At 31.9% G+C, this 72089-nt stretch overlaps 1 protein-coding gene across 1 annotated transcript; it reads left to right on the forward strand.

The window, feature by feature from the left end:
• The first annotated feature begins 27623 nt into the window (after nt 1-27623).
• LOC134716449 (uncharacterized) lies at nt 27624-40517 on the forward strand. The gene is made up of 4 exons (XM_063579447.1): nt 27624-27882; nt 33365-33577; nt 35651-35848; nt 39502-40517. Exons 1-4 carry the CDS (start codon nt 27645-27647, stop codon nt 40515-40517), a joined length of 1665 nt encoding a protein of 554 aa, XP_063435517.1. The 5' UTR covers nt 27624-27644.
• The last annotated feature ends 31572 nt before the right edge of the window (nt 40518-72089 follow it).

The following is a 72089-nucleotide window of genomic DNA, read 5'->3' on the forward strand; positions in this document are numbered from 1 at the left end:
TGGCGAATCCTGATTGGTCGATATGTGCTCCCGTTATTTTTTTATTTTTAGAGACTTCGTGCACTCTGCTTTATACAAAAGGCAAAATAAAAATTATTCCGTAGCCCTAAAGGCACTGAGATGACTTTTCAACGCTAGGACAAGACCCGTATTTTTAAGGGCAAAATTGATAGGCATGGGAGATAAGTACAAAATACGCTAAGAAAAGCAACGCGACCCTATATTTTTTAGACCAAAAAATACTGTCCTAATAACTTTTCTTTGATTCTAGCAAGGTTTCGTTAAGAAAATCAACTTTCTAAAGTCTGTATCTCGAAAAAGGCTACCATTGTCGCCTATGGGGAAATTAATTGTTTATTTCAATCTATACAGCAACGACATTTCTTTATAATAGTGCTCAAAAAGTGTCAAAAACAGTAATTTTACTTGACATTTGATGTGAAACGGTATTTTTTGGTGACAAATGAAATATTGATTATCTAGTTTTTAAGCTATAGTCTGTTTCATATTGGTATTGCATTTTACCTTAGAAACAAGGGTGGGCTCGACTTTTGACTTACTGTGGAACGAATATGTCATTTTCTGAAGTTCTGCTGATTTGTTTGAATAGAGCAAGTACACGTCTAGAGTTTGTGAATATAAATCGATTTTTAAACATAACAATCTCGACCCAAGTGCTGTTATCGAAATTACCAAATTCAGCGAAAATGTACGGAAATGATCTCCTTCGAACATTGAAATGTTCACACGAATATCAAACTAAAAGAATAAAATAAGCATGCCATTTTGTAGTTAACAAACAGTTATCGATGTCAAAACACAAATATTAACACATATTCCATATTTTGAAATGCTATAGTCTGTTTCAAAAATGTACTTTTTTACGAAAACGGTTTCATTTAAAACTGTTGTTCAAAATTCACCGTAGTAGTTATATATTGGATTGGTTTTGTTATCAATATAATCAGTACTTGATGATATATAAAGAATCATTGGAGAAAGTGGGCATTATCTTCAGTCCCTTTTTAACAGAACCGCATTTAATCAAAAAACCTGCTTTTTGTTCTTCACATTTTTCGACTGGGGTCACCTCCGATAAAAAATTCTGAAAATTCAGAGAGTAAAGCCAGAACGGTTTGAAGATAATTTATTTGTGGCATATATATTTGTACATCTAACGCACTATGAATTGCACGATACAAGAAAGTATTAAATACCGTATAGGTTACAATACACCATTAGATTTTATGGGCGCAGCCATTTTATGAGCATAACATGGTATTCAGAATTAAGAGTATGGCGAATCCTGATTGGTCGATATGTGCTCCCGTTATTTTTTATTTTTAGAGACTTCGTGCACTCTGCTTTATACAAAAGGCAAAATAAAAATTATTCCGTAGCCCTAAAGGCACTGAGATGACTTTTCAACGCTAGGACAAGACCCGTATTTTTAAGGGCAAAATTGATAGGCATGGGAGATAAGTACAAAATACGCTAAGAAAAGCAACGCGACCCTATATTTTTTAGACCAAAAAATACTGTCCTAATAACTTTTCTTTGATTCTAGCAAGGTTTCGTTAAGAAAATCAACTTTCTAAAGTCTGTATCTCGAAAAAGGCTACCATTGTCGCCTATGGGGAAATTAATTGTTTATTTCAATCTATACAGCATCGACATTTCATTATAATAGTGCTCAAAAAGTGTCAAAAACAGTAATTTTACTTGACATTTGATGTGAAACGGTATTTTTTGGTGACAAATGAAATATTGATTATCTAGTTTTTAAGCTATAGTCTGTTTCATATTGGTATTGCATTTTACCTTAGAAACAAGGGTGGGCTCGACTTTTGACTTACTGTGGAACGAATATGTCATTTTCTGAAGTTCTGCTGATTTGTTTGAATAGAGCAAGTACACGTCTAGAGTTTGTGAATATAAATCGATTTTTAAACATAACAATCTCGACCCAAGTGCTGTTATCGAAATTACCAAATTCAGCGAAAATGTACGGAAATGATCTCCTTCGAACATTGAAATGTTCACACGAATATCAAACTAAAAGAATAAAATAAGCATGCCATTTTGTAGTTAACAAACAGTTATCGATGTCAAAACACAAATATTAACACATATTCCATATTTTGAAATGCTATAGTCTGTTTCAAAAATGTACTTTTTTACGAAAACGGTTTCATTTAAAACTGTTGTTCAAAATTCACCGTAGTAGTTATATATTGGATTGGTTTTGTTATCAATATAATCAGTACTTGATGATATATAAAGAATCATTGGAGAAAGTGGGCATTATCTTCAGTCCCTTTTTAACAGAACCGCATTTAATCAAAAAACCTGCTTTTTGTTCTTCACATTTTTCGACTGGGGTCACCTCCGATAAAAAATTCTGAAAATTCAGAGAGTAAAGCCAGAACGGTTTGAAGATAATTTATTTGTGGCATATATATTTGTACATCTAACGCACTATGAATTGCACGATACAAGAAAGTATTAAATACCGTATAGGTTACAATACACCATTAGATTTTATGGGCGCAGCCATTTTATGAGCATAACATGGTATTCAGAATTAAGAGTATGGCGAATCCTGATTGGTCGATATGTGCTCCCGTTATTTTTTTATTTTTAGAGACTTCGTGCACTCTGCTTTATACAAAAGGCAAAATAAAAATTATTCCGTAGCCCTAAAGGCACTGAGATGACTTTTCAACGCTAGGACAAGACCCGTATTTTTAAGGGCAAAATTGATAGGCATGGGAGATAAGTACAAAATACGCTAAGAAAAGCAACGCGACCCTATATTTTTTAGACCAAAAAATACTGTCCTAATAACTTTTCTTTGATTCTAGCAAGGTTTCGTTAAGAAAATCAACTTTCTAAAGTCTGTATCTCGAAAAAGGCTACCATTGTCGCCTATGGGGAAATTAATTGTTTATTTCAATCTATACAGCATCGACATTTCTTTATAATAATGCTCAAAAAGTGTCAAAAACAGTAATTTTACTTGACATTTGATGTGAAACGGTATTTTTTGGTGACAAATGAAATATTGATTATCTAGTTTTTAAGCTATAGTCTGTTTCATATTGGTATTGCATTTTACCTTAGAAACAAGGGTGGGCTCGACTTTTGACTTACTGTGGAACGAATATGTCATTTTCTGAAGTTCTGCTGATTTGTTTGAATAGAGCAAGTACACGTCTAGAGTTTGTGAATATAAATCGATTTTTAAACATAACAATCTCGACCCAAGTGCTGTTATCGAAATTACCAAATTCAGCGAAAATGTACGGAAATGATCTCCTTCGAACATTGAAATGTTCACACGAATATCAAACTAAAAGAATAAAATAAGCATGCCATTTTGTAGTTAACAAACAGTTATCGATGTCAAAACACAAATATTAACACATATTCCATATTTTGAAATGCTATAGTCTGTTTCAAAAATGTACTTTTTTACGAAAACGGTTTCATTTAAAACTGTTGTTCAAAATTCACCGTAGTAGTTATATATTGGATTGGTTTTGTTATCAATATAATCAGTACTTGATGATATATAAAGAATCATTGGAGAAAGTGGGCATTATCTTCAGTCCCTTTTTAACAGAACCGCATTTAATCAAAAAACCTGCTTTTTGTTCTTCACATTTTTCGACTGGGGTCACCTCCGATAAAAAATTCTGAAAATTCAGAGAGTAAAGCCAGAACGGTTTGAAGATAATTTATTTGTGGCATATATATTTGTACATCTAACGCACTATGAATTGCACGATACAAGAAAGTATTAAATACCGTATAGGTTACAATACACCATTAGATTTTATGGGCGCAGCCATTTTATGAGCATAACATGGTATTCAGAATTAAGAGTATGGCGAATCCTGATTGGTCGATATGTGCTCCCGTTATTTTTTATTTTTAGAGACTTCGTGCACTCTGCTTTATACAAAAGGCAAAATAAAAATTATTCCGTAGCCCTAAAGGCACTGAGATGACTTTTCAACGCTAGGACAAGACCCGTATTTTTAAGGGCAAAATTGATAGGCATGGGAGATAAGTACAAAATACGCTAAGAAAAGCAACGCGACCCTATATTTTTTAGACCAAAAAATACTGTCCTAATAACTTTTCTTTGATTCTAGCAAGGTTTCGTTAAGAAAATCAACTTTCTAAAGTCTGTATCTCGAAAAAGGCTACCATTGTCGCCTATGGGGAAATTAATTGTTTATTTCAATCTATACAGCATCGACATTTCTTTATAATAGTGCTCAAAAAGTGTCAAAAACAGTAATTTTACTTGACATTTGATGTGAAACGGTATTTTTTGGTGACAAATGAAATATTGATTATCTAGTTTTTAAGCTATAGTCTGTTTCATATTGGTATTGCATTTTACCTTAGAAACAAGGGTGGGCTCGACTTTTGACTTACTGTGGAACGAATATGTCATTTTCTGAAGTTCTGCTGATTTGTTTGAATAGAGCAAGTACACGTCTAGAGTTTGTGAATATAAATCGATTTTTAAACATAACAATCTCGACCCAAGTGCTGTTATCGAAATTACCAAATTCAGCGAAAATGTACGGAAATGATCTCCTTCGAACATTGAAATGTTCACACGAATATCAAACTAAAAGAATAAAATAAGCATGCCATTTTGTAGTTAACAAACAGTTATCGATGTCAAAACACAAATATTAACACATATTCCATATTTTGAAATGCTATAGTCTGTTTCAAAAATGTACTTTTTTACGAAAACGGTTTCATTTAAAACTGTTGTTCAAAATTCACCGTAGTAGTTATATATTGGATTGGTTTTGTTATCAATATAATCAGTACTTGATGATATATAAAGAATCATTGGAGAAAGTGGGCATTATCTTCAGTCCCTTTTTAACAGAACCGCATTTAATCAAAAAACCTGCTTTTTGTTCTTCACATTTTTCGACTGGGGTCACCTCCGATAAACAATTCTGAAAATTCAGAGAGTAAAGCCAGAACGGTTTGAAGATAATTTATTTGTGGCATATATATTTGTACATCTAACGCACTATGAATTGCACGATACAAGAAAGTATTAAATACCGTATAGGTTACAATACACCATTAGATTTTATGGGCGCAGCCATTTTATGAGCATAACATGGTATTCAGAATTAAGAGTATGGCGAATCCTGATTGGTCGATATGTGCTCCCGTTATTTTTTTATTTTTAGAGACTTCGTGCACTCTGCTTTATACAAAAGGCAAAATAAAAATTATTCCGTAGCCCTAAAGGCACTGAGATGACTTTTCAACGCTAGGACAAGACCCGTATTTTTAAGGGCAAAATTGATAGGCATGGGAGATAAGTACAAAATACGCTAAGAAAAGCAACGCGACCCTATATTTTTTAGACCAAAAAATACTGTCCTAATAACTTTTCTTTGATTCTAGCAAGGTTTCGTTAAGAAAATCAACTTTCTAAAGTCTGTATCTCGAAAAAGGCTACCATTGTCGCCTATGGGGAAATTAATTGTTTATTTCAATCTATACAGCATCGACATTTCTTTATAATAATGCTCAAAAAGTGTCAAAAACAGTAATTTTACTTGACATTTGATGTGAAACGGTATTTTTTGGTGACAAATGAAATATTGATTATCTAGTTTTTAAGCTATAGTCTGTTTCATATTGGTATTGCATTTTACCTTAGAAACAAGGGTGGGCTCGACTTTTGACTTACTGTGGAACGAATATGTCATTTTCTGAAGTTCTGCTGATTTGTTTGAATAGAGCAAGTACACGTCTAGAGTTTGTGAATATAAATCGATTTTTAAACATAACAATCTCGACCCAAGTGCTGTTATCGAAATTACCAAATTCAGCGAAAATGTACGGAAATGATCTCCTTCGAACATTGAAATGTTCACACGAATATCAAACTAAAAGAATAAAATAAGCATGCCATTTTGTAGTTAACAAACAGTTATCGATGTCAAAACACAAATATTAACACATATTCCATATTTTGAAATGCTATAGTCTGTTTCAAAAATGTACTTTTTTACGAAAACGGTTTCATTTAAAACTGTTGTTCAAAATTCACCGTAGTAGTTATATATTGGATTGGTTTTGTTATCAATATAATCAGTACTTGATGATATATAAAGAATCATTGGAGAAAGTGGGCATTATCTTCAGTCCCTTTTTAACAGAACCGCATTTAATCAAAAAACCTGCTTTTTGTTCTTCACATTTTTCGACTGGGGTCACCTCCGATAAAAAATTCTGAAAATTCAGAGAGTAAAGCCAGAACGGTTTGAAGATAATTTATTTGTGGCATATATATTTGTACATCTAACGCACTATGAATTGCACGATACAAGAAAGTATTAAATACCGTATAGGTTACAATACACCATTAGATTTTATGGGCGCAGCCATTTTATGAGCATAACATGGTATTCAGAATTAAGAGTATGGCGAATCCTGATTGGTCGATATGTGCTCCCGTTATTTTTTTATTTTTAGAGACTTCGTGCACTCTGCTTTATACAAAAGGCAAAATAAAAATTATTCCGTAGCCCTAAAGGCACTGAGATGACTTTTCAACGCTAGGACAAGACCCGTATTTTTAAGGGCAAAATTGATAGGCATGGGAGATAAGTACAAAATACGCTAAGAAAAGCAACGCGACCCTATATTTTTTAGACCAAAAGTACTGTCCTAATAACTTTTCTTTGATTCTAGCAAGGTTTCGTTAAGAAAATCAACTTTCTAAAGTCTGTATCTCGAAAAAGGCTACCATTGTCGCCTATGGGGAAATTAATTGTTTATTTCAATCTATACAGCATCGACATTTCTTTATAATAGTGCTCAAAAAGTGTCAAAAACAGTAATTTTACTTGACATTTGATGTGAAACGGTATTTTTTGGTGACAAATGAAATATTGATTATCTAGTTTTTAAGCTATAGTCTGTTTCATATTGGTATTGCATTTTACCTTAGAAACAAGGGTGGGCTCGACTTTTGACTTACTGTGGAACGAATATGTCATTTTCTGAAGTTCTGCTGATTTGTTTGAATAGAGCAAGTACACGTCTAGAGTTTGTGAATATAAATCGATTTTTAAACATAACAATCTCGACCCAAGTGCTGTTATCGAAATTACCAAATTCAGCGAAAATGTACGGAAATGATCTCCTTCGAACATTGAAATGTTCACACGAATATCAAACTAAAAGAATAAAATAAGCATGCCATTTTGTAGTTAACAAACAGTTATCGATGTCAAAACACAAATATTAACACATATTCCATATTTTGAAATGCTATAGTCTGTTTCAAAAATGTACTTTTTTACGAAAACGGTTTCATTTAAAACTGTTGTTCAAAATTCACCGTAGTAGTTATATATTGGATTGGTTTTGTTATCAATATAATCAGTACTTGATGATATATAAAGAATCATTGGAGAAAGTGGGCATTATCTTCAGTCCCTTTTTAACAGAACCGCATTTAATCAAAAAACCTGCTTTTTGTTCTTCACATTTTTCGACTGGGGTCACCTCCGATAAAAAATTCTGAAAATTCAGAGAGTAAAGCCAGAACGGTTTGAAGATAATTTATTTGTGGCATATATATTTGTACATCTAACGCACTATGAATTGCACGATACAAGAAAGTATTAAATACCGTATAGGTTACAATACACCATTAGATTTTATGGGCGCAGCCATTTTATGAGCATAACATGGTATTCAGAATTAAGAGTATGGCGAATCCTGATTGGTCGATATGTGCTCCCGTTATTTTTTATTTTTAGAGACTTCGTGCACTCTGCTTTATACAAAAGGCAAAATAAAAATTATTCCGTAGCCCTAAAGGCACTGAGATGACTTTTCAACGCTAGGACAAGACCCGTATTTTTAAGGGCAAAATTGATAGGCATGGGAGATAAGTACAAAATACGCTAAGAAAAGCAACGCGACCCTATATTTTTTAGACCAAAAAATACTGTCCTAATAACTTTTCTTTGATTCTAGCAAGGTTTCGTTAAGAAAATCAACTTTCTAAAGTCTGTATCTCGAAAAAGGCTACCATTGTCGCCTATGGGGAAATTAATTGTTTATTTCAATCTATACAGCATCGACATTTCTTTATAATAGTGCTCAAAAAGTGTCAAAAACAGTAATTTTACTTGACATTTGATGTGAAACGGTATTTTTTGGTGACAAATGAAATATTGATTATCTAGTTTTTAAGCTATAGTCTGTTTCATATTGGTATTGCATTTTACCTTAGAAACAAGGGTGGGCTCGACTTTTGACTTACTGTGGAACGAATATGTCATTTTCTGAAGTTCTGCTGATTTGTTTGAATAGAGCAAGTACACGTCTAGAGTTTGTGAATATAAATCGATTTTTAAACATAACAATCTCGACCCAAGTGCTGTTATCGAAATTACCAAATTCAGCGAAAATGTACGGAAATGATCTCCTTCGAACATTGAAATGTTCACACGAATATCAAACTAAAAGAATAAAATAAGCATGCCATTTTGTAGTTAACAAACAGTTATCGATGTCAAAACACAAATATTAACACATATTCCATATTTTGAAATGCTATAGTCTGTTTCAAAAATGTACTTTTTTACGAAAACGGTTTCATTTAAAACTGTTGTTCAAAATTCACCGTAGTAGTTATATATTGGATTGGTTTTGTTATCAATATAATCAGTACTTGATGATATATAAAGAATCATTGGAGAAAGTGGGCATTATCTTCAGTCCCTTTTTAACAGAACCGCATTTAATCAAAAAACCTGCTTTTTGTTCTTCACATTTTTCGACTGGGGTCACCTCCGATAAAAAATTCTGAAAATTCAGAGAGTAAAGCCAGAACGGTTTGAAGATAATTTATTTGTGGCATATATATTTGTACATCTAACGCACTATGAATTGCACGATACAAGAAAGTATTAAATACCGTATACAGCATCGACATTTCTTTATAATAGTGCTCAAAAAGTGTCAAAAACAGTAATTTTACTTGACATTTGATGTGAAACGGTATTTTTTGGTGACAAATGAAATATTGATTATCTAGTTTTTAAGCTATAGTCTGTTTCATATTGGTATTGCATTTTACCTTAGAAACAAGGGTGGGCTCGACTTTTGACTTACTGTGGAACGAATATGTCATTTTCTGAAGTTCTGCTGATTTGTTTGAATAGAGCAAGTACACGTCTAGAGTTTGTGAATATAAATCGATTTTTAAACATAACAATCTCGACCCAAGTGCTGTTATCGAAATTACCAAATTCAGCGAAAATGTACGGAAATGATCTCCTTCGAACATTGAAATGTTCACACGAATATCAAACTAAAAGAATAAAATAAGCATGCCATTTTGTAGTTAACAAACAGTTATCGATGTCAAAACACAAATATTAACACATATTCCATATTTTGAAATGCTATAGTCTGTTTCAAAAATGTACTTTTTTACGAAAACGGTTTCATTTAAAACTGTTGTTCAAAATTCACCGTAGTAGTTATATATTGGATTGGTTTTGTTATCAATATAATCAGTACTTGATGATATATAAAGAATCATTGGAGAAAGTGGGCATTATCTTCAGTCCCTTTTTAACAGAACCGCATTTAATCAAAAAACCTGCTTTTTGTTCTTCACATTTTTCGACTGGGGTCACCTCCGATAAAAAATTCTGAAAATTCAGAGAGTAAAGCCAGAACGGTTTGAAGATAATTTATTTGTGGCATATATATTTGTACATCTAACGCACTATGAATTGCACGATACAAGAAAGTATTAAATACCGTATACAGCATCGACATTTCTTTATAATAGTGCTCAAAAAGTGTCAAAAACAGTAATTTTTCTTGACATTTGATGTGAAACGGTATTTTTTGGTGACAAATGAAATATTGATTATCTAGTTTTTAAGCTATAGTCTGTTTCATATTGGTATTGCATTTTACCTTAGAAACAAGGGTGGGCTCGACTTTTGACTTACTGTGGAACGAATATGTCATTTTCTGAAGTTCTGCTGATTTGTTTGAATAGAGCAAGTACACGTCTAGAGTTTGTGAATATAAATCGATTTTTAAACATAACAATCTCGACCCAAGTGCTGTTATCGAAATTACCAAATTCAGCGAAAATGTACGGAAATGATCTCCTTCGAACATTGAAATGTTCACACGAATATCAAACTAAAAGAATAAAATAAGCATGCCATTTTGTAGTTAACAAACAGTTATCGATGTCAAAACACAAATATTAACACATATTCCATATTTTGAAATGCTATAGTCTGTTTCAAAAATGTACTTTTTTACGAAAACGGTTTCATTTAAAACTGTTGTTCAAAATTCACCGTAGTAGTTATATATTGGATTGGTTTTGTTATCAATATAATCAGTACTTGATGATATATAAAGAATCATTGGAGAAAGTGGGCATTATCTTCAGTCCCTTTTTAACAGAACCGCATTTAATCAAAAAACCTGCTTTTTGTTCTTCACATTTTTCGACTGGGGTCACCTCCGATAAAAAATTCTGAAAATTCAGAGAGTAAAGCCAGAACGGTTTGAAGATAATTTATTTGTGGCATATATATTTGTACATCTAACGCACTATGAATTGCACGATACAAGAAAGTATTAAATACCGTATAGGTTACAATACACCATTAGATTTTATGGGCGCAGCCATTTTATGAGCATAACATGGTATTCAGAATTAAGAGTATGGCGAATCCTGATTGGTCGATATGTGCTCCCGTTATTTTTTATTTTTAGAGACTTCGTGCACTCTGCTTTATACAAAAGGCAAAATAAAAATTATTCCGTAGCCCTAAAGGCACTGAGATGACTTTTCAACGCTAGGACAAGACCCGTATTTTTAAGGGCAAAATTGATAGGCATGGGAGATAAGTACAAAATACGCTAAGAAAAGCAACGCGACCCTATATTTTTTAGACCAAAAAATACTGTCCTAATAACTTTTCTTTGATTCTAGCAAGGTTTCGTTAAGAAAATCAACTTTCTAAAGTCTGTATCTCGAAAAAGGCTACCATTGTCGCCTATGGGGAAATTAATTGTTTATTTCAATCTATACAGCATCGACATTTCTTTATAATAGTGCTCAAAAAGTGTCAAAAACAGTAATTTTACTTGACATTTGATGTGAAACGGTATTTTTTGGTGACAAATGAAATATTGATTATCTAGTTTTTAAGCTATAGTCTGTTTCATATTGGTATTGCATTTTACCTTAGAAACAAGGGTGGGCTCGACTTTTGACTTACTGTGGAACGAATATGTCATTTTCTGAAGTTCTGCTGATTTGTTTGAATAGAGCAAGTACACGTCTAGAGTTTGTGAATATAAATCGATTTTTAAACATAACAATCTCGACCCAAGTGCTGTTATCGAAATTACCAAATTCAGCGAAAATGTACGGAAATGATCTCCTTCGAACATTGAAATGTTCACACGAATATCAAACTAAAAGAATAAAATAAGCATGCCATTTTGTAGTTAACAAACAGTTATCGATGTCAAAACACAAATATTAACACATATTCCATATTTTGAAATGCTATAGTCTGTTTCAAAAATGTACTTTTTTACGAAAACGGTTTCATTTAAAACTGTTGTTCAAAATTCACCGTAGTAGTTATATATTGGATTGGTTTTGTTATCAATATAATCAGTACTTGATGATATATAAAGAATCATTGGAGAAAGTGGGCATTATCTTCAGTCCCTTTTTAACAGAACCGCATTTAATCAAAAAACCTGCTTTTTGTTCTTCACATTTTTCGACTGGGGTCACCTCCGATAAAAAATTCTGAAAATTCAGAGAGTAAAGCCAGAACGGTTTGAAGATAATTTATTTGTGGCATATATATTTGTACATCTAACGCACTATGAATTGCACGATACAAGAAAGTATTAAATACCGTATACAGCATCGACATTTCTTTATAATAGTGCTCAAAAAGTGTCAAAAACAGTAATTTTACTTGACATTTGATGTGAAACGGTATTTTTTGGTGACAAATGAAATATTGATTATCTAGTTTTTAAGCTATAGTCTGTTTCATATTGGTATTGCATTTTACCTTAGAAACAAGGGTGGGCTCGACTTTTGACTTACTGTGGAACGAATATGTCATTTTCTGAAGTTCTGCTGATTTGTTTGAATAGAGCAAGTACACGTCTAGAGTTTGTGAATATAAATCGATTTTTAAACATAACAATCTCGACCCAAGTGCTGTTATCGAAATTACCAAATTCAGCGAAAATGTACGGAAATGATCTCCTTCGAACATTGAAATGTTCACACGAATATCAAACTAAAAGAATAAAATAAGCATGCCATTTTGTAGTTAACAAACAGTTATCGATGTCAAAACACAAATATTAACACATATTCCATATTTTGAAATGCTATAGTCTGTTTCAAAAATGTACTTTTTTACGAAAACGGTTTCATTTAAAACTGTTGTTCAAAATTCACCGTAGTAGTTATATATTGGATTGGTTTTGTTATCAATATAATCAGTACTTGATGATATATAAAGAATCATTGGAGAAAGTGGGCATTATCTTCAGTCCCTTTTTAACAGAACCGCATTTAATCAAAAAACCTGCTTTTTGTTCTTCACATTTTTCGACTGGGGTCACCTCCGATAAAAAATTCTGAAAATTCAGAGAGTAAAGCCAGAACGGTTTGAAGATAATTTATTTGTGGCATATATATTTGTACATCTAACGCACTATGAATTGCACGATACAAGAAAGTATTAAATACCGTATACAGCATCGACATTTCTTTATAATAGTGCTCAAAAAGTGTCAAAAACAGTAATTTTTCTTGACATTTGATGTGAAACGGTATTTTTTGGTGACAAATGAAATATTGATTATCTAGTTTTTAAGCTATAGTCTGTTTCATATTGGTATTGCATTTTACCTTAGAAACAAGGGTGGGCTCGACTTTTGACTTACTGTGGAACGAATATGTCATTTTCTGAAGTTCTGCTGATTTGTTTGAATAGAGCAAGTACACGTCTAGAGTTTGTGAATATAAATCGATTTTTAAACATAACAATCTCGACCCAAGTGCTGTTATCGAAATTACCAAATTCAGCGAAAATGTACGGAAATGATCTCCTTCGAACATTGAAATGTTCACACGAATATCAAACTAAAAGAATAAAATAAGCATGCCATTTTGTAGTTAACAAACAGTTATCGATGTCAAAACACAAATATTAACACATATTCCATATTTTGAAATGCTATAGTCTGTTTCAAAAATGTACTTTTTTACGAAAACGGTTTCATTTAAAACTGTTGTTCAAAATTCACCGTAGTAGTTATATATTGGATTGGTTTTGTTATCAATATAATCAGTACTTGATGATATATAAAGAATCATTGGAGAAAGTGGGCATTATCTTCAGTCCCTTTTTAACAGAACCGCATTTAATCAAAAAACCTGCTTTTTGTTCTTCACATTTTTCGACTGGGGTCACCTCCGATAAAAAATTCTGAAAATTCAGAGAGTAAAGCCAGAACGGTTTGAAGATAATTTATTTGTGGCATATATATTTGTACATCTAACGCACTATGAATTGCACGATACAAGAAAGTATTAAATACCGTATAGGTTACAATACACCATTAGATTTTATGGGCGCAGCCATTTTATGAGCATAACATGGTATTCAGAATTAAGAGTATGGCGAATCCTGATTGGTCGATATGTGCTCCCGTTATTTTTTATTTTTAGAGACTTCGTGCACTCTGCTTTATACAAAAGGCAAAATAAAAATTATTCCGTAGCCCTAAAGGCACTGAGATGACTTTTCAACGCTAGGACAAGACCCGTATTTTTAAGGGCAAAATTGATAGGCATGGGAGATAAGTACAAAATACGCTAAGAAAAGCAACGCGACCCTATATTTTTTAGACCAAAAAATACTGTCCTAATAACTTTTCTTTGATTCTAGCAAGGTTTCGTTAAGAAAATCAACTTTCTAAAGTCTGTATCTCGAAAAAGGCTACCATTGTCGCCTATGGGGAAATTAATTGTTTATTTCAATCTATACAGCATCGACATTTCTTTATAATAGTGCTCAAAAAGTGTCAAAAACAGTAATTTTACTTGACATTTGATGTGAAACGGTATTTTTTGGTGACAAATGAAATATTGATTATCTAGTTTTTAAGCTATAGTCTGTTTCATATTGGTATTGCATTTTACCTTAGAAACAAGGGTGGGCTCGACTTTTGACTTACTGTGGAACGAATATGTCATTTTCTGAAGTTCTGCTGATTTGTTTGAATAGAGCAAGTACACGTCTAGAGTTTGTGAATATAAATCGATTTTTAAACATAACAATCTCGACCCAAGTGCTGTTATCGAAATTACCAAATTCAGCGAAAATGTACGGAAATGATCTCCTTCGAACATTGAAATGTTCACACGAATATCAAACTAAAAGAATAAAATAAGCATGCCATTTTGTAGTTAACAAACAGTTATCGATGTCAAAACACAAATATTAACACATATTCCATATTTTGAAATGCTATAGTCTGTTTCAAAAATGTACTTTTTTACGAAAACGGTTTCATTTAAAACTGTTGTTCAAAATTCACCGTAGTAGTTATATATTGGATTGGTTTTGTTATCAATATAATCAGTACTTGATGATATATAAAGAATCATTGGAGAAAGTGGGCATTATCTTCAGTCCCTTTTTAACAGAACCGCATTTAATCAAAAAACCTGCTTTTTGTTCTTCACATTTTTCGACTGGGGTCACCTCCGATAAAAAATTCTGAAAATTCAGAGAGTAAAGCCAGAACGGTTTGAAGATAATTTATTTGTGGCATATATATTTGTACATCTAACGCACTATGAATTGCACGATACAAGAAAGTATTAAATACCGTATACAGCATCGACATTTCTTTATAATAGTGCTCAAAAAGTGTCAAAAACAGTAATTTTACTTGACATTTGATGTGAAACGGTATTTTTTGGTGACAAATGAAATATTGATTATCTAGTTTTTAAGCTATAGTCTGTTTCATATTGGTATTGCATTTTACCTTAGAAACAAGGGTGGGCTCGACTTTTGACTTACTGTGGAACGAATATGTCATTTTCTGAAGTTCTGCTGATTTGTTTGAATAGAGCAAGTACACGTCTAGAGTTTGTGAATATAAATCGATTTTTAAACATAACAATCTCGACCCAAGTGCTGTTATCGAAATTACCAAATTCAGCGAAAATGTACGGAAATGATCTCCTTCGAACATTGAAATGTTCACACGAATATCAAACTAAAAGAATAAAATAAGCATGCCATTTTGTAGTTAACAAACAGTTATCGATGTCAAAACACAAATATTAACACATATTCCATATTTTGAAATGCTATAGTCTGTTTCAAAAATGTACTTTTTTACGAAAACGGTTTCATTTAAAACTGTTGTTCAAAATTCACCGTAGTAGTTATATATTGGATTGGTTTTGTTATCAATATAATCAGTACTTGATGATATATAAAGAATCATTGGAGAAAGTGGGCATTATCTTCAGTCCCTTTTTAACAGAACCGCATTTAATCAAAAAACCTGCTTTTTGTTCTTCACATTTTTCGACTGGGGTCACCTCCGATAAAAAAATTCTGAAAATTCAGAGAGTAAAGCCAGAACGGTTTGAAGATAATTTATTTGTGGCATATATATTTGTACATCTAACGCACTATGAATTGCACGATACAAGAAAGTATTAAATACCGTATAGGTTACAATACACCATTAGATTTTATGGGCGCAGCCATTTTATGAGCATAACATGGTATTCAGAATTAAGAGTATGGCGAATCCTGATTGGTCGATATGTGCTCCCGTTATTTTTTATTTTTAGAGACTTCGTGCACTCTGCTTTATACAAAAGGCAAAATAAAAATTATTCCGTAGCCCTAAAGGCACTGAGATGACTTTTCAACGCTAGGACAAGACCCGTATTTTTAAGGGCAAAATTGATAGGCATGGGAGATAAGTACAAAATACGCTAAGAAAAGCAACGCGACCCTATATTTTTTAGACCAAAAAATACTGTCCTAATAACTTTTCTTTGATTCTAGCAAGGTTTCGTTAAGAAAATCAACTTTCTAAAGTCTGTATCTCGAAAAAGGCTACCATTGTCGCCTATGGGGAAATTAATTGTTTATTTCAATCTATACAGCATCGACATTTCTTTATAATAGTGCTCAAAAAGTGTCAAAAACAGTAATTTTACTTGACATTTGATGTGAAACGGTATTTTTTGGTGACAAATGAAATATTGATTATCTAGTTTTTAAGCTATAGTCTGTTTCATATTGGTATTGCATTTTACCTTAGAAACAAGGGTGGGCTCGACTTTTGACTTACTGTGGAACGAATATGTCATTTTCTGAAGTTCTGCTGATTTGTTTGAATAGAGCAAGTACACGTCTAGAGTTTGTGAATATAAATCGATTTTTAAACATAACAATCTCGACCCAAGTGCTGTTATCGAAATTACCAAATTCAGCGAAAATGTACGGAAATGATCTCCTTCGAACATTGAAATGTTCACACGAATATCAAACTAAAAGAATAAAATAAGCATGCCATTTTGTAGTTAACAAACAGTTATCGATGTCAAAACACAAATATTAACACATATTCCATATTTTGAAATGCTATAGTCTGTTTCAAAAATGTACTTTTTTACGAAAACGGTTTCATTTAAAACTGTTGTTCAAAATTCACCGTAGTAGTTATATATTGGATTGGTTTTGTTATCAATATAATCAGTACTTGATGATATATAAAGAATCATTGGAGAAAGTGGGCATTATCTTCAGTCCCTTTTTAACAGAACCGCATTTAATCAAAAAACCTGCTTTTTGTTCTTCACATTTTTCGACTGGGGTCACCTCCGATAAAAAATTCTGAAAATTCAGAGAGTAAAGCCAGAACGGTTTGAAGATAATTTATTTGTGGCATATATATTTGTACATCTAACGCACTATGAATTGCACGATACAAGAAAGTATTAAATACCGTATACAGCATCGACATTTCTTTATAATAGTGCTCAAAAAGTGTCAAAAACAGTAATTTTACTTGACATTTGATGTGAAACGGTATTTTTTGGTGACAAATGAAATATTGATTATCTAGTTTTTAAGCTATAGTCTGTTTCATATTGGTATTGCATTTTACCTTAGAAACAAGGGTGGGCTCGACTTTTGACTTACTGTGGAACGAATATGTCATTTTCTGAAGTTCTGCTGATTTGTTTGAATAGAGCAAGTACACGTCTAGAGTTTGTGAATATAAATCGATTTTTAAACATAACAATCTCGACCCAAGTGCTGTTATCGAAATTACCAAATTCAGCGAAAATGTACGGAAATGATCTCCTTCGAACATTGAAATGTTCACACGAATATCAAACTAAAAGAATAAAATAAGCATGCCATTTTGTAGTTAACAAACAGTTATCGATGTCAAAACACAAATATTAACACATATTCCATATTTTGAAATGCTATAGTCTGTTTCAAAAATGTACTTTTTTACGAAAACGGTTTCATTTAAAACTGTTGTTCAAAATTCACCGTAGTAGTTATATATTGGATTGGTTTTGTTATCAATATAATCAGTACTTGATGATATATAAAGAATCATTGGAGAAAGTGGGCATTATCTTCAGTCCCTTTTTAACAGAACCGCATTTAATCAAAAAACCTGCTTTTTGTTCTTCACATTTTTCGACTGGGGTCACCTCCGATAAAAAATTCTGAAAATTCAGAGAGTAAAGCCAGAACGGTTTGAAGATAATTTATTTGTGGCATATATATTTGTACATCTAACGCACTATGAATTGCACGATACAAGAAAGTATTAAATACCGTATACAGCATCGACATTTCTTTATAATAGTGCTCAAAAAGTGTCAAAAACAGTAATTTTACTTGACATTTGATGTGAAACGGTATTTTTTGGTGACAAATGAAATATTGATTATCTAGTTTTTAAGCTATAGTCTGTTTCATATTGGTATTGCATTTTACCTTAGAAACAAGGGTGGGCTCGACTTTTGACTTACTGTGGAACGAATATGTCATTTTCTGAAGTTCTGCTGATTTGTTTGAATAGAGCAAGTACACGTCTAGAGTTTGTGAATATAAATCGATTTTTAAACATAACAATCTCGACCCAAGTGCTGTTATCGAAATTACCAAATTCAGCGAAAATGTACGGAAATGATCTCCTTCGAACATTGAAATGTTCACACGAATATCAAACTAAAAGAATAAAATAAGCATGCCATTTTGTAGTTAACAAACAGTTATCGATGTCAAAACACAAATATTAACACATATTCCATATTTTGAAATGCTATAGTCTGTTTCAAAAATGTACTTTTTTACGAAAACGGTTTCATTTAAAACTGTTGTTCAAAATTCACCGTAGTAGTTATATATTGGATTGGTTTTGTTATCAATATAATCAGTACTTGATGATATATAAAGAATCATTGGAGAAAGTGGGCATTATCTTCAGTCCCTTTTTAACAGAACCGCATTTAATCAAAAAACCTGCTTTTTGTTCTTCACATTTTTCGACTGGGGTCACCTCCGATAAAAAATTCTGAAAATTCAGAGAGTAAAGCCAGAACGGTTTGAAGATAATTTATTTGTGGCATATATATTTGTACATCTAACGCACTATGAATTGCACGATACAAGAAAGTATTAAATACCGTATAGGTTACAATACACCATTAGATTTTATGGGCGCAGCCATTTTATGAGCATAACATGGTATTCAGAATTAAGAGTATGGCGAATCCTGATTGGTCGATATGTGCTCCCGTTATTTTTTATTTTTAGAGACTTCGTGCACTCTGCTTTATACAAAAGGCAAAATAAAAATTATTCCGTAGCCCTAAAGGCACTGAGATGACTTTTCAACGCTAGGACAAGACCCGTATTTTTAAGGGCAAAATTGATAGGCATGGGAGATAAGTACAAAATACGCTAAGAAAAGCAACGCGACCCTATATTTTTTAGACCAAAAAATACTGTCCTAATAACTTTTCTTTGATTCTAGCAAGGTTTCGTTAAGAAAATCAACTTTCTAAAGTCTGTATCTCGAAAAAGGCTACCATTGTCGCCTATGGGGAAATTAATTGTTTATTTCAATCTATACAGCATCGACATTTCTTTATAATAGTGCTCAAAAAGTGTCAAAAACAGTAATTTTACTTGACATTTGATGTGAAACGGTATTTTTTGGTGACAAATGAAATATTGATTATCTAGTTTTTAAGCTATAGTCTGTTTCATATTGGTATTGCATTTTACCTTAGAAACAAGGGTGGGCTCGACTTTTGACTTACTGTGGAACGAATATGTCATTTTCTGAAGTTCTGCTGATTTGTTTGAATAGAGCAAGTACACGTCTAGAGTTTGTGAATATAAATCGATTTTTAAACATAACAATCTCGACCCAAGTGCTGTTATCGAAATTACCAAATTCAGCGAAAATGTACGGAAATGATCTCCTTCGAACATTGAAATGTTCACACGAATATCAAACTAAAAGAATAAAATAAGCATGCCATTTTGTAGTTAACAAACAGTTATCGATGTCAAAACACAAATATTAACACATATTCCATATTTTGAAATGCTATAGTCTGTTTCAAAAATGTACTTTTTTACGAAAACGGTTTCATTTAAAACTGTTGTTCAAAATTCACCGTAGTAGTTATATATTGGATTGGTTTTGTTATCAATATAATCAGTACTTGATGATATATAAAGAATCATTGGAGAAAGTGGGCATTATCTTCAGTCCCTTTTTAACAGAACCGCATTTAATCAAAAAACCTGCTTTTTGTTCTTCACATTTTTCGACTGGGGTCACCTCCGATAAAAAATTCTGAAAATTCAGAGAGTAAAGCCAGAACGGTTTGAAGATAATTTATTTGTGGCATATATATTTGTACATCTAACGCACTATGAATTGCACGATACAAGAAAGTATTAAATACCGTATAGGTTACAATACACCATTAGATTTTATGGGCGCAGCCATTTTATGAGCATAACATGGTATTCAGAATTAAGAGTATGGCGAATCCTGATTGGTCGATATGTGCTCCCGTTATTTTTTATTTTTAGAGACTTCGTGCACTCTGCTTTATACAAAAGGCAAAATAAAAATTATTCCGTAGCCCTAAAGGCACTGAGATGACTTTTCAACGCTAGGACAAGACCCGTATTTTTAAGGGCAAAATTGATAGGCATGGGAGATAAGTACAAAATACGCTAAGAAAAGCAACGCGACCCTATATTTTTTAGACCAAAAAATACTGTCCTAATAACTTTTCTTTGATTCTAGCAAGGTTTCGTTAAGAAAATCAACTTTCTAAAGTCTGTATCTCGAAAAAGGCTACCATTGTCGCCTATGGGGAAATTAATTGTTTATTTCAATCTGTATAGCCAGTCAAGAGTAATGGAGGTTTACAGTTACCTGATATTGAATCAAAGATGTATGCATTTAGATTAAAATTTTTAGCCAGGTTTTTAGACAAGGATTATAAAGTGCTATGGAAGTCTACATTTAAATATTTTATTTCAAAAATTTTAAATATGAACTTATCAGAAGAAATATTATTCATGTCTTTACCAGAAAACTTGAAGTGTATTCCTAATGTTTACAAAGAAATGTTTAAAGGTTTTGATCTCTTAAGAGATGATATTGAATTTGATCTTAGCACTGAAAATGTATATGATCAACCCTTATTTTGTAATCCAAATGTGTTGTTCGATGGAAAAACTGTTATATGGTATGATTTTATAAATGCTGGAATTGTTCAAGTAAAAGATATATGTTATGAAGTTATAGAGGGTTTTTTACCAGAAATGGCTATAGTTGAGATGATACAAAATGTAACTAATCATTGTGATATTAACAGTATTGTAAAAAGATATAATACTTTAAAAGTTGTATTGCCTAAAGAATGGACAGAAATTATTCATAAAAATATTCATAGGAGAAATGTTTCTCGCTCTATAAATATTAATGTCATTTTCAAAGATAAATTGTCAGAGTTTTCTATGTGTTCGACAAAAGAACTGTATTTGTTACTTACTAGTAAACTATGTCAGCATCCTATTTGCTATAAAAAGTGGACGGAAGTTTTTGAGATTGAAGAGAATGATCTTTGTAAAGTATGGAAAAACGTTAATTTCTATTGGAAACCATCTATATTAATGGATCTAGATTTCAAAATAGCTCATTATTGTATTTTCACAAATTCTAAACTTATGACTATGAAACTTATAAATTACAATGTATGTGATGTTTGTGAAAAGGAAGTAGAAAATATCACTCATTTATTTCTATTATGTTCTGAATTAGTAGAATTTCATCTGTTTATGCAACAAAAGTTGTTAGTTTTATTTGATAATGTTGATTCTGACAAAATTGATAATTTAGTGTATGAAGAGGTATTTATGTTTGGTTTATTTGGACCTATCAAAGGCGTAAATGTAAGTTTTGTCAATTTCATGTTATCTGTAGCGAGATATTGTATCTTCAGAAGAAGGAATTTACTTAAAAATTTAAACAGTAATGTTGATCTTATTAGACTATTTAAATACACTGTAAAACATTATATAACTTACCTGTATGAATATTTGTGTGATGCAAGATGTATGAGAAATATTTTTGAGAAACACTTTTTAAAGAATAATATTCTGGTACAAGAAACCGAAGGTGTAATAACATTTAATTTCTAAATATTGTGCTGATTATATATGATTATACTTAAAAACATTGCCTTGTGATATTTTGTGTAATATGTAATATATCTGTTGTATATATATGTTGAAGAATTGAATAAAGATAAAAAAAAAAAAAAATAGCCAGTCAAGGTCGTTAAAAACTTCCATTTGTTGTACATCCTTGTGTAGTGTATAACAATTAGATTCAAAAGTACAAGTGACATCATCTCACTGATTGTCTATTATATGTATTCACAGTATAGTACACAGTATTAAAGTGCATTGTATTTTACCATAACTATATGTGATAATGTATAACTTAGGGTACTTGAGTTTTATAATAGATCTGTTATTTATAATTGTGATATTGTTATTTCAGAGTTTATTTGTATACTACTGGTATAATAAATCATCCGAACCCTCAACAGAGTTTCTTATATCTTTACCCAATAACCGACCCTGTTACATTTCTTTGTACAATTCGGTAATGATAGAAGATTATTATGGCTAAATAACAAAATCAAATCATGCATCTAACTAGACTAAACTATCAATCTGCACATATCCAAAAGCCAATGGATTTAGCGTAAAGACATCATAAACAATCAGAGAAAAACATGACCTTGTGAAAGTCCTCCGATAAAAAAAATCAGGAAGATTAGAATGGTAAGGTAGTTCGTGAATTTTCCGACTAATGATGATGATACCTAGGCTTTGGACTATTTACCACATTAAGATTTTTCCAAAGGTAAGGAACATTTTGAACTACAGAAATAACACACTGATCAAGATCGCATGAAAATGATTAGAGGGTAAGGGTGTATTTTGAACTAGAATAATATGATTAATAAGGCTTCTCATACTAGTGAAATACTAGTATTCAAATGACAAAAAAAGGCAGCAGAAGTATACCGCGGTTCAAAATTCATAACTCGATAGAGTAAAAACAAATCCGGGTTACAAACTAAAACTGTGGGAAACGTATCAAATATAAGAGAACTACGACACAACAGAGACATAACACCGAAACGTAACACACAGAGAAACGAACTATAATGTAACAATGTCCATTTTCCTGACTTGGTACAGGGCATTTTATGAAAAAATGGTGGATTGAACCTGGTTTTGTGTCATGCCAAACGCTTAAATGGCAGTGTTAATTATAACATTAAAATAACAACATTACACGACAGGGTTACAATAATTAAACAGATAAATGGGAGAAAATATGACAGAGAAACAAACGTATAATAGCCATCAAAAGGTGACAGGTTAAAAAATATTTGTGTACGCCAGACGCGCGCTACGTCCACACAAAACTATGCTCAGATGTAAAAGTTTGAAAGCCATAACAACTACAAAGTTGAAAATCGCCGAGGACCAAAAGTTCCAAAAAGTTGTGAGGCTGGGTTATCCGTCCAGGACAAAAACACTGAGAGTGAAACCAGCTGCTCCGGTAAGGTAAGCATTTCCTGTACCGTATACGGCACCCGTCGTGTTATTTCTTTGTACAGTTCGGTAATGATAGAAGATTATTATGACTTAATAACAAAATCAAATCATGCATCTTAGACTAAACTATCAATCTGCACATATCCAAAAGCCAATGGATTTAGCGTAAAGACATCATAAACAATCAGAGAAAAACATGACCTTGTGAAAGTCCTACGATAAAAAAAAAAACAGGGAGATTAGAATGGTAAGGTAGTTCGTGAATTTTCCGACTAATGACGATGATACCTAGGGTTTTGACTATTTACCACATTCAGATTTTTCCAAAGGTTAGGAACATTCTGAACTACAGAAATAACACACTGATCAAGATCGCATGAAGATGATTCGAGGGTAAGGGTGTATTTTGAACTAGAATAATATGATTAATAAGGCTTCTCATACTAGTAAAATACTAGTATTCAAATGACAAAAAAGGCAACAGAAGTATACCGCGGTTCAAAATTCATAACTCGATAGAGTAAAATCAAATCCGGGTTACAAACTAAAACTGTAGGAAACGTATTTTTTCCTGACTTGGTACAGGGCATTTTATGAAAAAATGGTGGGTTGAACCTGGTTTTGTGTCATGCCTAACGCTTAAATGGCAGTGTTAATTATAACATTAAAATGACAACATTACACGACAGGGTTACAATAATTAAACAGATAAATGGGAGAAAATATGACAGAGAAACAAACGTATAATAGCCATCAAAAGGTGACAGGTTAAAAAATATTTGTGTACGCCAGACGCGCGCTACGTCCACACAAAACTATGCTCAGATGTAAAAGTTTGAAAGCCATAACAACTACAAAGTTGAAGATCGCCGAGGACCAAAAGTTCCAAAAAGTTGTGAGGCTGGGGTTATCCGTCCAGGACAAAAACATCATTATAATCAAGAATAATACATAGTTTTGCAAACAGTAAATTCTATAAAATGACTATATGATAAACATACATGATTAAACTGAAGTGGTAACCAGCTATGACTCAGCTATAGAATAAAAACGAATACATTACAAAATCACAGCACTGTTAGCCATAGTCAATGCAACGCCAAAAGTGACGTCACATTTAAATTTCTAAAACGTGTACTGAAAATTAAGAAAGAATTCGGATGACATTCAAGATTAGATTTGTATGACTTATCTAACTTATATTAATAACAGTGAAAATTATAATACTAATTAATATTTTTAATTGTAGTAGTAAATTAATTTAGATAATGCATTCTAGTATATAGCTTTGTGGGACCAAAACGATTTGAAGTCGAATTATGAAATTGATAATTGAAATGGAGTGTTTCGGAGACAAAAACCCGTCCAAAGAGCAGAAAACACCTCATCTGACTTTTTTGTCTCCTGTTTTAAAAAAAACATTTTGGAAAAATTTAGTAAATTGAAGTATTATATAACTGCCTTTTGTAGATATGATCATAGTATCACAGAATACATAGCGAATAATAATCGTAGAATACGTTAGCGAAATGTTTAGTATTTATATCTTGACATGCAGATTAAAAGGACACATATGTCTTTGTAACAATATTTTACTTACGTATCGTAGGTCAATATTGTGTAACGGAAGTACACAGTTTATTTATGTAAATACAAGGAAGAATTAATGTAAGATTGTTGATATCGGGTAATGTACACAATTTGAATTATATTAACGTTTTCACTTCAACCAATGTAGTCCAAATTTCAAAATCACAAACCATTTTATTTACTGTAATTTTAAATGTCAAGAGACTTTAAGCATTTTACATATGTAGTAAGTACTCGATTTTCGATTACTTTAAACTTTCTATATTTTTTTTTACCTTAACCCGAGAAAAGTTAGTTGTATCAATCAGTTTCTGATATGTCCTTCTTTCATTTCATTACATTTGATGACATCTTGTCTTTTTACTGTTTCTTATGTTGAGAATTTTCAAACTATCATATAAGTAAGATACAGAAAAAGAATGAAGTATTACTTGAACAGTCGCAATCTGAACTGGTCCCATGTAATAATTCCACAAAACGTAGAAAAAAATCAGAAATATTTTTAAATTTTAAAAAACATCGTCAAACTTAGACTAAAACATCAAAATTGAACAGGTCATTTAAATTTGAAATGTACACATAAGTCGGTTTATTTACAAACTGTGTTAAATAGTATTGATCAATAGTTCATTCAGCGCATGTCTTTCTGTCAACTTTCTATACTGATGTGTTTTAATTTGACAATTGATATCTTCGTCGGTGTTTAAAAAAAAGTAAAAGTCATAAAGATTACCGAGATAGTGAAGAAAAGTAGTAAGTTCATTAGAATTATCGAATGCAGAACACAGAACTGCTGACTATTGGACTGTATCAATGTAATTTAGAAGTGTGTTGTTTGTAACCCGGATTTGGGTTTATTTCTGAATCGATTTATGAATTTTTAACAGCTATGCTACTGTTGCCTTTATTTAACTATTATAATGATCCCGTCTGACAAAGTTAACACTAAAACGCAACTGGATGATCGATATATTACCAATACCGACAAAAAACAATACATAGATGTTTGATATTAATATGAATGAAAAGTTAATTGGTTGAAATAATGAAACAAATTATTTATCATATTTTATTTTAAAAAAACATACCCCCAACATTGTAATAACTAAATGGAAAATATAGCCTGATGTTATATTAGTACATATATGACAATCATGTGGCTTAAGGGGTAAAATTTAGTCGGGCCTGGTCTGAAATAACATACCAAAGCTCGTACTCAACTAAAATTAAACAGTTCCTATGTAGATAGAACTTAAAAAAAAAAAATTTGTAATTCTGGTATCAAATGATAGCTGAATGATTTATGATCATCGAAGAATATTTTTTTTCTTAGGTTGAATACGAAAAATAGGTAGCATTTGATATAAAAAGGGTAAATTTTGATGTATCTGAAAGGAAATAATTATACTACATATAATGAAACCAGTAAAATATTTTTATATGACCACAGATTGTGTTTTATCTAATTGCATGATTAAGATCAAAGACTTCTTATAAAATATCATAAATATTATCAAATCATTAATAGTTGTTAGAGAATGAACACACCAGATTAGAGACCGAGATCGTCTTAAGATTACACTTGATATTACGTTAATAAGAGTTTCACTCTTCGATCCTACGCATTGAAATATCAAAACAACGAACAATTTTGCACACATATATACAACTGTTGATTCTGAAATAGACGAAATGCGCAACCGTTCTACCAAAATCTCAGCTTTTTTCTTTGATACGATTGTAAAATTACTGGGTTGATGACACTGCTTGTGAGTTTTGTCCACGAGTGTATAACAAGCCATTGAACCAGCCATTTTGTGTTGATATTGAAACGTCATTTATGTATCAATCTTCCATAGATTAACTCTCTATTAATTCAAAACTTGACAATTTGAAACAGTAGGACTTTTAAACCAGAAATATAGATTGCCTTAGCTGCATACAGTAGATAAGTTCAGAATTGTTGGTTTTTAACTCTTTAAATTTTGTTTGGCCAACAGAAAGCATTGATTCGATTCCAACTGATTTCTTTTATAAGGCATAGCAAATTTTTAGCAAGACACAGTTGATGAAATTGTATCATTATCTTCAAAAAGATTTTTTATCACAAAACTTAATACCGTTTTATGTTAAGGAATGTATCAAATTGTTCATTAAGGTTTAGTCAGCTTCAAATGTTTGCTCTAGGTTTAGAATTTTCAATCATCACCATGTCATGTCTCGTGTATCAATAAAGAGACATTAATTGTCAACTTGACTATCACATCACGGGTATTACAAGCCAAGTGATAGCGTACGTAAAATTTAAATTGTAATCCGTAAATGTTTGAAACGTTTAACTTTGCTAATAGAAACCTGTCTTTTGACTAAGTTTCACTTTTATTTGAAAGAATATGAAAATATAAAAAGAAGATGTGGTATGATTGCCAATGAGACAACTATCCACAAAAGACCAAAAATGACACAAACATTAACAATTATAGGTCACCATACGGCCTTCAACAATGAGCAAAGCCCATACGCATGTAGTCAGCTATAAAAGGCCCCGATAAGGCAATGTAAAACAGTGGGACAGTGGTATAACAGTACAACATAAGAACGAACTATACAAATCAGTTGGAAAAAGGCTTAACTCATCAGATAGACAAAAAATAAAAGTGGACGTGGCCGGGTACTTATAAGTCCTGTTTATTTAATTTTAGAACAATGGAGAAACAGACTGATAAAGGCGATGTTAATGACAGTGGTGATTGCAGTGACGACGATTTGTTAAAAGGATCTGACGACGCAGTGAATGTTGTAAAATCTCCAAAATATTCGTCTGACAAACACTCAGTTATGCCTAATAAAATAAAATGCATCTGTATTGGTACTATGGTATCTGCTATCGGCATTGTATTGACAATTGCGTTGTCGGTAATAATGCTTGCCATCGTGACAACTGGTAAGTTGCTATCTTTTTTGATTGTTTTGTTGTATTTGTTTGTGTTATGTGTGTGTGTGTGTGAGTGTGTGGATTTATATTCACACAACTAAATATTTAGACTGCCTCGATGTACACTGTGTATCCCTAATTGCATAAATGCGAAAAGACCAAAATATGGACATTGAAGTCATGTGATATAATTAAATGTTTTGTCAATTGAAGAGATTGTTATGTACTTTGCACGTAAATAAGTCTTTGCTATATGGTGGAGGGTTCCGGTCGTGGCACTTTAAAACAAGCAAGACATCATTGAACCATTTACCGATCATACTTTGTTTCTAGGCAACTTTTTTGGAATTTTGGTTCAAATGATGCGAAAGAACTTCTTAATATTGATAATTTGCTAGAGGACACCAAAACGTATGCAAACACCTTAAAATTGATTTGTTATAACAGAGTGTATTAAAAAAATCCAGTCGCATTTTCCTCCAGTAACTCTAAGACATACACAAAAATTCTGTTCTCCAGTAACTCTAAGACATACACAAAGATTCTGTTGCACAATTGTGACACACCATTTTACTTTGGGAAATAATTCATGTGAGGATGATACATCCCCTCCGTCCGAATAACGAAAGATAAAACCACAAAAATCGGAACACCAAGGAAAGTTCGACACGGAAATTCCCTAATCAAATGGCAAAATCAAAAGATCGAGCATCAAACGAATCGATAAAAACTATCATATTCCTGACTTGAAATAGGCATTTTCTGATGCACAAATTGGTGGACTAAACCTAGTATAGGTAAAGTATGTAAGCAAAAACAATTGTCACAAACAACATTGATTATAACCGAACAATAAAATATTATGAACAAACTGTATGCGGGTTCGGACGGACTAACATACTACGTAGTAATGGAAACAAAGAATGAGAAGATTCCTATTGGCATATAAAAATACAGCCATGAGAATAATGGGGTGCACAATGTAAACAATTGAGAATAAAGGGCAGACAACAAAACACTTGAAATAATGGGCAACAAATTTAAAGTTAGAGCTTGAGGACCATCGTTCATCTACCATTTTTTACTAATGTCTATATTCGTAATCAATATCTATAAAAAAAATTAATAGTTTGAAAAACATACGAATTTTTTAATTTAAATTTTTTTCACCACCTCTTAGTCTATGGAACTTCAATTTTTTGTTGTTTTTCTTTTAAATAACCATAGAACTCAAAATCTCTTTTAAATGTCTAGGTATCGACCTCAAAATACCACTGCGTTGATGTCTTTGTATATCGGATTCATACGTTTTTATCACAGAAGTAAGGTACCAAAACACGGTTAAAAGTTTTGTTTCTCATTATTGCCATGGTGAAATTTGTAAAAATGAAAGTTTTTGTACAATAAAAATTGATTGTTAGATAATTGAAGAATAATATAGCCTTCTTAGTGGGTTTACATGAACATTTAGATTGTTTTATCATGTTTTATAGAGCATTTATCTGTTTGACAGTCCGCAGTTTGCTATCCGTACCGCACATAGGTCCATAAATTATTGCAATGTTTATCAACAAACATTTAACCGAATATGTTTTATGGAAAAATTAACAGAAATGCATATGATTTTTAGCTCACCTGGTCCAAAAGTGAGCTTTTCTCATCACTAGGCGTCCGTCGTCCGTCGGCATTAACTTTTACAAAATTCTTCTCCTCTGAAACTAACATGTGTGGCATGACCCGGCCAACCAACCAAGATGGCCGCCATGGCTCAAAATAGAACATAGGGGTAAAATGCAGTTTTGGGCTTATAACTCAAAAACCAAAGTATTTAGAGCAAATCTGACATGGGGTAAATTGTTTATCAGGTCAAGATCTAGCTCCCCTGATATTTTCAGATGAATGGGACAACCAGTTGTTGGGTTGCTACTCTTGAATCGGTAATTTTAGGGAAATTTTGCTGTTTTTGGTTATTATCTTGAATATTATTATAGATAGAGATAAACTGTAAACAGCAATAATGTTCAGCAAAGTAAGATCTACAAATGAGTTAAATAACCAAAATGGTCAGTTGACCCTTTTAGGAGTTATTGCCCTTTATAGTCAATGTTTAACCATTTTTCGTAAATCTTAATAATCTTTTATAAAAATCTTCTCCTCTGAAACTGCTTAGCCAAATTAAAACAAACTTGGCCGCAATCTTCATTGGGGTATCTAGTTTTTATCATTAGTCATTTTAAGAAAATGTTGCCGTTTTTTGTTATTATCTTGAATATTATTATAGATAGAGATAAACAGTAAACAGCAACAATGTACAGCAAAGTAAGAATTAAATATAAGTCAACATGACCAAAATGGTCAATTGACCCATTAAGGAGTTATTGTCCTTTATAGTCAATTTTTAACAATTTCATAAAATTTGTAAATTTTAACTAACAATTTCGACTGAAACTTTTAGGCCAAGTTCAATAAAGAGAGAAATAATTGTAAGCAGCAAGAATGTTCAGTAAAGTAAGATGTACAAACACATCACCATCACCAAAACACAATTTTGACATGAATTCAAATGCGTCCTTTGTTTAATATTCACATAGACCCAGGTGAGCGACACAGGCTCTTAGGAGCCTCTAGTTTTTTACCTAGGTAATATAGGTATATGCCTATGGTTTCCGTAATTGTGTCACTGCAATAGGTCCGAGACCACAATTGTCGTCCCTTGATTTTCGTTGTTCACGAATATAGTCCCTAGTGTTAACAGTGGGTTACTTGCCAATAATATTTATACCTCTTCCAAATTTATTTCTCCATGTTTAATGCCTCAAATTGTAAGTAGGGGGGTAAAATTACACTGTAAAAAAAATTGGGTCCAGAATTTTACAAGAAAGTAGTGATTTGATCCAGCTGAAAAAGGTTAAAAATTAGCACTTCGGAAGCTGTCAAAAGATTTCAAGACACCCTAAACACAAAATTGTCCATATTTTGAGTTAGAGGCGATGAAGTTTTCTATAATTTTGATATAATTTGTCCCAAAAGTAGTACAACACACTGTAAAAATTTCATTGAGAAAGCGCAGGTGAGATTTTTTTAATTTTCATTTATGTTCTAAAAGAAATGCACTACGAATTAATTGTGTTCTCGGACCAATAGATTAAAAGTTTTCTTTGGACCAAATTGTGGTGACTATTGTGACATGTTAAAACACCCACACCCCTTTTGTTTGAAATATTATGGATAAAATAAATGAAGATTGTTGGCATGTTTACAACAAAAAGAGATTATATTTCATCATTATGACCATTAGAAATCAAAACTATGGAAGATTCTCTTTCTATAAATATACACAATCATTACACAAATATTAAGCCTTATTTGTTAGAAAAGAAGATAAAGAGGGTGGATAAAATTATGAGTGTCAATTTTAAGTTTTTTTCCCAAACTTTATATATAAAAGAAGATGTGGCATGATTGCCAATGAGACAACTATCCACAAAAGACCAAAATGACACAAACATTAACAACTATAGGACACCGTACGGCCTTCAACAATAAGCAAAACCCATACCGCATAATCAGCTATAAAAGGCCCCGATAATACAGTGTATTTTTAACAATTCGAAAGAGAAAAGGCCTTATTTATGTAAAAGTGTATTGCAACCTTAGCCTTTATCATAGAATTTAACCTTTTTCAAAGAAATATAATACTTGTAGCTGCTGCATTGACAACCTTACTTCATGAACTCAACTGTATACATTTGTAAAAAAAATATCATGAAAAAGTAAAAAATCACTTAAATACCAAACTCCGAGAAATATTCAATACCGAAAGTCCTTAATCAAATGACAAAATCAAAAGAACAAACACATCAAAAGATTCAAACGTGAACCAGACTCCCTTGTTTGTATAGTTTTGTTAATGATGAGTTTAATGTGGTGTATAAAATAATGACACTCACTTATAACATTAATGGTTTGAATTTTAATGCACCAGATGCGCATTCCGACAGTGAATGACTTTTCATTGCTGAAGACGGTCAAAATATTAGATAGTCCAAAACCTTATACAAACATTGAACATTTAATAAAACAAAAAAAGGACCAAGAATAGAATCAAAACCCAAGATGAGGATATGAACGAAGGAAATATATTCATTAATTCAAAAAGATTTTGCAAATATATTGCAGCAAATTTAAACTAAACAAAATATGTATTTCCATGCCAATACTTCGTACTAGCACATGGTTTGGTGTAATGTAATACAGTCACTAACAGTCGGTCATGAGAAGGTGTGTTCTTCAGTGACAAAAAAATACCAATAAATAACTGAGTCCGTCATATTTTCTCATACACATACATCCCTTTGAGAAAGACAAATAATACTTTTAAAATCCCCCTTTCTTGCTTTTGTATTATTTTTCTTCCAAAAACTAGCGCTTACTTAAATTTTTCGTTTCTTCTACTTTAAGACTTTCGAAAGGTCAAATATTTCAGTTACACTTTTTTACCTATTTATTTTAACCCTCCATTTAGGGATAAGCTTTATATTTTAGAAGGTGGAAGACATGGATACTTTGCATATAGATGCTTTATGTTACGAAGTTTCAGACTGTTACATGTCCATTGTGCTTGACCTCATTTGCATTGTTCAGTGACTATTTGAAAAAGAAGTAATGATTTTTTGTAAGGTAAATTTCTCTTTTATTATGAGTAATAGGATAACTAAATTTGTATGTGCGTACCTAACAAGGTCCTCAAGACCGTCAGACAGTATTCACTTGACCTTGATCTCATTTCATGGATCAATGAACAAGGTTACGTTTTGGTGGTTAAGTCCATATCTCAGATATTATAAGCAATATGTCTATTATAGTAGGTGTATGGAAGGATTGTAAGGTGTACTTGTCCATGGCATGTGTCATCTGATCTTGATCTCAGTTTTATTGTTCAGTGGTTATAGTTAATAGTTTTGTGTTTTGATCTTTTTTCCTTTTACTCTTATAGGTCTACTATATTGGGTGTATGGGATGGTTGTCAGGTGTTCATGTTCAACTGGCAGGTGTCCGCTGACCTTGACCTCATTTTTATGGTTCAGTGGTCAATGATACGTTTTCATGGTAAAGTTTGTTCCTAATATACTATAAGCAAAAGGTCAACTATATTTAATGCATACTTTGATTATTAGATATATATGTCTACCTGGCATCGTTCATCTGAACCTGGCCCTATTTTTATGGTTCATTGGTTAAAACATAGATTTTTTTGGTTAAGTCTGTTAGAAACTTTAAACAGATATATTTATTGTATTGAATGATTGTAAGTTGTATATGTATTTCTCGGTTTATCTGACCTTGACCTCAAAGGTTTTTATATTTAGGACTATCAACATAATATCAATGGTAAGTAAAGAATACAAGATACTTCAGCGTGTGCACTCTTGTTATCATAAGCCTCAGTACCTTTTGATGTTGATTACTAACAAAGATGTATCTTTTTTAGACGACCAAAAACAGAACGCTATTAAATTATTAACTGCTATTCTAAAAATATCGAATCAGTTAGATAGTTTATCAATAAAAACAAATAGTGATAGTTCAACAAAAGATGGACCAAAAGCATGTGAAAACATTAACACTAACTATCTTTACTATGTTCTCCAAGAAGAAAACAGAAAACTTAAAGAAGAACTTCAAAAAACAAAATTTCGAAAAGGTAAGATATGTTTATTTTTTTATTTTTACAAAATATTAATTACGATGAAAGTACTGACTTTGTTTCCAATTCCAGAAAAAGGAGAAAAAACATGTTATTTACAAAAGAGTGTCTATAGCTTGGTACAAACCCGATGTTTACAATTTCAAAAAAAAAGGCATTGTTGTTACCTTTTCTGTCAACGATAGGTTTCTTACTACAACAAACACTGATATATCACTTGTTAAACGTGACAAGTCTGCCCGTAAGGTTTCGGTGTTTGCCTTTCTGTTGAAATAATACTTTTAAAAACTATGTCATCTTTAATTCAGTCGTGTATGCTATTGATGAACAGAAAGGGTATTAGTATTTTCTTGTTATATAAAGAACATTAACCACAAACAAATATTTTAAGATCAAAGAGGTATGTTTTCGTAAATCAGTTATTTTATTAACTCTTCATATAGTTAAAAAAAAAAGGCTTTTTAAAACTTATATTTATATTATATATATCATACAAATGAATACTTCATTTAAAAGTGTTATCTTATTCAAGGGTAGAGTAAACATATCAGAAACCCCCAAAACTCCAAATCTCAAAAACAGTTTATTTGTAAGGAGCAAACCCTATTATTGAAATTCCATAGATTGTAAACATTCAAACGTGTAACGTATCAACTGAGATATATCAACTCCATACGATGGAGTAACGAGTATGTCACTGCTGACAAAATGGGAACTTAATCAAATGTAATTTGTTATCATCAAGTTTGCCGTTTATTCTTGACATATATAATGAAATCTTAAATTCTTCGTTAAAGAAACATTACACATTTGTTTACTAAAAGGTTCTGTAAAATCAGAAGTTATGATTGCGGTTAAAAATTATCGACCACAATTTATAATTTTATAGATTAGTTATAGCATATTTTGGAATGCATGCAGATTTATGTTTTAAGGTTCAAAATGCAAGTTCTTGTTTTTCTTTATATATTTTATAACTGTATGATACTTATTAACACCTTATGGAGTGATTGTGCTTAGTTTTATTATTTTAAAGACATATTATATCAACCAATTTAATTGATTTCTGGAGCTAGTATTCCTTTTTTTATTTATGTTTCATTGTCATTCTGCTTAGTATCTTTTGTTACCTATTCTGGCATCTGACTCGAACTTCCTGTAAACTGAGTTTTTCTGTGCGTATGCTGTGTGTTAATTTATGCTACATTGGCTAGAGGTATTAGGGGTTGATATCTCCCGAAAAATGTTTAACCCATCTCATTTTGCAGTAACCTCTGTGTTTTATGAGTCTTGTCTGGGTTGGGTTGGGTTTCTTTAATTTAATTTGAGTTCATTTATATGTTTCAGAGTTTAGTGTGACGCCCATTTTCAATAAGCAAGTTCTTATTTTTCTTTATGGACCTGTTGAAGCACGCCTCCGGTTGTGGGATGTGTTATAAACCCATTGAAAGTCTTGGACGGTTATCTGCTCTTTGATCAGTTCGTTGTCCCTTTGACACAGTTCTATGATACAGTGTATTTGTTTTCCATTAAACAAATAATTAAAGAAATTAAGACAACCTTTGTAGAAAACTTTTTTTTTTCTTTTTTTTTTTATCATTTATTTTGATGATTGATAATTTAAGGTCAAAAATTACATTTTCAGAGCTCGATTTCTACAAATGTCATAAAAAGGGAGAGATTGAGCAGTCTTTAAACCAGCTTTTACCTTATTTTCCTTGAAAATGCCTATACCAAGTCAAGATCAGACAGTTTCTTTTCTTAGTTCCATTGGTTTATAAAGTTCAATATTGGATTTTGTCACGTTTATTTTGGGTTCGTGTTGCTTAGTCTTTAGTTTTATGTGTTGTGTCTTCTGTATTTTTCTGCTTGTCTTTTTATTTTCAGCCATACAGATCGACTAGTTTGACTGTCCCTCTGGTATCTTTCGTCCCTCTTTCATGGACTATTTAAAAAAATATTTTAGTATTGTTATACATTTTTCGTTGTATAAGCTTAAGCCAGAGTTCTTATTTATTTTTTCTTAATTGCCAACAAAGACAATAAAAATTATGTTTTATCTTTTTCTAGATGATCAAAAGAATAGTCTTCAATTAACAAGAATATCTAATCAGTTAGACAGTTTATCAACGAAAATGGATAGTTATATTACAGTAACAGATGGATCTCAAACATGTGAAAAAATTAACACTAGCTTTCTTTACTATGTTCTCCAAGAAGAAAACAGGAAATTAAAAGACAAACTTCAAATTACAAAATCAAAAAAAGGTAATAGATTTTTACTTCTTTGTTGAATATCAATACTTAATTCTACAATTACCTACTTAGTTTCAAACCAGAACAAGTAAAACATATTATATCATTTGCAGAGGAGTGTCTATCAAACATTTAATTTTGAATGTGCATGTAATTCGAAACAGATGGTTACAGTTGTATACCCAAAAAGTCTCCAACAGCACATCACAACTTTACGTTTCTTGTTACAGTAGACCACATCACTCGATTCACTTTAAAAATATTTGTAAGGGTTCCGCCTACTTTTGCTTCTATAACAGGCTCAACAAAAACGAGGAAAAAACATATAAATATTCCTCTCTATACTATCTTCTGATCGTAAGAAGCTTCTGTCCCAGTTTGGTAAAAATCCAGGATAGTTTAAGAATCCCATAAACGTTTTAAAAACCTCAGAAATGTTTTAAAAACTTTAACTGAAAACTATCTAGTATTTACTAGAAGAATAACTTAGTCCATTTATAAGTAAAAAAGGATAAACAGGTACAAAATTTTAACAAAAATTTTCTTTTCGATACTACCTTTTGGAACTAAACAAGTTTCTTTCTAAATTTGGTACAAATCAAGGATATAGTTTATGAAAGTTATTAAAATTTTAACCACAGAATGATTGTATTGTTTCCTGGTAGAAAAAAAAGTCCATTTTAAAGAAAAACAAGGAACAATGGAATTTTTATTTTTACAATATTTACTTCTGGATACTATCTTATGATCATAAACAAGCTTCTGTCCGAGTTTGGTACAAATCCAGGATAGTTTAGAAAAGTTATTAAAATTTAAAAAACTTTAACAACAGAGTGAATATTTGTTGACGCCGCCGCCGACGACATATATAGAATTGCTATGTCTCGCTTATTCGACAAAAGTCGAAGGCTCGACAAAAACCACAACAGTGTCCTAATAGTTTCAGAAATTGCATTTCGGTTAAAACTTAAAAACTTCGTGTTGCAGTTAGCTTAATACTTTTAAGGATTATTACTCAGGAGTTAACGAATCTTTGTAGCATACTCACATATTATGAGTGTATTCCACAGATAATTAATGAATGGCTATCATTCATTTTGATTTTATTGAACCATAAAACTAATTTTTGACTCTTCACATTGAATAATCCGCGAAGCGGATTATGTAAAATGTGAAGAGTCAAAAATTAGTTTTATGGTTCAATAAAATCAAAATAAATTATTGCCATTCATTATAAATAAATTTCTATCAAAAATAAGGTTCAAAGACCTTTTATATTATTTATATCAACCTAATAACAAAGTACACACATGTTGGCGTATGAATACTCAACGTCAGAGTGGGCGTGTCGCCATCAAAATTGACAACATTGAAAATAAAACTAATAATTTAAACCAATCAAAAGACAGTAAAAACACCAAATTTATTTATCATAGAATGTTACGGTTTGGCAATTCTGTGTTCTTTCTCACGACAAAGAAGAGCGACGTATGTATGATATTAAATGACACCGTCTCATCAAGACAGTTTAGAACTTAATACATGTTCCGATAAGTACTATGAGTAAAACATAAGTGCTTTTAAAACTAGAAAAGCTAAAATCTTTTTTTTTTCATTAAGACATGTGTTTTTATCATTGTGTATAGTGTGTCAGTTAATTAATTGTTATTGATTTATTTAAGCGAACCTAATTAGTTACTTAAAATTCATTATCATCTAATGCCCTATCTATATCCATTTATGTTTAGGTCCTCTTTCATCATCAAGCTTATATCGTTTTAAAAAATTAATACTTCTTGACTCTAAAGGAACTAAATAAATGTTTGACCTAACCGCTGACACCATTGTAAAGACGTATGATAATCGGATTGTTAGTAGGCCAACATTCATAGAAACAAAAGTAAAATTTTACGTAGTACCAAAAACGTAACTGAACAAAATTAAACAACACTTAACCAAAAAAGCAAATGAATGGCCATGCAAATGTTCGTAATAATAAATTAAATGTTAACAATACTTTGAAGATTTTAAATGCTAAGGTTTTTTTACCTCAGGAATAGATTACCTTAGTTGTATTTGGAAAAACTTTTAGGAATTTTTGATCTCCAATGCTTTTCAACTTAGTACTTCATTTGGCCTTTCGACATTTTTGTCGAACGTCACTGGTGAGTCTTTTGTAGACGAAACGTGTAGCTGGTGTTATTATAAAATTTTAATCCTCGTATCTATGAAGATTTTATTTTCAAATATAATACACAAAACTATAAATTCAGTAGGTATACAGTTTTAAACTAATCAGCTACTACCATACACTCTGATTATGGTCAAGCTCGTGGACCTTCCTAACTTCAAATATATTTGAATTTTACACCAACTACTGGTATATCAAATTCCAACTTCCGTCAAAATTAACAAAAACTTCCATATTTACGCAAACTACATTTGTTCTACGATTTAACATAAATAATGGCCATTGTATGTTACGATAAGTCATCCTTCGTCATTTGTATTAAGGAAGATAATCATATTAGTCAATATATTGGTATTACATTGTCCGATTTATTACAGGCTACCGCTTCAAAACTGAGAATAAAACTGCATGGGAAAAAAACGGCAAAATACTAAACTCCGAGGAAAATTTAAAAGGAAAGTCCCTAATTAAATGGAAAAATCAAAAGCTCTTGAAAACACATCAAACAAATGGATAATACCTGTTATATTTTTTGGTACAGCAATATTCATATTTTCACATAAACAAGATTTTACACAATTAATCAACCGCCACGTGATGAACAATTTCTATGTCTGTTCGATATGCAAAAATGACAAGTAAAACAAGAACACTGTCATGAATAGAAATGTATGTTCGTAAGTGTACCTGATCAAATTCAAAATATTGAAACTTCATATCCTGAATTGACAGTTCTTATGTATTACCAAATATGGATGAACCTCATCAGACTAAACGTGTGTTTACTTCCAAATCCAGGTGTGCTCTACCTAATCACATTATCTGTTTTAAAAAACAAGGCGTTGCCTCTCACATGATTTAATTACTAGTATTTTTATGTATTTAACAGTTGCTACTGCTCTGATGCATCTTTGGTCTATTTACACCCCTGGGTCGATGCCACTGCTGGTGGACGTTTCGTCCCCAATTATATCACCATCCTAGTAGTCAGCACTTCGGTGCTGACATGAATATCGATTATATGGTCATTTTCATAAATTTTTGGATATTTAGGTCCTCAGTGCTCTTCATCTTTGTATTTGTTTGGCTTTATAACTATTTTGATTTGAGCGTCACTGATGAATCTTAGGGACGACATCAAAAAGTCAATGAAGGATAAAAACCTTTAATTCAAATAGTTTAGTTTGGGGTGGGTGTCAAATTGCTGCAAGTTTTGTATAAATTGACATCGATTTTACATATATCCTTATTGGGCAATCAATTTTTCCCAAATTAATGTAAGAGGGAGGTAGGGGTCAGTGAAAAAACTATATGAATTAAGTTTTTTTTATCCTTAATTGAACTTTTGATGTCGTCCCTTATGAATACGAAACGCGCGTTTGGCGTACTAAATCATAATCTTGATACCTTTGATAACTAATAATTTTGTTTTTGAAACTGTTGACAAATTTTACTGGCCTTATTTCTTTTGCAGATTCAATTAGATGTGCAGACACTGATAATAAACGGAACCAACAAGAACGGAGAAAAGACCCATTGCAAGTTAGTTGTAGCTCGGTTTCATGTGAACACAGTTATGGATGGGTTGTCGCCAATCAAAGCTTATCATTTGGTCGTTCAGATCATTTTGATATAATAATAAAATTCAAGTTATTTTATCCCGAAATACCCGATAACGGTAAAATATTATTTGAGTTTGGTCTAATGACGTTAGGTGATCACTCAGAATTGAGTCATCCAGTCATAATTGTCAGTGGTCAAAGATGTGAAAAAGAACATGGAATGTGTCTTTATGTTAAAGATGTTGTATTGACAAAACTGGATGACCATGTATTTGACCAGAAGTCGGATTATATACAAGGGCAACTAACGCTGGAACTTCATAAATCATATTTTGTCTTAATGTCCAACCAGAAAAACATATATATTTCAAATACGGTCAATCTGTCTTCTAAAGTGAAACTTTGGCCAGTGTTTGGATTTTACAATACACATCTCATTAATATATCACAAACAATTTTATCCGAGAACAAAGCAAGCTTCAACAGAACAACCGTTGACACACATTTATTTGTTTCTGAAGACAACAGTACGATATCAAGTTGTAAGTTGTGGCCTAAAGAAACAAGTTTTACTAGATGGGATATAAGCATTATGTTTATTGAGATTGCTTTCTTCATTGTTTCTACAATTTTATGCATCATTTTCATGTTTTACAATCATTCTTGTGATAGATTTGTTGGTGATAGTGTGTTTTTCACGTCATGTTTTCTTTGTTTACCACTTTCATTATATTACCTCTACATTAGTTGGTCCATGTATTTGCTTGTAGAAGTGAGTACGTTGCTTGGAATTTTACTCTATCAGCTAAAATATACAAGAATTGAATCTGATCTTATGCCATATGCTTTTTTTACTTTTCTAGACTCTACTTATATTGTGATCTTGTTTAAAATTCTCAAATATATATTTTATTTAATATTCTTTTAAAAAGAGCTTTAATTTATACCCTTGCTAACCTACATCGTGTATCATGTCGTTATATCTTACAAATTTACTGATCTATGTAAATCTTTGTTTTCATTTCTTTTATGTTTTTTTTTTTTATGTCGGCATTTAAAACAGGATTTTTCACATTTCTTATTTAGTTTGAATGTGGCATTCAATTGAATTAAAGGGTCAGTATGCACATTGTTCAGCTGTTGCACCATCCTCGCTAAAATTTGCATTTATAATATCATTCGAAGCTCGTTTCGAGTACAAAAAGGGTCATTTTGTATTAGCTCCCTCTATGTCCGAACAAATACTCGATTGAACGAAAATGATCAGTTAGGCGATAAGCCGTTTTTAGCGTTATAAAATCAGCAAGAATCATTTTGAATGTTAGGGAACGTTTTCTGCTCGCAAAAAAGTTTAATATAGTTCTTTAACTTTTTCGGTTTTTATACATAATTGACTTATTTAAAATATACGGTTTTGAGCGTTCCTATTGAAATTAAATGCATAAATGCGTGTCGATTTATAAATTGTTTTCTTTTTTAACCCAGCCATATTGTCTGTGTTACTGTCTTATTTCATGATTCTGTAATTCAGAGGTTGGCATTTGTTGCTGGTTTTTTCTTTTTTAAATTTTCTTAATGTTTCTGCATTAATCAGACCGTTAGTTTCTTTCGTTTAACAGTTGTCCTGCAGGGGGGCTGTTTGTACCTTAAATTTCGGTATTGATTGACGTAAATGTTGAAATCAGTACTTTGACCTATTATTGATAGTTTCTACGTCATGTTGGCCTTTGTTTGAGAGTTGTTGGCAACCATAACACATCATCTTGTACTTTTTATTATAGCTACTAATATTAACTACATAAAGACTTGTGTAAAACAATTTTGATGTTTCGATATATATATTTCATTTTGTTTGAAAAATTGGGCTTTTACCGTTTGCTATTTGTAGTAATTATAAAGTTTGATGTTAGGTGCATAAGGCACGAAGAGAATTTTTGGCGATTTCTACGGGTGGGGTTTAATGGTATTAAATAAAGTTTGGTATTTATTATTTAAATGTATTAGTATCGAAGGTGCTCGCAGTAATGTCGAATCGAAGTTGATCACATTGGTTTATATACAGTTGCTGTTATGTTTATTATTTTATTTGTATGACTTTGAATCGAAGAAATCTGTACAATAAGATAAAATAAAAGATTGTAACGCAAGAGAAAATTATGTTACTGCGAGCAACTAATCCTATTTCTGTGTTCGTCTTATTTATTGCCCATTGAATTCAGAGATAAAATACTTTTAATCCGGACGAGCAGGGCGAGGGTGAATTTAAAATAAATTTAATGGTTATTTAAACTGATAATCCAAATTGAAATGGTCACAGATAAAGATGTCTAGACTATGCTCCTCGTATCAATGGGTTTTTATTGTAAGTAAATTACAGAACACTTTTTTTAAGAAGCCACAATATCAATTAGTAGGTATGAAGAAGTTGAACAGGTACCAGCTACTGTACATGGGCAATTTATTTTGTCTCGTTGATCTAATGCTGCCGGCAAAATGTAGGGATAAAGTATGAAATACGTGAAATATTATGATTACAGTTGAAGACGATACAAAACAATGAAATGAATACAGTCCCTATTAAGGTACACAGTACGAAAAGTCATTAAGAGATATTCAAGATGAACATTCGAATGTAAAGATATGAAGCAAGGTGCAATTGAGATTTAAAAAAATCATTAAAGTTGGGAAGCACGAAAACATCAACCACCATATTTGTATGAGCAGTTGGGATGTGTTTTCCTATTGGCGTTATCGTAAGATTGCGGTAAAACTTGTTTGATGTTAACCTGTTTTGTAATAAGGAATACTTTATGTGCCGTATTGATTTGGTTCGAGAATAAATATATACTGAGGTTTAATCATTGTTGCAATATTTATTTTTGTTACACCGAGAGTATGCTGCATCGTCGAAGGTTAACCCAACAACTTACTTTAAATTGATTAACTATTAACACTATAATTGCTTTAAAGCTATTATTTGCAGTTGATTTACACGCCATATTAAAATGATTACTTATCACATATAGATTCTGATTGGTAGCTTCATGATTCGACTGAGGTACATCAACAGCTATTGGCTTAAATGAGATAAAGAATTGCGGCATTTTTTCGTCTCATGATAAGAAATCAAAAGTAAAGAGGACAAATGGATATTCCAAGTCTAAGAACTCTATGTCATACCAATCAATATCTAAAAACAAAATGGTACCACAAGCTACAAACTTCTTGTTTTGAAGTATAATTAAGCGTATTTTGTGGGGAATAAGCCCCAAAATAAATAAAATTGAGAATGTAAATGGGGAACGTGTCAAAGAGACAACAACCCGACCATAAAAAGTATGCTTCTGTGAAAAATATGTTATCAGTTTTGTCGACAATCCTATGGGAACCAAATGTGCACATAAAGTCTCCAATCTTTTCTTATTATCATATGAGTAAAAGATAATTCAGACACAATATTACCAAAAAAGATAGGTCATTTAATTTCATATACAGGAATATCTACGGAAGCGTATTAGCGCCACACATTTTTTTTTTTTTTTTTCTTCCTATGTTTGCGTTATAACGCAAACCTTATAACGCAAACATTTGCGATATAACGCAAACATTTGTTTTATCTTATTTCTTATTTAAGATTCAAAGGAAACAGTAGTTATTAATGGAGGAGGCTGAATATAATAAAATTTATCACCTTTGTAGTAATTGCAAAGTAAACTACTTGAATAATTAGATCATATCAATGACTGATAATGAGCATAATAATATAAGAAGATGTGGTATGAGTGCCAATAAGAAAACTCTCCATCTAAGTCACTATTCGTAAAAGTAAACCATCATAGGCCGAATTACGGTCTTCAACACGGAGCATTGGCTCACACTAAACAACAAACTATAAGGTCCCCAAAAACGATATCCAAGTTACTTCTAGTATATATATTACAAAGAAAATTGAGTAAATTGAGGTTATACCTAAGAAAAAAATCAACCCTGCTAATATAGCTATAACCGAATATAAATATACTTCCAAAGTAAGCTCTCGTTTGAGAACTGTGTAAAGTAGGTTACATTCAAACAAGCTACCCTTTGGCAATAAATGTATAGAATGAAGATGTTTCATTAATAAAATTATGTTCTCTCTATTCAAATTGCTACCCAAGCATCTTAAAAATACTTCATTATATTGAAATGAAAATTCAATGACTTTCTATCAAAGAATCTTGATCATATTCTGAGATTTAAAAAAAATGTTTCCTTATTAATAATTCATTTAAAAGCAGAAAGATCATTTTGTCTATTTGACTTGGAGGTTTCACAATTGTATGACATTATTTTTGATCTTTCAATTTTAATATGACTATATACTATATCTATTTTCTTGTTAAATTATATACTTTTCTGATGCACAAATCAGTCTTAATTTATGTATAATTGCACTTTAATTATTCCATTGTTCCTATGCATATTTATTATAATGATTTGGCCTTGTATGTATGTTTCTTTTTTTTATCTACTAGTAAATCACATCCGAAATGAATGACAGACGGACATATATACAAAACTTAATGAATAATTGAAATAAAGATGTTTGCGTTATAACGCAAAGGTTTGCGTTGTAACGCAAAGGTTCGCGTTATATCGCAAAGGTTTGCGTTATAACGCAAAGGTTTGCGTTATATCGCAAAGGTTTGCGTTATAACGCAAAAGGTTTGCGTTATAACGCAAAGGTTTGCGTTATATCGGAAAGGTTTGCGTTAAAACGCAAAGGTTTGCGTTATATCGCAAAGGTTTGCGTTATAACGCAAATGTTTGCGTTATAACGCAAAGGTTTGCGTTATAACGCAAACATAGGAAGAAAAATTAAAAAAAAATGTGTGGCGCTAATACGCTTCCGTAAATATCAATGATGTTCGTTCCATTAAATTTTAAAATAAATCCTCTTCACCTACAGATTTGTTTAATAACCACAGATACAGCTTTTTCAAATACATGAAGTTCATGACATTTACTCGAATTCGACTCTCACGATCATCTCAGTACCATAATATATGACAAACGAGACAATTCTGTTTTTTTTATTAAGCAATATACCAACTTCGCCGGCGTATGGAGTATATATCATTCAACTTATTCGATATTCAAGAACTTGTAGTTCCGACTCATTATTCGTTAAACGTCTTCAAAGTTTGACCAAAACATCAATGAGCCAGAATTTCATCAAAGAATATCTCGGAATTTTTTCTTCAGAACTTTAATCGTGAAGGTAAGTAACAAGACGTAAGAAATAAAAATTAAGTGTTTACTTCACAAATGATACATCACGGTCTAAAGTTATAGGTTTTATGTGCTGAGATTGTATAACTGTTTATAAACTTTACAATTTTATCTTATTTCGTCTTCAACTTTTATGTTCCTTTTGGTCGTATGATACAGTTAAAGATATTTTATCATTTTGGCGTATAAGTTGATTCAGAAGAACGAGCTTTTACAGTGTTGTCCTCGTTTTGTATTTATATGCCTTATGCCCTGCAAGTGAGGTACTCAACTATAAACAGAACAAAGCCAACAATGATATTTGACATTATGCAACTGTTTGCAGTTGACTTAGCTTAACAATGAGTGCTTTTTCAGTAAAAAATAAAATCACAAAAATGCTGATTTCTGGGGAAAATTCAAAATCGAAAGTCCCTAATCAAATGGGAAAATAAAAAGCTCAAACGCATAAAAGATAATCAGACGAATGGATTAGAACTGTCATATGTCTGACTTAGTATACAGGCATTTTCTTATGTAGAAAATTATGGATTAAACATGGTTAAAATTATGAAATAATTAATAATAATAAGATAAAAGAAATCAAACAAAAAATGCTTCATGTTGAAACTGTACTTTGCCCTATAATGTTTCAATTTTACAAATTGTTACTTGGATGGAGGAGAGTTGTCTCATTGGCAATCATGCCACATCTTCTTATATCTATTTAAACAAATTAATAACAATAAGATATTCAATATCGTTTTACAAGAAAAATGTTTTGCATATTTGTATTAAACTATAAGTCAAAGATAGATCGTATGCAACTTTTTGTAAATTTTTTACCATGGGATCAAAACTGTCTCGTTCCTAACGAATATCGTTGGTTCAATTCTCTAGGCACTCTGGCTTCATCCACCAATAACCGATGGCTGCCATGAAAAAGCCTTAAAAGTGGCATTAAAACACAGAACTAAAATAAAATCGAAATTGCAATGTATACCTTTAAATGTGTGCAAAGAACTTTTCCAGAAGAAATTAAATGTGTGAAAATAAGGACTATCTACTTGCTTTAGCCTCCTTAAATTGCCCTTACTGGTTACCCACTTTGTAAGAAAAAAAGTAGTAATCTCACTGTTTCCTTCCGAAAAAGATCTAACCAAATCTTTGAAAAAACTTATGTTGAAACGAGCCATCATCCATATTCACGTTTACGATGTGGACAAAGAAATATAAGAAAAAACTAACACTGTCAACTATACCTATCAAAGTATTCATTCATTTGGTCCTGTCTTTAAATTCAAAAACATAGTACAAATTGAGTGGTTTGGTGGTCAAAAAGTTACAAGCTACTGTTAAAACGGTGCTTATTAAATGTAATATATTTTGATAGTTTTAACCTTATTGCAAACTCAACGCACATTATGTAAAAGAAAATATGAGATGTGGTATGATTGCCAATTATACAACTCTTCACAAGAGACCAAATGCAACAGAAATTAACAACTATAGGTCACTGTACGGCCTTTCTCCAACTTGTTCGATATTTCAGAGCTTGTAACTGCGACTCATTATTTGTAAAACGTCGTCGATGTCTAACCAAAACACGAATGAGAAAGGTTTTTTATCATAGAATGTCTCATCGGAGAAAGGAGCTAAACGCTATAGAATGATCAACACGAACATCGCTAAAAATTGAGAGATATATTAAGCACTAAGGGTAATCATATCATGTTTCACATGTGGCATCCGTTGTGCTGCTCATGAAAGTACCAACCCGGTTAAGAGTCTAATTCGCTCGGTCACATTTTGGGAAAGATGGATGGGACTATGGTTACGACGATCAAAATTTATCCGGGAAAAGGATGTATCTCATTAATACACTTAAGTTACTTGACCGTGAAAGCTTAACTTTAAAAAAGAAGATGTGATATGAATGCCAAATGGTACAACTCTCCACAAGAGACCAATTCACAAATGACACAGAAATGAACAACTATTTTTCACCGTATGACCTTCAACAATGAGCAATGTCCATTTCACATACTAGTAGTCAATTATAAAAGGCCCCGAATATGACAATTTAAAACAATTCGAACGAAATAACAAACGGCCTAATTAATGTAATAAATGAACGAAAAACAAATATCTAACACATAAACAAACGACAACCACTGAACAGTCTCCTTTCTTGAGACAGGCACATTCATACAGAGTGTGGCAGGGTTAAACATTTTAGCAGGATCCCAACTCTCCCCTAACCTGGGACAATGGTGTAGCAGTACAACATAATCAAAGAGCTGATTGCTCTAAGGTGGAAAAAGGTGAATAAAAGGTTACTTGAATTACCATAAAAGCAGCCCCACTTACTCAGCCTGCTTTGTTACATTATCGTTATGACATTATTATTTTTTTCTTCAAACAAGAATGTGTCATAAGTACGTGGATTTCCCATTCGTACAATCATTTTCTATGTTCAGTGGACCGTGAAAGTATAGGTTAAATCTTTAATTTGGCAGTAAAATTAAAAAATCACATCTAAGGAACACATGGAATACTAAGATTCAAGTTGATTGGACTTCAACTTCATCAAAAACTACCTCGACCATAAACTTTGACCTGAAGCAGGACGGACGGACAGACCAGAAAACATAATGCACATAAATGGAGCATAAAGACTTGTCACATACCTGCCAACATTTGAAAGTTTCTATGGTTTTTTTTTAGTGCGCGACAACAGTTTTATAGGTTACAATTTTTAGCGAAGTATTTTGCGCAATCTGGATTGTCTAGAAAAAGTGTCATATTTGTATGAGGTTACATGCCTTTTTCTTAAATCTGTTTGCAAGATTCTACTTATTAAATCAGTAGAAAAGATGAACATGTAGCTAGAAGACCAGGATTCATTCTATTGTGTAAGGATATTAAATGCTTGTTTAAATTTCCAATTTTTTAATTATTCACAAAGATGGACCTTTAACAGGCTGGAAACAACACTCCAAATGAGGGGAAACCCTCATTGGAAGAACATTACAACCCACTGAAGAAAATGAGCACCTTTATTTTCATATTATTTAATGAAACTTTCCCCCAAGAACTATGCATCTATCAAGTATTAAATTGTCAAAACATGTCAAAAAAATTTTTTTGATGTTTCTGAACTTATATCTTCTTTATCAATTTGACCCTCATTTAGAAAAGTTGTTCCAAAACTAATGAATTTTCCCACTTTTGAATTGAATCTTTCTTCAACAGATTGATGCCCGATTTATATAATTCCTAGGCCGTCAGTCGGCACCAGGAGCGACAGTCGGCACCAGAAGCGACGAAGCAGTGCATCTATTTTGGGTGGGCAAAAATCCACTTTTTGACATGGGACGACCTCTGACGTCCCACGGCCCCCAGCTTGTCTGGCAAAACAGCCGTTGAACGTCAGAGTAATCTCGGACTACGGAAGTTGTTATGAAATTGTAATACACAGAAACGGATGCGGTATACGGAGGTGGTAACGGTTCAGTGATCTAACAATCGGCACCATAGGCCTTCAGCAGACATAAAGTCTTATAAGATAAGTACATTGTAAATATCATACATCAAATTCAGCTAACGACTTCGTGAGAGCATTTTATACGAAATAGTAATTTTTCTTATTTTTTGTTTTATATATATAACCATAATTGTAGAAGAGGGCGAAAGATACCAGAGGAACAGTCAAACTCGCAGACCGAAAAGACATGGCCAAAAAATGGCAAAAAAGAGACAAACCGGGTACACAAGACACAACAGAAAAACAAGGACTAAGCAACACGAACCCTTCCAAAACCGGTAAAGGGACATATTTGTATTTTTTTGGTTTGTATAACCGTATAAGTAGAGTTGTCAAACGGAAGAGTTCAACAACGTTCTGAGAAACACCAACGTAACCCGCATGTTCCCTTTTTTGTAGTATACGGAATCGTCGTGGTGCATTTCTGATAGTTGATAGTTAAAATGATCATAAAGCTTAATTTACACAATTTAATTTATTATTATCATAGACATATACAGTTAAATTAGTAGCACAATTTATAAAGGATAAAATCTCACGATACTATTGTTCAAATGTTTTTCACCATTTCTTGCAGTTCAATAAAAAGCACTGCTATTTCCTTTTTTAGTTGTTGGATTGTTCTCTGTTCTTCGTCTGTCTGCTGGCGATTTATCCCTTCGATATAACAATCAGCAGGATACTGACGTGATTTATCCAACAAAGACAGTATTGATCTGGTCGGAAGCGTCCCTGTGGCAGATGTCTGCGTATTTCTTTGATTTTCTTTATTCAAATGTTTGTCGTCAGCTGTATTTAATTCTACACAGCTAGCATTCTTTGTGCGGAAGAATCTTTTTGCAAAATCAGAATTAAGTAAATTCAACGGAGTTGAATCATGTTTTTCTTTCTTTGCCTTTTTAGATATACAAGTCCTATTAGCTTCACTGTCAAGTTTTGCTTGTGACTTTTGTCGTTTCTTTCCTACTAATGTTTTTATATTAGATAAAAAGTTATCTTTAGTTGATCCTTTATCTACCTTACATTCGTCAGAACCTGTCAATATCACCATGCTAGCACTATCCACTTCAGACTTCTGTTGTTGTAGTGTATCATCATCCTTAACGTTTCCAGTATGTTCTTCTGTAGCATGTGATGTCTCTGTTCCTTTTCTCCGAACTGCTTTCAACTCCCTGTTTTTCGTTCTCTTCCTTTTGAGGAAATTTCTCAACCTATCTGAGTCCCTTTTTCTTTGTCTTTCTGATTTCACCTTGCAATGTTTTCTGATGTGTTCAGGACTTCCGCAGCGACAACAGTTTTTATCAGTTGCATTTTCATCACTATCATCTTGTCCAGTTGTACTTTGTTCAGGAAACAAAGAGCTGGTCCAGTCTACAGCATAACTGATACTTTCCCTCTTAAAGGTCAAGTCTCCAAACGTTTTATAACTGTTCATGATAGTTAGTGTGATTCGGTCTCATCTGCTTTAAGGTAAATTAATCATTCATACAATTGCAAAAGATAATTCGTTTATATATTTCTGTCTGTGACTTACTCAGTTTGAGTACTTTATCTCATATGCGTCACTTATAGGTAGTGAGTAACAATCAGTACATAGAGATCAACTAATTAACAATATTTATAGTAAATGAAATTTGTTTAATTAGTTCTAATTAATCATTACGTTTGTTTAGCACGAACTTATATATTTATGTTATTGATATATTTCAAAATAGTTTTCGGCTAGTTTCCCGTGATTAAATTAACTAAGGAGTGCTTTTATTATTAAAAAAAAAAATAAAAAAAATAGACTTTCCAACGCGAATAATCCTTATCTGAATCTTGAAAAAATCTTTGGACATTTACTAAGGTCAAGTATTTGTACACCTCCGACATTTAGATTTTTGTTTTGAGTGGTGCTGAGATAGATAGATAGATAGATAATTTTATTAACCAATCATGGTGACCAAAATTTAAGCTATACAATCAAATGAAATTACAAAATAAAGCACAGAAAATGATTAGAAAGGTGCTGATGAAAGTATAAAACCAGAATATCGCTTCCGATCAAGAAAATTTACAAAATGGAATTATAATGTTCTATCATCGGATAGAGTAGATCTGATGGTGGAGCATAACTTGCTCCCCGATGGTATCAGCAGTCAAGTATTCATTGTTACTTTCAACTTTTAACATGATTTGTAATAAACATCTTTTTTACTTTAGGTTAAATCTTTAGAAATAATCATAAATTTAAAGTTTCTAACGGTCTGATGCTAATTTGTTATTGACATTTCTGGTATGTCCCTTTTTGTCATTGAGTATCTGAAGTTTTTACACATCGACAGCTCTCGAATTTTTTATAGTGATTTTTTAGTTTTAGTGTCACTAAATCCAGAAAAGCAATTCTGATGAGGCTCTTTTTTTATATTTTTTTTTTAATGTCTAATTCCAGTCCTCCGATAATCAATATACCATTATTTTTTTTAACTCGCTATCATATTTTTTCAGTTATAGTACAAACGACTAAATGTATTCACGAAACAAGTAATATTTGACTGTATAACATACAAGAGTTGTCTCTCTTCTAGTACTTTTCATTGGTGTGATCGGGGCAAGAATTATGTTAGTCTTACATTTTTCCATTTCTTGCATTTTTATACTCTGATATGCTCATTTCTTAATAAAGAATAATGATAACTATATGAGACGTAAGTAACTATCCTAGAAGATACCATACTTATAGTTTTTTTTTACTTAGATAATGGTATAAATTATAAATTGAACATAAAAAGATAAAATTGAAAATGGAAATGGGGAATGAGACAACAACCCGACCATAGAGCAGACAACAGCAGAAGGTCACCAACAGGTCTTCAATGCAACGAGAAATTCCCGCACCCGGAGGCTTCCTTCAGCTGGCCTCTTAACAAATATATATACTAATTCAGTGATAATGAATGCCATACTAAACACTAAGTTGTATACAAGAAACTAAAATTAAAATAATACAAGACAAACAAAGGCCAGAGGCTCCTGACTTGGGACAATCGCAAAAATTGTACATATCAACTCACCAATAACTGATATATATTAAAATTTATTAAGACATACGCGTTCTGTCTACGCTCGAATTAACAAAAGAGTTAAAAGGCCGAATCTAACATTATCTATCACGAGCATCACTGAAGAGACATGTATTGTCGAAATGCGCATCTGGTGCAACAAAATTGGTACCGTTGATTTTATTACCCCGTTTTTTGTGAGGTTCGTGTTTCTAAGTCTTTAGTTTAGTTTTCTATGTTGTGTCTTCTGTACTATTGTTTCTATGTTTGTCTTTTTAATTTTAAGCCATGGCGTTGTCAGTTTATTTTGAATCTATAAATTTGACTGTCCCTCTTGTATCTTTTGCCCCTATTTTATATAAATTGTTAGTTTTAAAGGCAATATTATCATCACTGGGGAGGTATCTGCCATTAACTGTCAGTTCTCAAGGCGATATTACTTTCAATTGTGTGGTATCTGCCACAAAACTTGTGTTATAAAGGCAATATTACTATCACTAAGACGGCATCTACTTTAATCTGCATTGAAAGCACGGTTTCAATATACAATTGACAAATTGTTTTTATTCTTCTGTTTCGAAATTTGCTTTGCTGCGCGCATTAGATTTGGGTTTTATTTCACCTTTATTCTTCATCTAAAGGACTTAATAAAAATAACAGTACTAGTCAGGGGTCCATTTGCCACATATACATGAATACAGTAAATGAAAACAAAAAAAATAAACATTCATTCTTTTTACATGTATAACAATACCATATATATATTATAGAATTACATGTACTATAATATAAAAAGAAAAAGAAGATGTGGTATGATTGCCAATGACAAAACTCTTCACCAAAGAACAAAATGACGTGGAGGTTAATAGCACTTTATTTCCAGCTCATTCTTTTATTTGAAATGCCATATAACTGGTACTATTCCCATCAATAAAGTGAATCATCTTCTATAAAGATATATTAAGTGTCACGTCCAGGTAGATTGTGACAAGGTGACTCAGCTTTAGAGATCCTTAACTTACCTGTTTTATCAATATTCTATGAGTTCTGTAAATTAAAACTTGACACAATGACTCAGTTTTAACCAATCACATTACTCTTTGACGATATGTATTGGTTCCTGGATACTTCCCTGATAGCATTAGTTCCATGAAGTACTTTTATTACTGGCTAATGAAACGAATGACGCACAGGGCAGTGTAAAGCACGAATACATTATAGAATGTATTTATCATCACTCAGCTCCTTTCAGGAAAAAATGACAGAAGCTTGATAACATCAGCAAACATATGCAAAGTTGATGTTTCAGAATTTTGACATGGTTACCTCATATCTGTTGAGAGGCAACAGCTTATCAACAAGATTGACATAAAGTTAGATGATGTATAAATCATTGACATTCATAAAGTCAACGCCGCTGTTGAAACGACATCTTGCTAAAGTAGTCATACTCTCCTTAGTTCATAAAAAAAAGTATTTGTCAAATAAATTGTCAATTTTATTTGTAACCGAATCTAATGTTTTGACTAATATATTTAGATCTATCTTTTGGCATGCAGAATTTAAAAAAAAAATCATATTTGTAACGTGTGCATTCTACGGAAGCGTATTAGCGCCACACATTTTTTTATTTTATTTTTCTTCCTATGTTTGCGTTATACCGCAAACCTTTGCGATATAACGCAAACCTTTGCGTTATAACGCAAACCTTTGCGTTATAACGCAAACCTTTGCGATATAACGCAAACCTTTGCGATATAACGCAAACCTTTGCGTTATAACGCAAACCTTTGCGATATAACGCAAACATTTGTTTTATCTTATTTCTTATTTAAGATTCAAAGGAAACAGTAGTTATTAATGGAGGAGGCTGGATATAATAAAATTTATCACCTTTGTAGTAATTGCAAAGTAAACTACTTGAATAATTAGATCATATCAATGACTAATAATGAGCATAATAATATAAGAAGATGTGGTATGAGTGCCAATAAGAAAACTCTCCATCTAAGTCACTATTCGTAAAAGTAAACCATCATAGGCCGTATTACGGTCTTCAACACGGAGCATTGGCTCACACTAAACAACAAACTATAAGGTCCCCAAAAACGATATCCAAGTTACTACTAGTATATATATTACAAAGAAAATTGAGTAAATTGAGGTTATACCTAAGAAAAAAATCTACCCTGCTAATATAGCTATAACCGAATATAAATATACTTCCAAAGTAAGCTCTCGTTTGAGAACTGTGTAAAGTAGGTTACATTCAAACAAGCTACCCTTTGGCAATAAATGTATAGAATGAAGATGTTTCATTAATAAAATTATGTTCTCTCTATTCAAATTGCTACCCAAGCATCTTAAAAATACTTCATTATATTGAAATGAAAATTCAATGACTTTCTATCAAAGAATCTTGATCATATTCTGAGATTTAAAAAAAAATGTTTCCTTATTAATAATTCATTTTAAAGCAGAAAGATCATTTTGTCTATTTGACTTGGAGGTTTCACAATTGTATGACATTATTTTTTATCTTTCAATTTTAATATGACTATATACTATATCTATTTTCTTGTTAAATTATATACTTTTCTGATGCACAAATCAGTCTTAATTTATGTATAATTGCACTTCAATTATTCCATTATTCCTATGCATATTTATTATAATGATTTGGCCTTGTATGAATGTTTCTTTTTTTATCTACTAGTAAATCACATCCGAAATGAATGACAGACGGACATATAAACAAAACTTAATGAATAATTGAAATAAAGATGTTTGCGTTATAACGCAAAGGTTTGCGTTATAACGCAAAGGTTTGCGTTATAACGCAAAGGTTTGCGTTATATCGCAAAGGTTTGCGTTATATCGCAAAGGTTTGCGTTATATCGCAAATGTTTGCGTTATAACGCAAAGGTTTGCGTTATAACGCAAAGGTTTGCGTTATATCGCATAGGTTTGCGTTATAACGCAAAGGTTTGCGTTATATCGCAAAGGTTTGCGTTATAACGCAAAGGTTTGCGTTATATCGCAAAGGTTTGCGTTAAAACGCAAAAGGTTTGCGTTATAACGCAAAGGTTTGCGTTATAACGCAAAGGTTTGCGTTATATCGCAAAGGTTTGCGTTATAACGCAAATGTTTGCGTTATAACGCAAAGGTTTGCGTTATAACGCAAACATAGGAAGAAAAATTTAAAAAAAAAATGTGTGACGCTAATACGCTTCCGTAGCATTCTATAAATAATGTATTAGTTAATGTTTGGGTCCCTCAAAGCTGTTTAACTTTATACCTGTTTGGCTTTCTAACTTTTTTTATCTGAGCGTCACTGATGAGTCTTATTTATACGACAACCGCGTCTGGGGTTTCAAATAGTAAGCTAGCTACTGCACAAATTGCTAATTCTATAGGGCCGCAACTTAAAAACATCTTACGGTCTAAGTGATTTATTTTTACCTAATCGATGTTAATTTTAGAAAACTCATTGCTGTTCTATTTAAAACATAATATATAAGTTGAAAACCATGATAGAATTTTGATGGAGTTTTTGTAACTGGGTTACTGATTGACGTGTCCATTTCAGTCATTCTGATTCACATATTCAATACTTGACTATGTTGGTTTTTTTTATCATGTCTCTATATATATATATATAAGAAAATTATTACAGCTAATACATTAATGCTAGCAAGACAAATCTTTGTTTGGCTTCAGCTTGTATACATCATACTTAAATTTTATTGGACGGTTATGTTTGAAGTTGAGGACACTAAATTTAAAAACATCACAGGATGACAAATATAAAGCGCAATCGTAGATATGGAAGCCAAAAAAATGTATTTGTTTTTTCTCAAAGATATGCATTTTCATCATTCAACTGAAAAGACTGTCGTCAAGTACTTTTAGAAAAGCAAAATAACTATTCGAACACACCTACTCTGATTTATTGATTCATTACATAGGTATTTCATTTGACCCACATATTTCATCTTTAGTAATGTGATTTTTTAATGTTATAAAGTCAACCCGTAGCTTTTCTATATAAAAATGATAGAATCTGAAGCGAGATGATGTATCAAATGTTCTTCTTTTGTGTGTTTGTAAAACAAATTATTCATCTCAAACACACCCTAACATAAGAAGGTTCGCTCGATTTTCTTATTTTGATACAATTGTTACCAATTTTTTTTCTTTTTTTTCTTGAGTCACATAATGGAAGGACAGACACGGAAATAAGTAAACTTATAGATTGATATGTTCTCCGTCCGTATTAATTAAACAAAAAAAAAGGGAAGTATTTTCTTCATCCAACTTGATAGATAACCATGTCGTCAACTTGATATCTAACTGTTCTGCTTAACTATGTAATAGATTTATAAATTAAAAACTTATGCAAATGGTTGTTTTTTTTACAATAAAACACTCGTATTTGAGAAGAAAATTGTTAATTTATTTGTTTCTATTCACTTTAAAAAAAAATCTTACTAAAGTAAACATAACAAAAAGCACTTATCGCCTTCTCTATAAACAAAGAATAATCAGTTTGAAGGTTAACAAGCAAAAACTAATCCAAAGTGCTCAATATTCAATAACAATAGACATAATAAATACAATAATTAAGTCATCCCCCCTAATTAATGTATCCCTTTTATTCGAAAATCAAGTGCACCTTCTTCATTAGGGTGTGTTTGAGATGAATATTTTGTATTGAAAACGTACAAAGAAAGAATATTTGATACATCATCTCGCTTCAGATTCTATCATTTTTATGAAGCAAAGTTACAGGTTGACGTTATAACATAAAAAAATCACAGTACTAAAAGATGAAATATATGGGTCAAATGAAATACCTATGTAATGAATCACTAAATCAGAGTAGGTGTGTTCGAATAGCTTTTTGGGTTTTTTTTTTGCTTCCATTTCTACGATTGCGCTTTATATTTGTCATCTTGTGATGTTTTAAAATTTAGTCTGACTGTCCTCAACTTCAAACATAACGTCCAATAAAATTTAAGTATGATGTATACAAGTTGAATCCCCACCTATCTTAATTGCCATGCTTGAGCAAACATTGATACAAGCAAAGCAAGCAAGTCAAACAAAGATTTGTCTTGCTAGCATTAATGTAAAAGCTGTAAAAGATAATAACGGTATATATACATGTGCTGCTATTGCATTCATGTATTGTAAGAAGTGAGTCTATAACAAAATATTTCTGTCTGTTATTCTTATACTTTATTATAAATTTGATCCATCTCGTGCAAATCCTATCTTTATTTATGTTTTTAAATACCCTATTCCGTATTTTAGTAAAAAGTTATCAATTAAATGATATCGAATTTTAATTAAAAACAAAAACAAACAAAAAAAACCACTGGTACTTGAAAAGTAAATTATTTGTGCTTTGTCATCTTTGTAATTGAGGTCAATATATAGTTTACAGGTGTTACGTAATTTCAATTTGCAAAATAGTTAGCAATGAATATAGTCCTGTCATCCGCAATGATATCAGATGAAAGTTGTTACCCCATAGGCGGATATCATTACGCTTTAAAAGATAGTACCCATGTATCCTGTTGTACTGTAGTAACTTGATAAATGAGACTGATGTCCATGCATTGATTTAATACTGTTGTTAAGAGGTTCCCTCTGACAGGTGCAGTATTGTACATTGTTCGTCCATTTGTCAAAGTGAAGTGACCTGACCCCTTAAACTGACCCCATACCCGACACATCTACTTTTCACATCAGTAATGAATTCATCTTCTGTCAAAGGTTTTAATAGAATACTGTATTAAAATTGATAATGCGGAACATTTGGAAATTATCTGTTTATATTCGGTGATTTTCAACGTGATAAATAAAATTTCATTGACGTTTTTACGGCCGATTATTTCGGAACCTAGTGGTGACAAGAAATTTTATTGAATTGAAAACAAACGTTGTGTATTGTGTGGTTGATGTATAGGCTACTCAGATAATAAATATTCTGTGGAAATCTGAAGGCAAATGTTTTAACCGAGTTTTCAATCATTAACCTTCTCTATTAATATTGACATTTTTTTCTTTATAAAATTCTCGTTATTTGCTAGTTAAAATAGTAAAGATTTTAAAATTTAACTTCCCATTCCATATAAAATTAATACAACTATACACCAGATACCACAGCACGAAGATGTAAACTAGAAGTCACATTGAGGCTCTTGATAGTGCCTATACTGAAATTAGACAAAATCCTTCTAAAGATCTAGAGCAAGATTTTGTCTAATTTCTGTATACGTATTGTTGTTTCAACTGTAAAATTCTGGTCAACTAGTTTTGTCGAATAAACCTGTTGAATGTACGTTTAATTTGTTCTTGTTATGAATATGCATGAAATATTTGCAACTGGACTCACATTGAAATCAATTATTCACATATCAAGTGAAGACTGGGGTATATAAATATGGACATCTTTAGACTTCTGTTGTAAATCATTAAAACAAAGGCAGTAAAACCTTTGATAAATAGGGCGTTCGTTTGGATGTACAATGAAGCAGTCACGTCCAGTCAGAATGGGGACGTCAATTTTGATTCGTTATGTAGGCAGAGGGCCACGATCTCTTCCTCTTAAGAACTCTTGCAAAAACTGTTAATTTGTTTTCGTTTGAAAATGCATAAAATATCTGCTATTGGACGTTAAGCAAGCAACAATCAGTACATTCACTTCCTGTAATGTATGTGATATCGACTTAGTAAACTGTAGTGTTTCAGTCGAATGGCTCCATCGATGTTTCAATTCGAATTTCGTCCGTTAGTTTCGCTGTTTAACATTTAATTGTAGGAACTGAATCAAGATGAAAGCACAGAAGCTTGAGTTTTTCTGTCTTCGTGATTTATGTTTGGATAATTTATTCCTTTTTATTGTTTACTGATCTTTACATCTTTGGTTCATTCAATACATCTATGTAGATAAGGGACTAGAATACGTACATTCTAACCATACAGAAGTTGATTAAATTATCATCTATAACAGGTTGTAATTATACTACATAGTTTGTACCAATTTCCTTATTGATGTTTTGAGTGTATATTCTGGAGGTGTTTTCTTATACCCGACATATTATAATACCCATACCAAGTTTACTAGACAACTGTTTTAACTTCGTTATGAATATGTTACGTACACCTGCATGCTTTAGTTTATATGTCCAACGTGAATTTGTAATGTAGCAGATTTATTTGCTCCTCTTTTGTTCCAGCGCTAATGTAATTCCTAGCAGGATCGTCATAGTAATCTACACCGTGTCTTTATATACTATTTGAAGAACAAGTTTACTTTACCTGAAACCCAGCATATAAAACAGCATCCACAGAATTTCGTCAGAAACTCAGCAGTAAATTATAATTGATTAATGCAAGCTATTACGCAATATGTTATCTTCTGTTTGTGTTCTGGGATTTCACCATTCAGACAGATCTTGTGAGATGTAGCATAAACTGTCATAACGTTTCATCAATAACGTTATTTATCATACAGAAATATACAACTTTTACTGATGTCTTTATCAATTTGGGCACATATCTTGATCCTTGTTACATCATTAGTAGAGAATGCATCATAACTTGTGATAATCATCTCTCAAAAGAAAAGGCCATGCGAACATATGCTGATATAACTACACATCTCTTACTGTGATGTACTCATAATCAGTTTACTGTTTTCTTACTTTTATTTACTATGTTCAGAATAATGGTTGATATCATTTTAAAGTTGAGTTGTATATTTAATATCGGGATTAATGAGCAAACATCTTCGTGTGTTGTTCTCGTTACTATTTCCCGATAAACCCGGAAGTAGATTTGTTACAATGCCAAAATCTGTTGATAATAATCGTCAGAGATTTATTCATAACAAATATATGCATCAACACGTACGGAGCAGAAGTTACATACACTGGCTCATCAATAACTGTTATAAATACATCTTTGTATGTACGGTTAATGATGTCGGCACAAAATGGATTCAGCATAACAATAGTACTAAATAAAGTCACCACTAAAACATAAGTACATTATGCAATTTTTATACATTAAAAAAAAAACAGAATTCATTTTTTGGCCTGTTATAGCTTACTATGCAGTATGTAATTTACCCATTAATGAAGGCCGTATGATGACCTATGGTTGCGGCTTCGCCATATTATTTGGTCTCTGGTGCCGAGTTATTTCATCACCAACAATACCACATCTTCTTATTTTTATACAGAACTTCTACAGAGATCAGATATGCTGTACTTTCATTTAGTTGGAAGACGTGTTGAAGTTTAAATCGTACGAGAAGTTTTGTTGGATAATGAATCAAATAAACAGAAAAAGCTAGCCAGACTTTTTCGTGTCAATTTATAAGATGTTTTGTCTCCCCAGTTCTACCCATGGTCATTTCCATCATATATTTTGTCATTCCCTTTGCTATGCATTGGCGAGTTCCCTGAGTTAAAATGTATTTTGTACATGTCTTGATGTTGACTAAATGTACTAAACTACACAAGAAATAAGTACGCTTCTCATTTTTTCTCCATTCATAACATTGCACCAATTCTAATATTATTAACATGTAATGCACAATGCTGTATGATAATAAGTGCCTACAGCATATTGACTTCTCTGTTTTATAATGAAACTAATCATCCCGAATGATTACGTTGTCTACTTTTTTATATATATACAACGTATAAAAGTACAAATGAATGGTTGTAAACATATATTTATACTTTAATTACACGTGGATAACATCTACTTTTATTACACTGGCTTCATATCTACTTTTATTACACAGGCTTCATATCTACTTTTATTACACAGGCTTCATATCTACTTTTATTACACAGGCTTCATAGATATAGGAAGATGTGGTGTGAGTGCCAATGAGACAACTCTCCATCCAAATAACAATTTAAAAATTAAACCATTATAGGTTAAAGTACGGCCTTCAACACAGAGCCTTGGCTCACACCGAACAACAAGCTATAAAGGGCCCCAAAATTACTAGTGTAAAACCATTCAAACGGGAAAACCAACGGTCTAATATCTACTTTTATTACACAGGCTTCATATCTACTTTTATTACACAGGCTTCATATCTACTTTTATTACACAGGCTTCATATCTACTTTTATTACACAGGCTTCATATCTACCTTTATTACAAAGGCTTCATATCTACTTTTATTACACGTTCATATCTACTTTTATTACACCTGCTTTACATCTACATCTAGTACACGTGCGTAACCTCTACTTTTATTACACAGGCTTCATATCTACCTTTATTACACAGGCTTCATATCTACTTTTATTACACGTTCATATCTACTTTTATTACACCTGCTTTACATCTACATCTAGTACACGTGCGTAACCTCTACTTTTATTACACAGGCTTCATATCTACCTTTATTACACAGGCTTCATATCTACTTTTATTACACGTTCATATCTACTTTTATTACACCTGCTTTACATCTACATCTAGTACACGTGCGTAACCTCTACTTTTATTACACAGGCTTCATATCTACCTTTATTACACAGGCTTCATATCTACTTTTATTACACGTTCATATCTACTTTTATTACACCTGCTTTACATCTACATCTAGTACACGTGCGTCACCTCTACTTTTATTACACAGGCTTCATATCTACCTTTATTACACATGCTTCATATCTACTTTTATTACACAGGCTTCATATCTACTTTTATTACACGTTCATATCTACCTTTATTACACCTGCTTTACATCTACATCTAGTACACGTGCGTAACCTCTACTTTTTTTACACAGGCTTCATATCTACCTTTATTACACGTTCATATCTACCTTTATTACACCAGCTTTACATCTACATCTAGTACACGTGCGTAACCTCTACTTTTATTACACAGGCTTCATATCTACCTTTATTACACAGGCTTCATATCTACCTTTATTACACCTGCTTTACATCTACATTTAGTACATGTGCGTCACCTCTACCTTTATTACACAGGCTTCATATCTACCTTTATTACACATGCTTCATATCTACTTTTATTACACCTGCTTTACATCTACATTACGTACATGTGCGTCACCTCTACCTTTATTACAAAGGCTTCATATCTACTTTTATTACACAGGCTTTATATCTACCTTTATTACACAGGCTTCATATCTACTTTTATTACACCTGCTTTACATCTACATTTAGTACATGTGCGTCACCTCTACCTTTATTACACAGGCTTCATATCTACTTTTATTACACAGGCTTCATATCTACTTTTATTACACAGGCTTCATATCTACTTTTATTACACGTTCATATCTACTTTTATTACACCTGCTTTACATCTACATTTAGTACACGTGCGTAACCTCTACTTTTATTACACAGGCTTCATATCTACCTTTATTACACAGGCTTCATATCTACTTTTATTACACCTGCTTTACATCTACATTTAGTACATGTGCGTCACCTCTACCTTTATTACACAGGCTTCATATCTACTTTTATTACACAGGCTTCATATCTACTTTTATTACACAGGCTTCATATCTACTTTTATTACACGTTCATATCTACTATTATTACACCTGCTTTACATCTACATTTAGTACATGTGCGTCACCTCTACCTTTATTACACAGGCTTCATATCTACTTTTATTACACAGGCTTCATATCTACTTTTATTACACAGGCTTCATATCTACCTTTATTACACAGGCTTCATATCTACTTTTATTACACGTTCATATCTACTTTTATTACACCTGCTTTACATCTACATTTAGTACACGTGCGTAACCTCTACTTTTATTACACAGGCTTCATATCTACTTTTATTACACCTGCTTTACATCTACATTTAGTACACGTGCGTAACCTCTACTTTTATTACACAGGCTTCATATCTACTTTTATTACACAGGCTTTATATCTACTTTTATTACACAGGCTTCATATTTACTTTTATTACAAAGGCTTCATATCTACTTTTATTACACAGGCTTCATATCTACTTTTATTACACCTGCTTTATATCGACTTTTATTACACAGGCTTCATATTTACTTTTATTACACGTTCATATCTACTTTTATTACACCTGCTTTACATCTACATTTAGTACATGTGCGTAACCTTTACCTTTATCACACAGGCTTTATATATCTACTTTGATTACACGTGCGTCAAATCTACTTTTATTATTTTGAAATTATTAAGAAACTTGAGGTTTCATCTCCCTCAGGCAAAGTTGACTTTAGATGAATTTGGCAATCGATTTTAGGTATTTTTGTAATATAGCTTTTTGAGACAACGGTTTCTGTACTTATACACCATCGGATTTTAAATGTTTGGCTTTGAGCGTTCCTGATTAAAGTAAATCCAGAAAAGCGCTTCGGACGCATTGAAATTATTCAACGTGTTGTTTTCAATTTTTTATTACACGTGCGTTATATCTGCTCTTATTACACGTGCATATATCTACTTTTATTAAAGGAGCTTTATATCTACTTTTATTGCACGGGCTAAACGTCTACATTTAAACCTGGTGCTTTCCATGTACTTTTTTTTACGTGCTTTAAATCTATTTTTATAACAAGTGCTGTATTTTTACTTTATTGCACGTGCTTTATATCTACTTTTTATTACACGTGCTAAACATCTACTTTTTATGACGTGCTATACATCTACTTTTATTACACGTAAATTCGCACGTGATGTACATCTACTTTTATGTCACGTGCTATACATCTTCTTTTATTACACGTGCTGTACATTTACTTTTATTACACGTGCTGTACATTTACTTTTATTACACTACTTAACATCTACTTTCATAACACGTGTTTTATTTTTTACTTTTGTACATTAACTTTTATTGCACATGCTTTATATTTTTATTACTCGAACTTCATTTGTTTTTTAATTCATTTTTAATCGAATGTGGTAAACCCTTTTGTCCCTAATTTCAAAGTCATCAATTGTTTCGTCTTGTGAAACTTAACCACATCAAACGCAAAATCTACAAGCTGCACAATCATAGTATTTACTCCGATTCTTTATCGAACCTTAACTTTTTGTTTGACTTCTGAATGAATTTAGATACTCAGGTCAGCACACGAAATCACAAATTAGACCCCCAAAACAAGTACGATTAGTTCGTCGTGTATTTCTTTTAGACAATAAATGAAAAAAAAACTGCGTTTTCTCAATAATTAATATTATTTTTACAGAGTATGTAGTGTTCCACTTTTTTGACAAAATTTTATCAAAATAGTTATCATTGATGCCCAAGAGCATTGATGTGTTCACAATTATAAATTAACTGTTAACAAAACTTTGATTTTTTTTAAAACTAAGGCTTTTCTTCATCAGGAATAGATTACCTTAGCTGTATTTGGCAAAACTTTTAGGGATTTTTGGTCCTCAATGCTCTTCCACATCGTACTGTATTTGGCCTTTTAAACATTTTATGATTCGAGCGTCACTGATGGGTCTTTTGTAGACGAAACGCGCGTCTGGCGTACATGTAAAATTTCAATCCTTGTATCTATGATGAGTTGATTTGTAATCAAGGGACGATAACTGTGTTCCCGGACCGACTACACAGACAAATAACGCACACATGTCTAGGTATTGTGATCCTACACTCAACATTAGAGATCGAATAGCTCTCCCAAATAGGTAAATCGTTATAACCAGGTTTCGTCTCAGATTTGAAATCAAGGTTATAAGAATATTTACGAGTACAGATAACGGACGATGTATCAATAATATGAGTGAAAGATTTCGTGATGTATCATAAATAAACTATTGCAGAAATACAGAGAAATATTGTCCCGAACAGTGCATCATAATGCACTCGAAAGCATTTGCTACGATACATTTCCCCGGACCATATAGTCTGCAATATTCGTGTAATAAGTTACCCTATGACATAAATGGAGGCCTTGCAAAACAATTTCAACTTCAGCTATAGGAAAAAAACTTTATTTTATTTTTCATCTCTTCGAGTTATGTATGTAACAAATCTGTTTACTTGACCATTTTTTAATAGATTTTAGCACCACATCAATAACCATTTTCGTGGAACTTTATAGAAATCCCATTATTTTGGGAAGTTAGGCAATTTTAATTTATAAGTTTTTCCTCGTTAGTTCAAAGATGTTACGGAGTACAGAAAAATAGATTTAACATATTTTTTTAATTTTCTATTTATTCCCATGTCAGAATTAGACTGTATATAATTTTTTTTGTGCGGGAATGCTATCTCAAAATAGAAATATTTAGATAACGCATTGCTTAGATGACTTATTTTCTCTGTGAGATATGGAATCAAGTCTAAAGGCAATAGAAGAAGTAAACCACTGAAAGATATCAAACGATATCTTTGACTGGTGCAGGATATTTTCATGAACTTGACAGATAAACCGAAGAAAGATTCTACAACTTGGTAGACATGTTATCAACTGAATAATGATGGCTCAAATTTATTTACAAAAAAAGTTCTTTTTACTTCAATTGTAAAACATTGCTCAGTTATTATTAAAGTAATGTCATGATTATATATTTATACTTCAAATAAGATAAACACCAAACAATACATAATTGATTATAATTATTATATCAGTTACATGCTGTGTATTAGTGGCGACATCTATTACGACTATTAAGGACACCCACATGCCTCATTCTCGCTTTCAATAAACATTAATAGAATTAATCAATAGAAGCAGTAGGGGATAAGACGGGAATATTTGCTATCATTAAAAAAATCTCGTATAGAATGTTTGACAGATCAGATTGAGCACTGATAAAATACGAGTGTTGACAAAAGTTTATAATATAAATGACAAATCTGAGGGTTAAATATAATTAAATAGAAGGCTTGACACAGGGACGTGATTTTGACGCGAATTTAAATGTGTGTAAACAAATAGAAAACAAGTAAGACTTATGCATTGGATTGGGAACGGAAAAGTCATATTACTGATTGGTCTTTCAAAAACCATCATAAATCATTATGCCAAATGGAGATCCATTAAGTGAATTATACTGAATCATTGAAAAAAACTATACCGATTGAGTATAATCAACATAGATCTAAGTAGGTATTAAACTTTTAAATCAAATACTTTATTCTCTTGATTGGTTACAAAGGTGGCGTGTAATAAAGGAATGGCATGCATCGCGTGTGGCACTTCTTGTGACCTTAAGTTGTCCTAGATTAAGGAAGTATTTCAATCGACAAAGTTAAAATATGTTATGTTGAGTAAACAAGTAAACATATTGAAAAGCTAGCTGTCAAATTTGTTTTCACCGATTTCCTATCATTCTTATTTTTTCATACTAAAATATATCACAATTACAAAAAGTCCAAAGGATACAGTAAACAATACAAAGACTCGTTAACAGTAATTCATGGACGCCATGTAATTTATCTGAAGAAAGTCAATAGTCGGTCAAACCCGCTGCATATGTTTGCACTTGTCCTAAGTCATGAACCTAGCTGATGTTCAGTCGTTGTCGTTTGTTGATGTGGTTCATAAGAGTTTCTCTTGTCTCGTTTAAAAAAAAATTAACATAGATATGACCATTCGTTTTCCTGTTTGAATGGTTTTACACTAGTCATTTTGAGGCCCGTTATAGCTTGCTGCTCGGTTTGAGCCAATGATCCATGTTGAAGACCATACTTTGACCTATTATAGTTTACTTTAACAAATTGTGACTTGGATGGAGAGTTGCCTCATTGATACTCATACTACATTTTCTTATAGCTATACAAGACACAATATGAATGTAAACATTAATAAACAGACAAGCACGTGTAATCATATAAAGTCTGTTTGTTCCATGTCATAGAGTAAAAAAACACATCGTTTTATCTATGTTTATTCCTGTGGTTTTCTATTTTTTCAATAATGACTCTAGCTATAAAAAGGATATCATTGAAGGTCGCATAAGGCTGAACTCAAGGGGTACAATCAAAATCACGTGATGGATATACACACACCGGAAGTAACAGTCGAGCAGACCGCTTGAAAGGTAAGTAGTCGTATTAACTTGTTTATATCAATAAAGTTTAATAAATAAGGTAGTGCACCGAATGTCGGATACTAGAATCATATTCAAAACAGTGTGGTCCTGGCCATCGATTGACGACCTAAATTATCTCATTGACTGGGACAGATTAGGTGAACGTTTGTCTGTAACGACCATTGCTCACTTCTTACTTATTATAGAATTTAAACTGTGGGGTCATCAAAGGTTCTTAACGCCTTTAATAATAAAATAATTCGAAAAATTATTCAGGAATAACCTTTATGTTTTGATTTATATTATTAATATAAATCAACACATCGTATTATTCCGGATTCGTTTTTCGAATTGCTTTATTTTGGTGTTGAGAACCTTTGGTGACCCCACAGATTCAGTGTCTTTAAAAAGTACATAGTGAGCAGTGATTGTTACCGACAAACGTTTACCTAATCTGTCCCAGTCAATGGGATAATTTAGGTCGTCAATCAATGGCCAGGACCACACTGTTTTGAATATGATTCTATCTAGTTTTAAAATACACAATTACCCTTACCAGGAAAGCGTGCAGTTAATGCTAACACTTCGACACATAACAGTTCCGAAATTTCACCAGATAACTGTGTCGAAGTGTTTGCAATAACTGCACGCTTTCTAGCAAAAACAATTGTGCATTTTAAAACTACATACTATCCGACATTCGGTGTGCCAACTTATTAATCAAAATTTAATTGATATAAACAAGAAAATGCAACTACTAACCTTTCAAGCGGCGAGTTCGACTGTATAACTTCCGGTGTGTGTATATCCATCACGTGATTTTGATTGTACCCCTTGTATTAACGTGCAATTCATCAACGATGTTTTTAGCTTCTTTTTGACAACCTTGAAATAAACCGACTGTGAAATATTATTTTTTATATTTTTTATTTGAAAATTAAAGTACCAGCTTTCTTGTTAACCCATATTCTTCGTTTGTAGTAATACTATTCTTGTCACCAGGCGCCATAGTGACAGCTTGGTCATTTTCAACCTTTTGTGTTGCATTGTCCTAATATTTAGATACTTAACCCCAAAACACATGTGCCACAGGACGTTGTATACAAAGAAGTTAATACGAGTAAACTATTTTGGAGGTTAGACTATAGTTTTTTTTACCATAAAACTACGATATAGATGAAATCAAATATTTCAATGATTATCATAAATCGATATCATACTATTTGTTAATGATATTTAAAATAGATTTTAAACAGCTAAAACAATTGTTCTCTTTAACAATATGTGAGACTGAGCTGTTTTTATCATACCCTCCTTCATACTATTACATGCTGTATTGTCTTTATGTCGAGATAGATAGATTGGTATCAATACCTATATGTAGCCTATCCCCGAGAGCCTATCTCGGTAACATATTCAGTTACCATTCGGAAATCTATAACGCAGCTATTCAGTGATATACGAGACAGTTTTAACATCTCAGACACGATTTTCATTTATACAAAACCATAACATTTTAGCTCCACATGAAAATGTGAAATCTGAGATCTCCATTTGATTAAAATAAATATTATAGTTATACAAGAAAACGACTGTCGAATATCTTATACCTCAAACTGTTTATATAATTACAAATATTCTTTTTTTTCTATCGTTACTAGGCTAATACCGTACTTATAGTCTATTAGTCTAACTTTTTTTTTTAACACATTTGATTAATTCAGTTAAGTATATATGTTGAAAGATGGACGAGCCTAAATGCAGTCACATCGTAATCGGTAATAACATTCATATTTAATAGAACTGTCATAAAGAGTTTCTTTAAAGCGTGTCAATTCTCTAAAGTTATTTTTTCAATTTGATTCAGATTTACGGAAGCGTATTAGGGACATGGAAAAAATAAAATTGGCAGTGAACATTTTTTTTTCAAAGTCGAAATTTTGACTTTTCAAACCTCGAAATTTTGACTTTAACTTGAAATTTTGACTTTTAAAATCCCGAAACTTTGACTAAAATTTGAAATTTTGACTTTCTAAAATCTTGAAATTTCGACTTTTCAAACAGTCGAAATTTTGACTTTTTTGAAACTCGAAATTTCGACTTATATAAAACTCGAAATTTCAACTTATTTAAACTCAAAATTTCGAATTTTTTAAAACTGGAAATTTCGACTTATTTAAAACTCGAAATTTCGACTTATTTTAAACTCGAAATTTCAACTTATTTTAAACTCAAAATTTGGACTTTTTGAAAACTCGAAATTTCGACATATTTTAAACTCAAAATTTCGATTTTTTTTTAATTCAAAATAGCGACTTTGATCTTAAAATTTCGACTGCTGAGATCTCGAAATTTTTACTTTTTCTAAGTACTTTTAAAACTTTGATGTTAGTATTCAAACAGGTATTACAATTTCAGAAGGAGTAGACATGCATTGGACGCAAATTATTAAAGCGTCATTTACTTATTTTGGCAATTTATATTCAGAAACTGGTTTTGTTCTTAAATTAAGATATGGATTAGCATTTTTAAATATTAAAGAAACCATTCTTAAAGAACATGCCCCCCCCCCCCCCCCCCCCATATTCCATGTTTTAGTTTCCACGACACAGGATCGTCAGATCTGAGTACATTTAGCATCACAGTTGCAAAGGCCTGTTTGGTATATCAGTAGCAAGTCACTGACTTTGCCTTGTTTAAACAATGGTAAATCAAGTAGCAAAAAATGCCATGCATGTTCAGAACGACCAATGAGCTGTCCCAGTTTTCTACTTTTGAAAGTTTGCATTCTTACAACCCAAATATTAACCCTTGTCTTTATATGTAAGACTGTTGAATAAAAGTATGTCGTAATATAGGTGTGTCGGAATAGCGGGGTTACATGATACACATATAAGTCCAGACTTGAAATATGTATTTGAACGTGAAACATATTTTATTTATTCTTTGGCAAGAACAAGATTTTCTCTATAAAATAACCTCTTTAAATGGTTTAGTTTATTCACATATGCTTATTAATCTTTTGTGGATAGTTGTCTTATTGGCAATCATACCACATCTTCTTTTTTATATTATGAAGTTTATGATGTAAATGGCTCTCCGCCTCGTTGATATAAATGACTGTGAATGTGGTAATCGCAAACGTATAAATACTGAGGAAAAGTCGAAATTTTAAGTTTAAAAAAAGTCGAAATTTTGAGTTCAAAAGAAGTAGAAATTTTGAGTTTAAAAGAAGTCGAAATTTCGAGTTTAGAAGAAGTCGAAATTTCGAGTTTTAAAAAAGTCGAAATTTTGAGTTTATTAGAAGTCGAAATTTCGAGTTTAGAAAAAGTCGAAATTTCGAGTTTAGTAGAAGTAGAAATTTCGAGTTTAAAAAAATTGAAATTTTGAGTTTAAAAAGGGTTGAAATTTCAAGATTTTAGAAAGTTAAAATTTTAAGATAAGAAAAGTTAAAATTTCGAGTTAAAGTCGAAATTTTGAGATTTGAAATGTCAAAATTTCGACTTTGAAAAAAAAGTTCACTACCAATTTTATTTTTTCTATGTCCCTAATACGCTTCCGTACAGATTTGATTTCGCACCTAGAAGTCAATTATAATTTGCCCATCCAAATTAAAGGGAAACATTAGATAAAGTATCATTTGAAGGTTTTAGGCCCCTTGATCCTAGTTGTCAACGATATGTTTTTAGAATAGGTACTCCTCTTTTACTGATTCACATATTAAAATATCTCGGGTAAACGGTTTTGTTATCGAATGAACATACATTTACATTATCAATAAATTATACATTAAGAAGCAATTGATGACAGATATTCTTTTAAGATGCTTTCTGTTGCCATTAAAAGTCCATTTAGATTTTACCGCGTACATTTTATCAAAGGTGGTCATCAGAGACAACTAAACTAGAAGCTCTAAAGTGTCCATATCCCTCACATGGGTCTATGTGCTTATTCATTTAGCATTTTTGTCTAGAATATTATTCATCAACACGAGCAGTGGGTTCAGTATTATCCACATCCGCGTTGGATTCGGTTTAAGGTAGACATTTTCAGCAAGGTTTTAGGTCCCAAATGACAATAGATTGCGATTTAATTTTACTCAACGACTTATATGTATATTTATCAGGGACGAAGCATTGTCTTTCATGAACAATGGCTTGCGTTGAAAGATGGTTGTCGAGAAATTTTCTTTTTATGTCCAGATTATCTTCAGATATGAAAGAAATTTATATATCGATGTACTTGCGAACGCTATAAATTTTCTTTATAGCGTTTTTTTTTGTTTTATGATCACTGAAATATTTTACAATATTAAAACATTGCTAATCTAACGCTCACTATGTGCAACTATGCTCAGTAATGGAATTCTAATGGAAATTTCGACAAGCATCACTTTGTAGTTGAAGATAATGAACAAAGAAGCCATAGGATATACGTTTGAAGATAACCACATCTTACCGGAGGTACATTCGATTATCGATCGGTGTCATATAACTCATATGTTATCACATAAAACACTTCAAAAATAAACAGCTATAGAGAGCAACAACAAACTCTTACAGAAGTCGAGGTTGGAATTTATTCTCATTTTAATGATAAAAAGGTAAAACAGGTTCCTGTAAGTCTTTGCTATTGTTGTGGTGCTCTTTGCTCTTTGCTATTGTTCTGGTTCTCTGTGCTCTTTGTTATTGTTCTTGTTCTCTGTGCTCTTTGTTATTGTTCTTGTTATCTTTGCTCTTTGCTATTGTTCTGGTTTTCTTTTCTCTTTGGTATTGGTCTGGTCTTACAGAAGTCGAGTTTAAAATTTATTCCCATTTTAATGATAAAAAGGTAAAACAGGTTCCTGTTAGTCTTTGCTATTGTTCTGGTGCTCTTTGCGCTTTGCTATTGTTCTGGTTCTCGATCTGTGCTTTTTCTTATTGTTCTAGTTATCTTTGCTCTTTGCTATTGTTCTGGTTCTCTTTTCTCTTTGGTATTGTTCTTGTTATCTTTGCTCTTTGCTCCTGTTCTGGTTTTCTTTTCTCTTTAGTATTGTTCTGGTTCTCTGTGCTCTTTGTTATTGTTCTGGTTATCTTTTCTCTTTGTTATTGTTCTGGTTGTCTGTACTCTTTCTTATTGTTCTGGTTATCTTTGCTCTTTTCTATTGTTCTGGTTATCTTTGCTCTTTGCTATTGTTCTGGTTTTCTTTTGTCTTTGTTATTGTTCTGGTTCTCTTTGCTCTTTGTTATTTTTCTGGTTGTCTGTATTCTTTCTTATTGTTCTGGTTATATTTGCTCTTTGCTATTGTTCTGGTTATCTTTTCTCTTTGTTATTGTTCTGGTCCTCTCTGCTCTTTGCTATTGTTCTTGTTTTCTTTGCTCTTTGCTATTGTTCTGGTTCTCTGTGCTCTTTGCTCTTTATTTCTATTCTGGTTCTCTTTGCCCTTTGTTATTGACTGGTTCTCTTGGCTATTTGCTATTATTCTGGTTCTTTGCTATTTGCTATTGTTCTGGAGTCGATTTTACAAAACAACTTACTACTAAGATTGGTTTTAAGTCATGAACATATCAGTATACTCACGATAAATCTTTGTCGTAAGTTTTT

Source organism: Mytilus trossulus, chromosome 4, assembly GCF_036588685.1.
Source record: "Mytilus trossulus isolate FHL-02 chromosome 4, PNRI_Mtr1.1.1.hap1, whole genome shotgun sequence".
In the NCBI taxonomy this organism is placed as follows: Eukaryota; Metazoa; Mollusca; class Bivalvia; order Mytilida; family Mytilidae; genus Mytilus; species Mytilus trossulus.

What these genes read in the sequence shown, in the direction of transcription:
- LOC134716449 (XM_063579447.1), top strand. Translation starts at nt 27,645, where the DNA reads ATGGAGAAACAGACTGATAAAGGCGATGTTAATGACAGTGGTGATTGC. An exon ending in AAAAACAAAATTTCGAAAAG is followed by an intron (nt 33,578 to 35,650) that starts GTAAGATATGTT and finishes ATCTTTTTCTAG; the next exon opens with ATGATCAAAAGAATAGTCTT. An exon ending in AATTACAAAATCAAAAAAAG is followed by an intron (nt 35,849 to 39,501) that starts GTAATAGATTTT and finishes TTTCTTTTGCAG; the next exon opens with ATTCAATTAGATGTGCAGAC.